Below are 70,938 nucleotides of genomic sequence, written 5' to 3'. Positions count from 1 at the left end.
TTTTGTGTTTGATTTCCACAATTTTAAGAGATCAAAGTCACCAACAACAATGCTAATATAAATAGGGTTTTATTTTCAAATTATTGGAATATTATAAATATGTGTTATATAATTATGTATTATATAAATTATAAATTATATTGTATTTTCGGTATGGTACGGTAATACCATGGTAATGGTATCCATTACCAATACCGTACCATGAAATTTTGGTACGGTACAATACCGTACCATTACCGATTGGTACAAAAAATTTGGCACAAAATCGGTATGGCACGGTTGGCAATTCGGTTGGCACGGCAATTTGGCAAAAAAAATCCACCCCTACTTATCCCTTTGGACCTGCAGGTGGCATGCTGTTGCTTCATGGACATGGGATGCACAAGACGAAACATGTGGGATTTGTAGGATGGCATTTGATGGTTGTTGTCCCGATTGTAAACTCCCTGGGGATGATTGCCCGCTAAGTAAGTCACTAACATTACTGTCACCAGATTCTAACGTTTCTTCTATTATTAAGACCCAATTCCACAAACTGAGTTTCATGTTGATCTATAAACATGTGCTGGTCGAAAAGTGAATCTCATGTTGCCTGTGTCCACATGGTTGTGCTTTTTTTTTTTCACACTTTCCTGTCATGATTTATGTGGGTAGTTCTATTCTTCCATATATAATGGCATCAACTCGTAGCAATGCTTTGATGCAAAATATTATGGAATATACAGTTCAGTGATAATTTACAGACATCGACATTGGATATTCTTTATTTTTCTCTTATGAAATTTCCCAAATAATACAGAACATCAGATCTGTGTCAACACCTTAGAACATCATTTACACATGGTTTCATGGACATCATGTTACACATGGTTTGCAATGCACACAGCTAGCATGATGTGCTCCTAAGCTAACAGTCAACCCCTGTATATTTGGTTATAGCATCTAGCTGCCCAACCAAATTGTTTATAGTACCGGCATTTCAGATACGAAACCCTTTATTATCTTTTGCGTTGGACCAACCAGATTGTGACATTTCACATTTTGCATTAGTAGTGTGATTTGCATTTCTTTTAGTCTTTGTTTTTTTTTTCTTATTTCCCGCTAAATTATATGGTTTGTATTGATATAATCCGACGATAAATGATTCTATTTGCAGTTTGGGGCGCATGCAACCATGCTTTCCATCTCCATTGTATCTTAAAATGGGTAAATTCACAGACGTCTCATGCGCATTGCCCCATGTGCCGCAGGGAGTGGCAATTCAAAGGATGAGAGATAAAAATTGAAATCACTTTTAGGGAATTCTTGCTGACTCGCTCCCTCATCAAGTGCAGGTTTGCAAATGTTTGATTGTATACTGGTTGATGTAAATTATGACCACCTTACATCTGTTGTGTATTGGATGATGTGTGCTGAAGTAACTCCGTCTTGAGGCGTAACTTCTCAATCATTCGTTGTATCCCTCCGTAAAAGTGAACTTGAATCAGTAGAGCTTTTTACTCACCTTTATTTGGTGTTTATGTTCTATAAATTTGTGCATCAATTGAGATTCAGGAAGCATAGACAGCGCAAAAATATTTACCTTTTTTGTCAGCGGTTTTCAGGATCGCCGCTAAAACATGCTCCAAGGAGTTTTACCGGTGTTGGCGGCGAATAGAACCGCTGACAAAGACGTTATCCCTTCAAATTGGTCATCCATTGTTTTTGCTGCTCATAATCTTCTTACCTTGATTTTAATACACCAGAAATATTTTTATTAATGTCAATATGGAATTGGATTATCACAATTCACAAAGGGTACTTGTCAATTGGGAAATATTTTCTAACTTATTTGGTGAGCAAACGCCTAGATTAGACACCACCTGTGTTACTTCCCTACCCTTTCTTTTCGTTTTGTTTTCTTTTCTTTTCACATCAGTGCAGGGAAACATAATATTTGACCAAGGATTAAAAAAACAACTAAGAAAGTGACCCTTAAACTAGTGTTTGTATTTCGTTACCTGATTTGATCATGTGACGAGAAAGATAGACAGAAAAAAAATATACAATTGGTTATAAATCCTAATCTCTCGGGTTTGTACAAATCTAATCAGGTACATGGAAGCGGTGATTAGAGTTAACTTGGAGTTGCACGGGACCTGTAGCTGAGTTAATAAAAAAAAGAAAGGACGTTTACTTCTTTAGCTTTAAGGTACCGTCGTCCTGATGAGTTTGATTCTCCCCTGCTTCTATCGCTTGTACCATAAGAAAGCACATGGGTTGGAGCCTCAACATTGTCGTGATGCAATTGATTGGATGGTAGGTAGCTTCCTTCATTGTTTTTATTACAAATTTGCAATGTACAGGCGATCATCACGTATCGCATTAAACAGAAAAAGTAGATGAACAACTTTTCTTTTTCGGGTAAAAAGTTAACATCCTCTCTGCTCCACTTGAACACAACCACTACAAAGCCCTACATGTTTTTGTGTATATACGAGGGAGTTTTAACGAAAAATTCGTAGTACTGTTCATTTTAACGAAAAATCATATTTTTACATTAAAAAGTCAAACCTGGTACTATTTACTTGAGCCTTTCTTTTGTTCTTATCGTTAAAACTCAAAGTTTTCAGACTCTTTTCATTAGTTTTCCTTATATATTATTTATAAATTATATTCCGCATGGATATGATGGGGAGCGGTTCTTTTCCTTTGCTTATTGATAACGCTACAAACAATAATATATGAAGCACTGAAGCGGTTGATACTGCATACGTGAATTATGTTAGTTAGGGAGAGCATTATGCACGTCCTTTAAAACTCAAGTTTGGATCTCGCTCTCGTAAATTAAAGAAGTTTAGTATATATTTTGTTCACAACACGAAGGATAACTTGTAACCCAATTGGAAGAAATGAGAACACAAATCACATTGAAAAATAAATGATTAATGTTTTAAGAGACATTAATCAGTAATCACAATACTACCATCCATATCCACCTTTACAACAGAGAGATTTGAAGGAAGGAGGACAAAAATTAAAACTGAGAAAAGAAAAACAAATAAATTGAACAATCACACCGAGACACACTACATGAAACTATCAACCATCCACTTGGCTACACCAGATAATCAGACGGCTGAAAACAATCCCATACTGCAGAAACAAAATGACATATGTGCCCTTCACATCTCTACTACCTGTCCAACAACGGAAACAAAGAAAACAGAAATCCGTGAGAAGCATGACTATTTGGGTAGAGTCATAGCATGACTTCAACAGAATCATTTCCGGATTTTTTTTTTTAGGATTCTGAAGATCTGTGAATTGTGTCCGCTTATCGTACATTGTACGATTAATTTTTTATCAAGAACTATTTATGTTTATTTCTAAATAAATATATTTAAAATAATTTTTGAACGCACAATGTACGTCGATAAACACGATTCACTGATTCTCAAAATCTTCATAAAGAGGATCCGAACTCAACATAATTTAGTAAGTGCATGCCACGTCATGATTCACGTGGACCCATACCTACCCCTGGTCCGTCAATGAAAGAAACGTTTGCTTAATCATGTAATTTAAACTTCAACCCTCATTTTTAATTTAACAAAAATAAAAGAAATTTTGTTTTATTGGAATTCAAACACTTGAATAAAATGTCAGGGATTATAACGCTCCTCCTCAAACATTTTTCATGTGAGTGTAGAAAAAAATAGTAAAATGTTTGTCTTAGTGCCGATGATTAATTGAAAGTATAAAAAAAATTCAATAGAATTTCTTCGTACCGTCAAACTTAAAAAAAAATAATAATGAAAATGATTTGAAAACTTTGAATTTTAACAATAAAGACAAAATAAAGAGTAAAATAAATAGTAACATGATTAACTTTTTAATATAAATATGTGATTTTTCGTTAAAATTCTCTAAAAAAATACGGGTGCTTACCGAAATTATTTGAGGTATTACTTGGTGATGGCATAGATGGCGTAGATAATCCCAGGGATGTAACCAAAAATGGTCAGCAACAAACAGATCCAGAATTCCACCTGAAAATACATCAAATCCACCATATATTATACCCATGAAAACACATACATCATAATTATATTATATTTACAGATTAATTAGAGAAAATACGCTATACGAACACTGTCTGGACCATCACATCCGTAAATTTCTACTGGTCTAACGATTCAAACAGTGGTACCATGTGCGTTCGTGTGACGTATAATCTCTATAAACTAAACGACTCGGAAGAAAGAGTACTAACATGGCAGCCAAACTTGAGGAAGACACCAAGAGGAGGCAAGAGGATGGCGATGAGGATGTCGACGAAGTTTAGGGTTCCTTCGCTCGGCATACTTGCTGAGAATTTTTTTGCCGGAAAGCTGAGAGAGTTTTAGAAGAAGAGGAAGTAGGGCAACTGGTGGATATGTGTGCGGTGGTGTCACAGAAACGGTGAGTGGTTTATATATACAGCTCCTCCGCGGGCTGATGGGACACGTGAAGTCTGTAGAGGATTTTTCAATGTGTTGGGAACATAGGATAGTACATTAAATATTATAATATACATGATTAAAATTTTTACAAGTATTTAATTACTTATATTATAATACTTGATTCATCGGATCGTGTTTCAGCTACTGAAAGTCTCTTTATGCGGAGGACGAGTAGATCTTACTTTTGGGTTGGGGCCCTTGGGTGTTCTATCGGAATCATACAGCGTGGTATATGGCATGCTGCAGAATCCATATCCGAATAAAGAAGCAAGAATCATACAGCTAAGTTTTGATGTAGAAATTCAGATTCATGAAAACGTGGCTCGTGCGGTTCTCACATCAGTCCCATGTATACAAAGTTTTATAACCCATATAGTGTGCTTTTTTTTTTTCGGTCGAACTTATTGTGTTTCAAGTTTCCATAGGCTTGGATTCGTCAAATTTTGTTCATTAAATGACGTATTTGTTCAACAAAAAAAAATTGATGTATTCGTTGACATGTTACAAGCAAATACACTTATAAGCATATGAACATTTATATATTTTTATTCATTGCACATGACCCACATGTTGCCGATGTTACTACCAGAAATTGTCGATGGCCAGAGTCATTGTGGCCGACATTTTTTTTCTGGTCGTAAAAAAATTCCAAGTCACTGTTCAACAATGACTTAAAAAAAACAATTTGTGCAACTTTTTCATCTTCAGTTATATTTTGTTGTGTGAGTTTATTATTTTTCTTCATATATACATAATATAATTAGAAAGTTTATGAGAAAATTCATTACTTAACATGTTTTTGTGAAGTTCACTGTTGGACAATGACATTGAGACTGAAATTTTTTATCGGCCAGACGCTGGAAAATTTGATCAACCGGTCGTACGAAAAAGTTGGCCGGTCGAAAAACGTGGTAAGATTGAGTGCCAATCATGTAATTGTTCTGATTTATAGTAGTATTTATATAATTATTTGGTTGATTTTTTCATTGGTACCTAAATTTAAACTATTCGGTAGGGGATGACTAATTAGGAATTGTTGCATAATTCTAATTTGTTTCTAGTCTAATTTAATCTGTTGCACGAGCATCCAATAACTTGAGTTTAATTTTTTACATGACACTAATTATTTTCTCATGCTTTTATAAGAGACGTTCTATAACAAAATAACGTGATCATGCATCTCTACTCCATTTTTTTCTTTTCCTTACTTAAAAGATCCTTTCTTTCGTTTCTTTTATCATTACAACACATTAAATGTTGCAATGTTTGCCACCCACGAGCATTGGGATGAACTCGAGTAACGACCAGCCTCCAGGCTGTCAGGAAAATCTAACGGCTCGTAGGTAGCCGCGGCACTCCGGAACTACGGCGGTGATGGAGGCTTCAAGTATGTAGCGACCAATGGGGTCTTATCTGAATCGCCTACACTATGCACGTGATGAAACCGTCATCTGCATTTTATAACCTAAAGTCCCATCTATAATCTTCGTGGAGAAGATTAGACCTTCTTCTTCTCACATGGGACACGTGGGAGCTTATTAATGGAGTAATGGGCTCGAAGTAGAAACCTGCCTCAGTTTGAAAACAAAAATGAAACTGACGTTGATTAGACTAGTTGATTAAGACGGTGTGATATCTTGTTTGCTTAAGTATGAAGTTAGAACATTATTGTTCTCTTTTCCCATAAAAAAAAAAAGAGAAAATACTATTGTCACATTCGATTAGTTATCCAATTGTTTTTTAATTAAAGGAAAGCATCACAAAGAAAAAGAGTAGGGTTGCCCTTTGGGACATTAAGAAGATCTTATTAGATTGTTTATTCCTTAATTGAATAATATTATTCTTCATTTTTTGTGATTAGTTGGACAATATTATTCTTCACTCTTTGTGACTAGCTAGTTGGACAATATTCTTATGAAATTTGGGAATTGACAATTTGATATTGTGTGTTTACAATAAGAATGAGGTATTAAGTACCAAAATCAAGATGCAAAATATCTCAATAAGATTTCGAAAATGGTGGTCGATTAAGGGTTGAGATGTTTACACTCTTCATCCCTCTTTCAAAGCTCTTCTCTTTGTTTTTATTATTTGATATTTCTTTGATTTATTCGATTCTGAAAAATCGAGAAAAGGGAAAAACAAAATAATTTTCCTTGATTAAAAGCTGAAGCCAAATTGTGGTGTTTCGTACTCGGTAGGAAGAATGTGATCAGTCCTATTGAAGGGAACCTTTTGATGTCTTAGTTTACAACAAGCATTGGCTTTGTAATGCTTATGATTTACAACAAATTTGATGATGCTGTTTGCCAAAAAAAATTGATGATGCTTGCAAAAAATTTCATGCTTAAGGAAAGGGACCAGTCAATGTCTTCGCACCCACAATCTACTATTTTGGAGGCCGAGAAGAATTACATATGTATTTCAGTTTCTTTCTTAACCATCATGTATAATTTACACGCGCCAAAACACTTATAACATGTCATGTAGAATACAGATCTAAAATTCGTCTTCAATCATTAACCCACCTCGAGGTGGTCGATGATGCTTGCAATTTACTTTGAACAAAAGCATTGAGTAAGTGCTGGGACAAATCTGAGTCATTTTATTCAAATCAAAATGAGAGTAAAAAACAAGGAACAATTGCACCAAATACACGCTACATGGATGAGATCAACCATCCATTTGGCTACACCAGATAAGACCAATCCATCAAACGGTTGAAAACAAACCCTTGATACATAAACAAAAAGACGAAGACGCCCTTCACACACATCCTTTACCTACCTGTCCAATAAAAAACATTAAAAGGATCAGAATGTAGTACGAGTGGCTAATCCTTCTTTGTTAAAGCATATACCACATAATTATTGATGGATGACAACATATAAATTAGTGCAGGTCATTTTCAAGTAGACCCAAATCATAGTAGGGTTGATAGGAGGATTGGGATCATCTCCGGATCCCAGCCTTCGGAGCAACATGAGCAAAACAAATCATCCTTCTATTTTCATCTTACCTTGTTTTGCGTGATAATTTTTCAATATTTAAATTTATTTCTGACCACAAGATCATAAATTGGAGGATGGGATGTTTTGCTCAATTTGCTCTGAAGGTTGGGATCCGGAGGTGATCCCTGTCCGGGTTGATAAACCAAAGAAAGGCATATTTGCTTAATGAGGAAGTTTTATTCCTTTATAAAAATATTAGAGATAATTATAGAGCAACAATCTTCTAATTTTATTCCTTCGATGACAATATTGATTTAGAGAAGTTGGTGCTTACACAAATTGAAAGGATCACTTGGTGATGGCATAGATGGCATATATAATACCAGGGAGGTAACCGAACAGAGTCAGCACCAAACAGATCCAAAATTCCGACTGCAAATCATCAAAACCACCACATATAAACATCAAAATTCCTCATAAAAATAACTGCATGAAAATTCTGTTTCAAGACACAAAAACACAGACCATACACAAATTAGGGAAACGATGAACTTTACATCTATGAATTCCACTGCTACGATTATTCAAGCAGTGTTAGTATGTGAGACAGTCAAGCAATTTTAGTATGTAATACGTGTTTGTATGACAGACAACATCTATAACATAACGAACGCGAAAGAGAAAAACTTACATGACAGCCAAACCTGAGGAAGACACCAAGAGGTGGCAAGAGGATGGCGATGATGATGTCGATGCAGGTTGCTGTACCCATACTTATCAAGTTTGATCAGAGAAAGAAAACAACAAAGGGTAGAGAGTGGTTAAACAACAAGAAGTATCGGACTGCTTTGACAGAAACTGCAAGGGGTAGAGGGTGGTTATATAGAGCTGCAACTTCTGCTGCTGATGGAGCCACGTGGAGGCTAACCACTGGGTACACGTATACAATTTTATTAGAAAAACGGATTATGCCTTTCCATAAATGGGCCACAGTTGTGCTGTCTCCATATTTATGTGTCTCATTTTTTAATTTTTGACATCTGTCATCAACTTAACCCTAAACTTAACAGTGTTAACCTTTTAAAAGAAGAATTAAAAATTAAAAATAAAAACTGATAATTAAAGAAAACCAGCCAACAGCAGCCAAACTTAGCCCGATGGTCACACACAGAACCACACCACCCCATCGTCGTCGGCGACGCTTCCCCTCACTGCCGGCGAAGACTCTTTTACTCTTTCTCTCTCCGGTGAACCCACTCCACTGATTATTATTTTTATTTTTGGGGTTTCCTTTCCCCACTCGGTGGGTTCACTTTCATATATGACCATCATAGCCTACCATCCCCAATTTCTTTAATTATTTTCAAGATTTGTTAAAATTTTCACAGAAGATATTCTATTGGGATTTTCAACAAAACCCAGATTCTTCCCCAATCTGAGATATTATTCTTATGACAAATTATCAATAGATTCGACCAAGAAAAATATGCTTACAGAAGTTTGATTTGGTTGTGGATATTGAATGGGGAAGATAGATATCTGAATCCTGGAGCAAGAGAGAGAGAGAGAGAGGGAGGATTCGAGGGGAGGCTTTGGCGGCAATGAGTAGGAGTGGCCCGAGTGGGGTTACCGCCGGTGACGGCTGCGCGGGAGTTATCTTGCGTGGACTTCGACATCTGCTAGGTCCTTTTTTTTTTTAACCAAAGAAAAAAAAAGGACATCTGCTAGGTCCTTTGTTATCTCTTTTTATTGTTTTTTTCTTTCAATTTGATAAAAGTTAACAATGTTAATTTTAAGTTAAGGAGTTGTACACATGTCAAAAAGATAGAGAGGAGACACAAATGAGACATACATTTGGAGACAGCTGACCCGTGGCCCCATAAATGGGTGATTGTGACCAGTGGCGAAGCTAGAAATTCTCGTGGGGAGGGACGAAATTTAAAAAGTTTAGAGTCCTGAAAAAATGTGAACATTCATTCGAGGTCTAAATCCAGGATTTCCAAGAAGATTATTTGAACTACCCGTAATATTCATAGGAGAATTTGTACTAACTGAAATATTCAAAAGAGGACTTGGACTACTCAAAATAGTCGAAGGAGGGTTTGAAAAACAATATTATTTGAAGGATGATTTAGCACTGCTTCTTGTTGTATCGTCCTATTACTTCTATATAATTAGCAAAGTTTTAAAAGATGCTCAGTTCTAGTCGGACGGTGGACATGACTTTACACTTAGGCAAAGACCTAGACAAATTTGAATAAACTTATTATATACAGTATAAATAATTGTCTATTTATTATATACCATATAATATTCGAAAAACATTGATTATAAAACATATAATATAAAAATCTTGACAAATTTTCTTTATTACTTTGTTGAATTTGATGGTAAGAGAAAAAAAAACCAAATAACTACGAGTTCGTAGTATTTTACAAATTATTTTTTGAAGCTTGTATAAATTTATAGTGAATTTTAAGATAAATAACAATGTCAAAGAAGTAATTTAAAAAATATTGGAAGAATGATAAAATTAATTGGATAATAATTAAAAAACAAAACAAATTTGGCCAATAGTTAAAAAAAAAAACAAATTGTTATTATGAAAGGGCACGTGGGGTGGGATGGGAGAGAGAAAGTCTCTCTTTTCTTCCTTTCTCTTCTTTTTCGTCCAGAATCTCTCTATTTCTAGAAGCTGCAAACTGCAGCTTTTCATTCCTCCTTTCTTTGGCCTAAATTTTTTTTTTTTTTTTGGAAAAAAAAAAGAGAGCTCACGATCAGTCTGTGCTGCTATAGAGTAGGGAAACCCAAAAGGCCTGAAAAACCACACGAAATTTCATCACTTTCAACAAGACCGGAGGGGCGAAACCACCGTTCCTAGGCTTAATTTCCAGCGAGGGAGGGGCGGCCGCCACTCCTCGCCCACGTAGCTTCGCCACTAATCGTGACACGTGTTAGTTTCCAATGTGCTTCTTGTGCCTTGCGTAATTTGAGCGTGCCGACATGTTTTTTAACTTTGTTCTTGATAAGGACCCTCCACGATGCATGGTAAAATATCTTTTTGAGAGGTTCCTTCAATCTAAAGATAGATAGTTCTGACTTTTAGAGAAATGCAATGGAAAACTATTGAAAGTGGGATTTTTTTTTTAATTTTATATCATCTCATAGTTTAATGTTAATTTTCATATTAACATTAAAAATATTGTATTAAAAAAACATGAGCTGTCACAAAGTCTATGAAAAGTTTCATCTTTAAGAGAGTCTCCTAAGCATTTCTATTCATAATTATGCAATTCTCTTCTCTTATTATCCAAGTTGTCAATCTCTACGTATTTATACCATTGAAAGAATTGAAATTTAGTTCTAAAATACCTTTGCAACAGCAAGATTGATCCGAATAATTATGTCATTGCAAAGTTTCTTAATTTTTTTAATTAAGGAATTCTTTGAATTTTCACATTCGAATTACGGATGCGTTTATAGTTTGGAAAAGTATAGTATTTTATAAAAGGATAAAATGAGAAACCCATGACAAGCTCTGCTATGGTATTGTAACTATTGTTTGATATTTTGCAACTCTCAAACTCATGTCATCGCCCGTTATGATCCAAACTAGAGACTCACACAAAAACGAGTTTATAGTTACCGATGCGTTTCAATACATTAATTTAGAGCATTAAAGTGCCGTTTGGTACGTGAGATGAAACGGAACGCAGTAGGATGAGATACACTCGTCCCACCGTGCACCAATTTGTCTGGGATGCACGGTCCCATGGAAAGGCTTTTAGTCAATTTTTTGTGCCACCCTCCCAATGACTTGTTCTAGCTCATGGAACACAAAATTATAACTTTTTGGACAACAATACCTCTTCTTTTTTTCATTAATTTCACTATCTACCCTTTCTCTCGCGTAGCCTTCCTCTCTTCAACCCTCCCTCTCTCTTGTAGCCTCCTCCTCCTCCTCCACCACAAACCCAACAACCCAGGCTAACCCAATCCCAGTAAACCCATCCGAACCCAACCCCACCTTCATCTCACCGCCTCTTTCCTCCCTGCTAGTCCCACGACGAGACTGTCGTCCTCCACCGAGAAAACCTCAAGACCACCCACTCGCAAAACGTAGTCGACACCGTCGTTCGAGGGATGGGATGGCAAGGATTAGGCGGAAGATGTGAGGGATGACGTTACTAGTACAAAAAACAGTTTGTGCGACACAGGTACCTTCGTCGCGCAAAGTCAAAAAACGTTGCTTAAAAATTAGTCTAACGACATCTTCATTACGCGCAAACTGTCACGCAAAGTCCGTGAAAACAAGGTTTGCGCGACGAAGGGATAACATACGTTGCACACAAGGCCTTTGCGCGATGATGACAACACCTGCGTCCTCAAAAGAACTTTGCGCGACAACAGAAACTGCGTCATGCAAAAAAAAAATTTATAATTTTTTTGGTAAAAATATTTTTATTTAATTTTTTATATAAATATTTAATTTTTTGACAAATATATATATTTTTTAATTTACTTAGAACAAATGCGTTAAGTAAGTGGTGGGAATAGTCAAATCTGAGTCTTTTATTCAAATCAAAATAAAAGGAAAAAACAATGAACGTTTGCACTAAATACACGCTACATGAATGAGATCAACCATCCATTTGGCTACACCAGATTAAGACCAATCCATCAAACGGTTGAAAACAAACCCTTGATACATAAACAGAAAGACATAGCTGCCCTTCACACACATCCTTTACCTACCTGTCCAATAAAAAACATTAAAAGGATCAGAATGCAATACGAGTCACTAATCCTTCTTTGTTAAAGCATAGATATACCACGTAAGTATTGGTGGATGGCGATGTATAAATTAGTGCAGGTCATTTTCAATTAGACCCAAATCATTTTCTCTGTCGAACTATATCATAGTAGGGTTGATAAACCAAGGAAAGGCATATTTGCTTAATGAGGAAGTTTTATTCCTTTAAAAATATTAGAGATAATTAGAGTAATAATCTCTTAATTTTAACTTAACTAGAACTTTGATTCATAAACTAAAAATTCGTTAGTGTTAAAATCTGAATTTGTAATAATGTGGAGCAACGGTCATATTGGCTAAATCCGTTAGAACCTCCACACATTTTTTGCGTCTTTAAACCCTTTATTTTGGATAAAAGTTCTAATAGAGTTAGAAAAAAAAATCATTACTCCATATTATAAGAAGTTCAGGAACCTAAACTTGCAGATTTTTACTTTAAAGACCAAAGCTCTAATTGAGCCAAAATCTGCTCTAATTTTCTCAAAAGATAGATATTCGGTTGAATGAAATATCCAAATCAAAACAAGCCCGATAAAAAAACAAAAATTTCAAGGCCCCATTTTAAAGCACTTTACCCTCTTTTTACGTATTCATTCGATCATCAATGAATATCACACCTTAACTATAATAATAATAATAATAAATAAATAAAATTAAAACAAGAAATATTGATTGATAGAGAAGTTGGTGCTTACATTACACAAATTGAAAGGATCACTTGGTGATGATATAGAGGGCATATAAAATACCAGGGATGTAACCAAGCACAGTCAGCAGCAAACAGATCCAAAACTCCGACTGCAAATCATCAAAACCACCACATGTAAACATCAAAATTCCTCAAAAAAATAACTGCATGAAAATTCTGTTTCAAGACACACATAAACACAGACCATACACATATTAGGGCATCGATGAACATTACATCTATGAATTCCACTACTATGATGATTCAAGCAGTGTTACTATGTGAGACGTGTTTGTATGATGGGCTATCCACAGTCAAACAATTTTAGTATGTAATATGTGTTTGTATGACGTACAACATCTATAAAATAACGGACGCGAAAGAGAAAAACTTACATGACAGCCAAACCTGAGGAAGACACCAAGAGGTGGTAAGAGTATGGCGAGGATGATGTCAATGCAGGTTGCTGCACCCATACCTATCAAGTTTGATCAGAGAAAGAAAACTACAAAGGGTCGAGAGTGGTTATACAAGAAGAAGTATCCGACTGCTTTGACAGAAACTGCAAAGGGTAGAAGGTGGTTATATAGAGGGAGGTAGATTGTCTGCCTTCTTGTTTGGATACCTTCTTATTTCCTCTTATTTGTACGGAACGTTAATATTTTATATTCTTATTATTTTTTATCTTATTATATCTATAAAAAAATAATATAAATTACTAATATAATTTAATTATGATCACATAAAATAAGAAGGGATGGAATGACATTCAAACAGGAGGGCACACAATCTGCCTTTTATATAGAGCTGCAACTGCTGCTACTGAAGGAGTCACGTGGAGGCTAACCATTGGGTAAACCTGACAGACAATTTTATTATTTTAGTTTCCAAATAAAGAAAAATGGATTATGCATTTCTATAAATGGGTGATCATGACACGTGTTAGTTTCCAATGTGCTTCTGGTGCATCGTGTAATTTGAGCGTGCCGACATGTTTTTTAACTTTGTTCTGGATAAGGACCCCCCACGATGCATGGTAAAATATCTAAGTTTTGACAGGTTCCTTCGATCTAAAGATATCAAAGATAATTTCCCAAAAAAAAAAAGAAAAAAAGAAAAAAAAGAAAAAGATATCAAAGCTAGGCCACACAAAAGAAGGAAAGGTCGGCAGCCTCAAGGATAAGTGGTTGAGCAATCGAGAAGTCGACTTCTTAAACCTCATATGTGCGAGCCTGCTTATGCTGATGTTGCATTTGATGGTGACCTGGCTCAGCCTCGTTACACATAAAGGTAAAGGGTTTAGATGAGAGTAACTGAGTGTATGCTGTCCCGGCTAGTGTCAGTCTAGCATAGGCAATCCTGTTCCTCGTAAGAAGACTTAGTCACGTAGCGTCCTTCACTGTCTAGTTAGTCTTAGATATTTCTTGCTTACAGAAATGCTAACGACAATTATTGAGAGGGTTGTCATCTCATAGTTTAACATTAATTTTCATATCAATACTATAAAACATCATGTAAAAAATATGAGGTGACACAAAGTGAAGAGTCCGACTTTAGAGAGAGTCTCCTAAGTATTTCTTTTCATAATTATGGAGCTCTTTTTTCCTCTTATTATCCAGGTTGTCAATCTCTACATATTAATACCTTGAAAAGATTTGAATTTTAGTTCTAAAATACATTTGCAAAGTTTCTTGAATTGTCACATTTGTATGGCAATTTTGTATTTGAATTCACATTCGAATTACGGATGCTTTTATAGTTTAAAAAAGTATAATATTTTATTTTTATACTCTAATCTCTAATCTCTTCTCTAATATTAGAAAGCCAGAAGTGTTTTGATGTCTCAAGACTTCACAAAAAATAATTGGACATAAAAGTCCCTAAACAAAAAAAATTCAAACCTTAACGAAAATAATAGAACAAAATTCGCAAGGATAATTTTATCATAAAAAAATAGATACAAAAAAAAAGTGGTATATTACACAAAACTACCTCAACTATAATTCGAATTACAATCTCATACCTCATGTTTTAAACATTGCAATGTCATGAATTCGTTGCAATGTCAGACATCAGTTAAATTTTCTATCAATTTAGTTGTTAAATGATGATGTGGCAGGCAGGGCCCACCCTTTTTGCCAACTGAAATAAAAAAAATTAATTAAGTATGAATAAATTAATTTTTTTACTTAAAATTAAAAATTAATTAGTTATTTTGAAAAAATATATATTTTATTAATTAAAAAGACTCGGTTTGCGAATTCTCTATTATTGCCGTTCAATTATTGCCCTCGTTATTTTTTAAAAACATATTTCCCTTAAATTATTGCCCTCATTTCCATTCTCGTCTTGCAGGCCGGCTTCTCTACCTTCGGTATTGCTTCGGCAACTGCAAGAACCCAGATCCACCACGCAGCGAGAGTTTCTTCTCCTTCTTCTTGATAAGAACCACCTACAGTTCCTGCTTCAACCTTGACAATTGCAGCAATGGAATAGTAGGGAGGGAGAGAGAATGAGCTCAGCTCCAGAGAATATAATTTTGTATTGATTAAGAGTTCATACACATTACATGAGAGAGAGCTATTGCTCCATTTAAAGGCCTGACCTCCCACTAAGGTGCCAGCTGAACATCATCCTAACAAACTTTCACCCTAGACAATTTAACATAACAGTAATAAAATGCTTATGAGTAAACAAGTAATTCACTGATCCTATCAACACTCCCTCCTTGAAGAACAACCTTGTCCTCAAGGTTATCAAAATTGAAAATCTGGAAATCTTGACTGGAAGTCTTCATAGTCTTCCCATGTGGCTTCAACCTCGTCTTGTCCCGCCCAATGAACTAGCAATTGCACTCCTGCAGCCGCCCCTTTCTTGTACATTCTCCTGGCAAGGATTGCCAAAAGAGAATCCTGCATTTTCCCATCATCAGTCACTTCTGGTAGTGCAGTGCTAGGCTGAATCAAGTTTCCCAAATGCTTTTTAAGGCAGTTAACATGGAACACAGGGTGTATTTTCGAGCCTACCAGTAGCTTTAACTTATATGCAACTGGGCCAATCTTCTCAATGACTTCATAGGGGCCATAGAACCTGGGATGCAACTTGTGATAAGCATGAGAAGCTAGGGACTGTAATTGATAGGGAATTAACCTGAGATACACATAGTCTTTAACCACAAATTCCCTTTCAGTCATGTAATATCCCTCGTTTAAATTAAGAGTGAAGTGTGATTATAATTGTTTTTATACAAAATTTTAGTCTACTTAGTGTTTATTTGTTTAATAGCTTTTAATAATATACTTTTTATTTATTAGATTTCCTATTATTGTTAAAAAAAATAAAAAAAATAAAAAAATATATATATAATAATAATAATAATAATAATAATAATAATAATAAAATAATATTCTACAAAAGAAAGGAAAAGACCATCCTTTCATACTCTTCCTTTGAGAGCGATGGAAACAAGGAAGCTGGGAGGAGGTGGCTTCCATATCTTTAGGAAAAAAAATCTTCTTTCTTCATACCAAAAATCGGATAGAGATTAGGACACTTTGTGATAGGTCGACCTTTGATTGATCAAAGGAGTGTGTCATAGAGAGTTGTTCATCTCCTATTGCACCAAGGAGTGTGTTCAGCAGAGGATGAACTGAGAAGAGACACAGAGGTCTATAAGCAGGAGGTGGATGACCTAGGAAGCTAGGTTTTTATCAGGACTCTGATAGGAGTGAGTAGGATTAGAGAAACTATAAAAGGGGTTGCAGAGAAGTAGGAAAGCATCAGAAATCGAAAAAAGGGTAGAGAAATTGAGAGTTAGAGAACGTGATTGTGAAGGAAGGATTCAGAGATTTGAAGGGTAAACTTCTTGTTCCTTGATTATTTAGATTTTTCGAATTTAATTTCCTTAGTTGAATTGAAACTGCCATGAGATATATTTGGAATTCTTAGTTTTAATTAGGGTTTTCTACTGTACAATGAACTAATCTGAACTTGAATTAGAGTTGGGTAATTCGGATTGGGTGTGTAGATCAAATTTCTTGATCAAGGGTTTGGTTCAAAAAGTCAATTTCTTGTTAATGTTGAGTCATGTTATATTTGGGTGTTGTATACATGATTTCTGGATTACTTGGAAATATTTTGGGTTTTATTATATGAATTGGAAGTGTACTGTTATGTAAGTTGCAGAAAATTTTAGAGAAAACTCAAGTTTCTAGTGGTCTTATTTTGCTCTGAATTCATAGGTCTTTATGTGCTCCTTTGGAGAAAACTTTTATTGTGTTGAAAATACATATGTCCATGATTGTAACTCAATTGTTTTCACTCAATTCCGTTGAGTTTTGGTTGATCAAAACCTTATTTAAACTTGGGTCGCGAGCTGCCAAACAGCAGCAGAAAACTGGGTTTCCAGTTTCAAGACTCCATTTTTCTTTTAGCATAACTTCCAATTTAGAGCTCCGTTTTTTGCAAACTTTATATGCTTTTAAAGTACATAACACGAACTTCAAAACCCATGTAATATTACACGATTTGGTTTATTTTTGAAGGTTCAAAAATGAGTCTAAACTTGGTTCAATAGTGCTGTTTTTCTGCAGATTTTGTGAAGATGCAAAGTTCTGTTTTTAGCACACCTAATTTCTTTCCCAGATTCCTTTCTAGTCCTCTTTACTTGATTTGAGTGACATTATTTGAGTTATAAGATTCCAGAATTTATGTACTTTCTTTAGATAATATCAATTTTGTGGTTGAACACTTAGTTTGGTTTCTAATATGTGTTACTTGTGTTTATATTTTTGGTTGTATTTTTGCGTTCCGATTAGGTTCTTCAGAGAAGCAAAATTAATCGAATTCAAGGTAGGGGGTTCTGGGAAACCTTATATATATATATATATATATGAATTTAAATATTTCTTACTTAAGTAATATATACAAGTTTGATATACATGTTTCTATTGGATATTTGAGTATAATGAATGTTCGAAATGAAATTTGGGTCCATGATGTGGGAGTAAAGTGGGATTGTTGGAAAGAACTTCGGGAATCTAAGGTGGTGACTATTAGTTTTGTGTAGTTGAGCCAAACTCTTAGTAGGTACCAGGTCTCAGGCGAGCCCACAGTGCACTGATTCTTTAAGGGTAATTCGGGACTGGAGATGAAGAGTTTAGGCAAGATGACTAACAAAAAGGGGAGTTCGGGGATGTTTAGGGATGGGGGTTAGTTCATATATTTAAACACTCGGGATCAAGTGGTATAAGTACGGAATGGGACGTACAAGGTCTGGGTGTTTAGTTATGTGGATTAACGGGTATAATTAAGGCATTTGCATTGCATACTTATGCACCATTCTGATTTTGGTTTTAATTCTGCTATCTTAATTATACCTTATTATTTTAGTAATGAAGGTATATGTCCCTACTCAGCGTTTTAAGCTCACCCTAACGAAATTTTGCAGGTACAGAACCAGAAACCTAAAAGTCTACTTGCTGTCTGTTGTGTAATTATGTAGAAGAAATAAAAAGATGAGCTTGTTGGTTTTTGCTCTCTTGTTTGAATAAAGAACTACTTTTGTGTGAACTTTCAGTAGTCCATAAGTTGTAATTTTGGCTGAAACTTTCAATAATGAATCTGTTATTCAGTTAATTTTATTCCAAGCGAGTTATACATGCTTTTATTTCATGTCACATTCTTAATTATATTAGTTAAACTTATAATTAAGGTGTGATTCACGTTCTGAACCAAGGTTTACGTTAATCCTTGGGTTGGGGCGTGACAAGTCATATGCTTGTTGGCTTGCACCTTCATCCTGTTCTGCGCAACTTCCAGGTTCGTTTTTAGCATTGTGAGCAATCTGTCCCTCTTAAGCAGCCCTTGTTCCACAGTCTCCAACTTAGATGTGCCTTTCTCATAGGATTCAACATAGGTGGTGGATACCCATACACTAACTCAAAGGGTGTAAACCTTGCAGAAGTGTGATATGAGGTATTGTAATTCCACTCAGCCCAGGCTAGAAACTGCACCCATTTTTTAGGCTGATTCCCCGCAAAACACCTCAGGTAAGTTTCAAGGCACCTGTTTACAACCTTCGATGAGCCATCACTTTGTGGGTGGTAGCCTGAGCTCATGCAAAGCTTGGACCCCTATAGCTTAAAGAACTCTTTCTAGAAAGCACTGAGGAATATTGGATATAGGTCACTAACTATAGTTGAGGGCATCCAATGTAACTTAAACACATTCTCCACAAACAACTGAGCTACTATGGTGGCCGTATAGGGATGTGCTAATGGCAGGAAGTGGGCATATTTAGTGAGTCTATCAACTACAACCATTATGATAGATTTGCCATGACATAAGGGTAGTCCTACTATGAAATCCATACTGATATCCGTCCAGATTTGTAGGGGAATGAGAAATGGTTGAATCAAACATGGAGGGGAAAGGGTCTCATATTTATTTCATTGGCAAGTATTGCACTCAGAAATGAAGTGCTTGATGTCATTCTTCAAACCAGGCTAATAGAATCCTCTTTTAATTCTGTGATAAGTCTTCAAAACACCTTGATGCCCTGCAGCCGGGGTAGAATGGTGCTCCTCTAAAATACCAACTTCCAATGAGAGTTAGGACTGATTACAATCCTGTTTTTGTACTTCAGGAAACCATTATCGAGTTTGTAAGGTGATAAACTAGGCTCCTCAGTAGTCCAAGAGTTAATGTCTTCCAATGCCTTGAGCTTGTGCTTGATCCACTCATCCTGCTCATTTTCCTTTTGCAATTCATCGAGCCATCCAAAGTAAGGGTAGGATATAGAGGAAAAACTAATACCATAATGGTCTAAGTCAGTCAAGGAACTAGAGCTGTGGACCCTTGAGAGAGCATCTACCACGACGTTGTCACAGCCTTTCTTATACTGGATTTCATAGTCAAAGCCTAGTAATTTGGTCACCCACTTTTGTTGGAAAAGAGTACTGGCCCTCTGATTGAGGAAATACTTTAAACTGCAATGGTCCGTTTTGATCACGAAGTGCCTCCCTTGCAGGTAATTCTGCCATTTTTTTACCGCATGCACTATAGCAATAAGTTTCCGCTCGTAAGCTGAAAGTGCTTGATTCTTGGGCCCCAAGGCTTAACTAGTGAAGGCTATGGGCTTCCTTGCTGTTAGAGGACTACCTCAATGCCATTACCTGAGGCGTCACACTCGAGTTCGAAAGGTAATGCAAAGTTAGGAAGAGCAAGGACATGTAGAGATGACATGGTGCTTTTGAGTGTCTGGAAAGCTTCTTCAGCTTTTGGAAACCATTGGAAACTGTCATTCTTGGTTAGGAGGTACAATGGTTGGCAAATTTTGCCATATCCAGGCACGAATTTTCTGTAGTACCCTGTGAGCCCCATAAAACCCCTTAATTCTTTCACAGTGGTAGGAATTGGCCAGTCTAATATGGCCTGAATCTTGGAAGGGTCGGCCTCCACTCCTTCTCGTGACATTATGTGGCCCAAATACTCAATCCGAGTCACCCCAAAAGAACACTTCTATTTTTTCACATATAATCGATGCTCAACTAACACCTGGAATGCAGTAGAAAGAAGAGCTAAGTGGTCCTCCCAACTATCACTATACACCAAGATGTCATCAAAGAAGACAAGAATGAATTTTCATAGATAGGGCTTAAAAATGTCATTCATGAGGTGTTGCAAGGTGGCAGGTGCATTGGTAAGATTGAAAGACATCACTAGAAATTCATAGTGGCCTTCATGGGTTCTAAAGGCTGTCTTCTCGATGTCCTCAAGATCCATGAGGATTTGGTGATAGCCGAATCTCAGGTCAAGTTTAGAAAAAAACATAGCACCATGCAGTTCATCTAGGAGATCATCAATAAGAGGAATGAGGTACTTGTCCTTAATGGTGATAGAGTTTAACTCTATGTAATCCATACAAAGTCTCCATGACCCCTCTTTCTTTTTCACCAAAAGCACAGGATAGGAAAATGGGTTGTGACTTGGTCGAATGAACCCTAAATCCAATAATTCCTGCACAGATTTTTCAATCTCAGTCTTTTGAAGGGGTCCATAATGGTAGGGCCTGATGTTTGTAGGCTTAGAACCAGGGAGAATGGGTATTTGATGGTTGTGAGACCTTGTAGGGGGTAGCTTGGTAGGTAAGGTAAAGATCTCCGTAAATTGCCCTAATAAATCATGTAACTCAACAAGCTGGTCAACGTTCAAATCATAAGCGTCCAGTTTGGAGTGCTCCATAGAATAGAGAAATAAACCCAAGTGTGAATTCAGAATATCTCTGTCAAGTTGTTGCAAAGAGGTTTCTTGGATTAGAGTTGCACTCCCTGCTTATGGAAAAATGTGTACTATGTGTTGCCTTTAAAGAATGCTAATGTCATGAACTAGAAATCCCAGAGGACGGGGCTTATGGAGGAAAGCCACTGAACCCCTAAAACCACATCACAACTTCCCAAAGGTAAGGACAAAAGATCAATCTGACAATCAAAACCTCCAATAGACAACTGAGCATCCTTAGTACAACCAGAGCTGCTGACTGTGCCCCCATCAGCAATCATCACTTCAAATTGCTTGGTGGGGTGTGACTGCCAACCAAACTTTTTAAACAATCGAGAATCCACGAAATTGTGTGTGCTCCCCGAATCAAGAAGAATAGTGACAGATTGACCATTAACCAGACTATTAACCTTCATGGTTTGCACATTGGTCTTAGAAAGGGTACCATAAAATGCACATTCACTAAGGGACATGTGTTGTAATTCGGGTGGGCAATCCGCAAAAGGGGCCAAGATAATTTTGTCTTCCGGGGAAACAAGATCAAGCATCAGCAGTTGTTTCTTAGTGCATTTATGTCCCAGGGTCCACTTGTCTTCACAGAACCAGCACTCTCCCCTATCACGTTTTTGTTGGATCTCATCGGGGCTTAGTCTTTTGACGGGTAAGGAATGGGATGGAGCAAGAGGCGGAGGAAGGGGTGTAAATGGTGGTTTTGGTGGGACGGAATGCTTACTGTATATCCTTTTCATATCACAGAATTTTGCATCTAATTGCAAAGCAATAGCCATAGATTCATGAACATTAGCAGGACGCAAAAGCTTAACATCATACTTAAGTTCTTTCTTCAAACCACCAATAAAGCAACTCTTAAGCAAGATAGAGCCTAGATCTAAAGTTCGATTAGCCAATCTACGAAATTCAGCAATATAGTCCCGTAATGTACCTGTTTGGTGCAATTTGAAGAGTGCCTTAGCACTATCTTCAAACTCAGAATGACCGAACTCATGACAAAAGGCAAGTATAAAATCCTTCCAACATGGAGTGGTCTGCAAGCAATTCATCCAGTGAAACCACTGGAAGCCTCACCATCCAAGTGGAAAGAAACAGTGGGAACTTGCTGGTGCGCCGGTGTAGAGTAATAAGCAAAGAATTGCTCCACCTTGTATACCCAGGTTGCTGGATCGTCGCCTGGTGTGAAATGGGGGAAGTCGATGTGATGTTGCCAGTGAAGCCGTGGGTTAGACCCTCCGCCATTAAAACTTTGTCGAAGAAGGTTGCTGTGGCGAGGACTGGTGGGTTCGGGAGCAAGTGGAGGGTTGGCATGATCAACCACGGAGGAAGAAGCTCCCCCGAGACCAGAGCAAGCGATCTCCTTGCGAAATTGCTCAAAGAAACCGTTCAGCTTCGATTCCATGGAATCGGAGAGAGCGGCAACGTTAGCTTCCAAAGCGGCAATACGGGCGTCCATAGTAGAATTGCTAGTGGCGGGTTTGTTACGGGGAATGCAAGAAAGGAAACCAGGATTGGATATGGGTGATACCAATGATAAGAACCACTTACAATTCCTGCTTCAACCTTGACAATTGCAGCAATGGAATAGTTGGGAGGGAAAGAGAAAGAGCTTAGCTCCAGAGAATATAATTTTGTATTGATTAAGAGTTCATACACATTACATGAGAGAGAGAGCTATTGCTCCGTTTAAAGGTCTGACCTCCCACTAAGATGCCAGCTTAACATCCTCCTAACAAACTTTCACCCTAGACAATTTAACATAACAATAATAAAATGTTTATGAGTAAACAAGTAATTCACCGAGGTAATTCACTGATCCTATCACTTCTTCCCTCTCTTTCATCTTCTTCTTTCTCCAACCTTCCAAAACTGTTTCTTCAGCGGCTCCTAGTCAAAGTCGGAAGTCCCTTTCTTCATCGTCTTTGTCGTCCTTCGCGGAATCTCCTGCTACCACGTGTTCCAAGCAGTCGCTCATGGAGACCGCGAAGACAATTTCTGTAGGGGAAATACGAGGCAGCGACGGAGTTTTCGCCCGAATAACGGTGACCCAACTTTAAAAACCCAATTTTTTCCCAAAAACTTATCAGTCATTTCTAATTTGAAATTTTTCGATTTCGATTGAGGAGAAATTCCACTTTACCTCTCTAAATCCCTCTGCATTTCTTAGGTTTTCTCGGGTTTTCCAATCTCGAAGTCCCGGTAGTTTTCTTGCTTTTTCTCGGGTTTCGATTTCACTTCCCTCTAATTTTTAATGAATGGATTTTCTGGAAATTGAAGCCACACATAGAGAGAATAGATTAGACGGCATGGGGTTAACACTTCCTTTTTCCATAAAGATTATGAGGAGAAGCCATAGAGATTATAGGGAGAAGCTGAGCGTGGTGCAAAGAGAGGCGAAGGGTAAGGGGGCGAAGTTTGTCGAAGCTTGGTGCGTTCAAGAACCCAACCACCAATTTGTTTTTGTTTCTGGAATGGAGGAACAAGAGATGGGTTGCCACAAAATCCATATTTGGGATAAAGATGGGTTGCCAAAAAATCCATATTTGAGATGGCCTGTAGGTGCTCTGGTGGGATGAACAACAATTTTTTCTTTTTTAATTAATTTTTTTTTTTTCAAAATAATTAATTAAAATACTTTTTAATTCATTTTAATTGTTGTAAATAAAACTTCTTAATTTATTATTAATTAATTAGTTTTTTTATTCTAGTTGGCAAAAGAGTGGGCCCTGATCCTACCATGTCATCATTTAACAGCTAAATTGATAGAAAATTTAACGAATGTATGATATTGTAACGAATTCATAAGTTGAGGTGTGATATTGCAATGTTTAAAACATGAGGTATAAGATTGTGGTTCGATCCAAAGTTGAGGTAGTTTTGTATAATTATCCCAAAAAAAAAATATTTGAAAAGAGATTGAATAATTTCAAAACAAATAGAGAAATAAATAATAGAGACATGCACATTCTCATCCCACATTCTGCCCACGTAGATTTTACAAAATTGATCAACATCAACTGCAAAAATGGTTTGCTGAATCAATGGCCATTTATAAGAACCAACCTTACGTCCATACACCCACCCCTCTCTTTGTGTGAATCGTGGTTATAATTTTTGTGGGTTAATTTTTGTGTTTGTTTTGTTTTGTTGCGAAGCTGGAGACTTTACCAGATGAAATGGTTAATTTTTATGTATTTTTTTATTTTATTATTTCTGGTAATATTTTCACTCAAAACTAAATTAAGGTTAAAGAACTATGATGACATCGAGGGGAACTATAAATTATAACCTGGTGTCTGTAGTTCCATTATCCATTGGAGCAAGCGATAATTGAAAAATGTCTCTGATAAGGTCCCGGCTACCGACTGCAGAACCTGAGACTTGGAGATTTTCGGTGAAATTAGGGTTGTCTGATCTGTAGAGATGAAGGTTTGGAGGGTAGATATTAGTGTCGATTTATGTTTTTATTCCCCTTTTTCTTCTAATTCATGTTTTTAACATCAAATTTTCATTCTTTTAGCATCTCCAAATTGGTGGTTAATATATGGATAAGTCGTTTTCTTGCCGTTTTGACTTCATATACTGTGAGGATGAAAACAATTTCGATGAAGAGGGCATTCGACATTTAATTTAAGAGCTTCCATCAACATAACATTATTCAGTGAATTCTAATATCTTATTAGAATTTAATATTGTTTTTTTTGTTTTTTTTTCTTTTTCACTTTCGTCTCAGCTTGCAAGGAGTAAGGGACATAGAAAAATAGCTACTCACCATGCAAGCACCACTACAAGTCTACAACTGCACGTTGTGGCTTGAAACAAACTCCACTCTTCCGTTTTAACCTCTGGCCAGCGTAAAACTCCTCCCTATATGACTTATTATGTAATGTTGCCATTAATGTATCCAATCATCATACAATAAGTTTGTTTAGTAAAGATTATGTGGAGTTATCCAAATGCACATACTAGGGCATGTTACATGTTAGGCAACCGTCCTTCCAATGGGTTTGGGTAAAAGCTAATCCCAAAACAATAAATTGGTATTAGATTTTTGGATTTGGACTTTTGGTTCACATTTTGCCCAATTGTGTTTATGATTTAAGGGGTGGACTTGAAAGAAGAACATTAAAAAAAGATTAAAAAAAGCCAAAGAGTTAACCTTTTTAAGACATCATATCGGAGAAGATAAGTTTTAATACTACTAGGGTAGATTTCAAATTAAGCGTGTTGTAGTATGGAGTCTCGAGTGAGACAAAAGTATAGAGAGTCACGTTGTTTTTATAAGAAGTGAGCTAAAGACAACATGATCGTGCCCCTTATTGAAGTTTGCCTTGAAGTTAGAGATTATGGCATAACGTTGATTGTTAGTGACCATATAGCCCCGCAATTATGTGCTACAAGCACAAGTTTTTATACAATCAGTGTCTTGTAAGTTTTACTTTATTAAAGGAAGTACATTGATAATTTATTTATAAACTAATAGTTAGAAAAATGTCACATTTTATTTATGCGTAGAAGTTAAACTGTAAAAGAACTCGAACTTGGAGAATGAAGGAATTGATTTGAAATATATATATATATATATATATATATATAAAAGTGGGAGTGGGACAAATTAGAAAGATAAATTTGATAGTGAGAGTTCTCCTAATAATAATAATTATTAGGAAAAAAAGTACCAAGTTACAATGAAATTGGGAAGGAAATGTTGAGGATGAATCGCATATTGATGGGAGAAGGAATCTTGTATGGTTCCAAGTATTCCACGTCACCCCATTTGTCCACGTTATAGGCTTGAAAATTCTCCATATATGAGGGGACATGTTGAGAATGAATTCTACATTGAAGGAAATAGGAAATTTGTATGAACCTATAAATAAGTTTGACTATTCACCATATTATTAAGGGATCTTTAACGAAAAGCACCTGGTACTGTTCACTTTAACGAAAAACCACATTTTTACACTAAAAAGTCAATCCTGGTACTATTCACTTTACCCTTTATTTTGTCCTTATCATTAAAACTCAAAGTTTTCAAACCCTTTTCATTAGTTTTCCTTATTATTAATTGATGTAATGGTGAAACGTCAACTTTCTGTATAAAAAAACTGGATGGATTGCAATTGTTCCAATTGGATTGGCCTCAATCCAGTGGTGCACTAAATATGGGCCCGTTGGTAAATGGGTTCTAAAAAAAACTATTCATTTATGAAACCCATGTTTTTGTGGGCCGTGTATTAGTTGATTTGGTGGAGAAGGTGTTTGATGAAACCCTGAGACAGAGAGATGGGTTGTTCCTTACAATTCTACAGCGGTGGGGTTTAGAAAAATAAATATTTACGATTAGGTCTTGGAAGATTGTGAAGAACCCATACTCCGGTGATTAAGGACATATTTGTGAAGGTAGAATACACCGGCGATTGCTTCGTAGTCTTCTGTACTTGATACATGCTTCTGCTAACCTTGCAGCGTCCCGTTCCAATTATTCCATCATCATGTAATTAGACATGGGAAGATATTTAGGTCGGGTTTGATAATCATTTTGTTTTTTTGTTTTCGGTTTTCAATTTTTATGCTTGAGATGAGAGGAACTATATGTGGGAAAGGAGGGGTGAAGAAGGTTGGTGGGAGAGATATAGAAGAAATAGGAAGAGCCAAAAATTTAAAAAAAAAAAAAGTTATCAAACGGACTCTTAAATGTGTTGTAGGTTCATCGAGTGACAAGTTCAATCGTGGAGCCTGATTGATATTAGCTACTGGTAATATAGGACTTTGACCAAGCCAAATGAGGTAGTTGGAGTTGGAAAGCTTGAGGAATTGAGCAACGTTAGGCTATCTCCAACTGAAAGAGGTCAAAGGGTCATGTTTAGCCTATAGCCCTGCAAGAAATTATTTTTTAATGAACAGTGTCATACCATATTTTATATCATCTCCAACCGAGGGGACGAAAGGGCCATAGGCCAAAACATAACCCGTTTGACAAAAAACCATCTCCAACCAATAGCCCCCTCAATAATTTATTATTTTAATTGAATTAAACTACCATATTAAAATAATGTTTTCAGACATATTTTGAGTGTCATTTGTTGCTAAATTAATAAGTCTCCAGATTTCCTATCTTTATATAATGAAAATGATGTGAAAAATTGGTGAAGAATTGAAATTAAATGAGGTAATATAGTATAGAATGATGAAAATGATGTGAGAAATGACTTAGGTATTTATAGGAAAAAAATAAAAATTTTGTCTTAAAAACAAAACAAAGTCAAATCCAATAGTAACCTGACGTCCTCTTGGCCAGCCCGCTGGCCGATTCTCCAATTTTTGGTTGGGTGGGGCCCACGAGCCCTTTGGTCTAGCTGTCGTTTTGGAGACGGTTTTCATGTCAAAATCGGCTAGTTTTTTTTGCTTATGACCCTTTGATCGCATCAGTTGAAGATTACCTTAGGACTAGGGAGAGATGAAGAAGACGTGGACATGGTGGGAAGTTTTCAAGATCTGAGAGGGGGACGAGGACTCTTGTTTAACAGGTAACAACATTATTTTGCAAACCAAATCAATTGATGGTGGAATGTATTCAGATATATTTCAGATCATAACTACTAAAGTGAGTGATGTTGAGCCAACTGTCAGAATATAGCTAGATGTATAGCATAGTACAATGCAGCATGGGTTTCATCATTATCAAATAAAGATTTCATTCGAATTTGATGATTTCTTGGTAAATGCATATCTTTATCGAATGTCAAGAACTACAGCTGAAAGTTTATCACCAGCATAATCTGGAATGAGAAAGAGTTCTTGCCGGATTCTTTTTATGAGAGTTTGAAGATCTTTCAATTATAGTTGTTTATTGTATTTTGTGCGATTGATTTTCATCAGATATTGTTTATATTTAATTTTAAATAAAAAAATTTACAATAGTTTCTAATTGTGCATGATGTACAATGAACGAATGTGATTTGAGGATCTGCGGATCCTCACAAATAGGATCTGACGAGGATCCTCACAAAGAGGATTGGCAAGGATCCTCAAGAATCTGCAATACCTTCTGAAGAGCATCTCCAATTGTAGAGGCAAATATAATAAGTAATATGTACTATAATGACTCTGGGATTTTCACAAAGAGAATCCGGTCAGAATCCTCACGAATCTGCAATACCTTTTGCAGAGCATCTCTAATTGTAGAGGCAAATATAATAAGTAATATGTACTATAATGATTGACGTGATAAGTTATATACTCAATTATCTCATACAAAAATATGTCATTCTAATGCAATAGGAAAATCAAGCAGGTAAAATTTTATTTTATTATTGTCTTTCACCTTTGATATTCACTATTATTTTTTATTTTATATTCCTCTCCATACTTTATTATAAATCGATCTGAGGGGTTCAATTTTGCCAACACAGAAGTAGGCAATTTTGCCTACTTCGATTCTTTGAAGGGTTGGGCCAAGTTTGCCTCCTCAATTAACTACTCGATTGGAATTTGATTTTTCCCATGTGGCTCATTAGAGAGAATTTTACTACTCATTTGCTTATGGAGATACTCTTATTAATATTAAAGTAATCAATTGTTTAGGAATTAGTGCATTCACATTTTCATAATGCCACTACTAGCAGATGAGCACATATTTTGGGTGTATGAACAATTGCATTTTATTTTTTGTTTTTGATTAAGGAGTGTGATTAGTTTTTAAAATAAAAAAATATATATATGGAATAATGATGATGAGACAGCTTTTGTTACATCTCACATCGTCCAGGGGAGTAGATCCTCTAAGCCTTATATGTATATTTTCATCTCTACCTAACACGAGACATTTTGGGAACTTACTGGCTTCGAGTTCCATCGGAACTCTGAAGTTAAGCGAGTTTGCGCGAGAGCAATCCCATAATGGGTGACTCACTGAGAAGTTCTAGTGTAAGTTCCTAGAAACAAAATTGTGATGGCGTGGTCGGAGCCTAAAGCGGACAATATTGTGCTACAGCAGAGTCGAGCCCGGGATGTGGTGGGGGTCCGGGCCGAGATGTGACAATTTGGTATCAAAGCCAATCTCTGGCCCAAAGTGTGCCGACGAGGACGTCAGGCCCCTAAGGGGAGGTGAATTGTTACATCCCACATCGTATAGGAGAGTGGATCTTCTAAGTTTTATATGTATATTCTCATCTCTACCTAGCACGAGCCTTTTTGGGAACTCATTGACTTTGAGTTCCATCGGAACTCCGAAGTTAAGCAAGTTCGCGCGAGAGCAATCCAATGATGGGTGACCTACTGGGAAGTTCTCGTGTGAGTTCCTAGAAACAAAACCGTGAGGGCGTGGTTGGGGGCTAAAAGCGAACAATATCGTGCTACGGCGGAGTCGAGCCCGAGATGTGGTGGAGGCCCTAGCTGGGATGTGACAATTTGGTATTAGAGTCAATCCTTGGCTGAAAGTGTGCCGACGAGGACGTCGGGCCACTAAGGGGGGTGGATTGTTACATCCCACAAGGGAGTAGATCCTCTAAGCCTTATATGTATATTCTCATCTCTACCTAGCACGAGGCTTTTTGGGAACTCACTAGCTTCGGGTTCCATTGAAACTCCGAAGTTAAGCGAGTTCGCGCGAGAGCAATCCCATGATGGGTGACCCATTGGGAAGTTCTTGTGTGGGTTCCCAGAAACAAAATTGTGAGGGCGTGGTTGGGGCCCAAAACGGACAATATCGTGCTACGGCGGAGTCGAGTCCGGGTCGGGATGTGACAATTTCTCTTAATAAGACTATATATTTTTCTTAATATAGGGTAAAATAGGAAAAATAGGGATATAATTGTCATTTTCTTAAAAGGTACAATGTGATTAGTTTTTAAAATTAAAAAGGAGTATGGGACAATAATGATGAGACAGTTTCTCTTAGTAAGTGCATTTTTTTTCTTAATATATAGGGATATGATTGTCATTTTTTCAAAAGGTACGTAATTACTATTTTGTCCTCCTTATATAAACATTGTGTATCAAAAGTGAGGGAAAAAATATGAAAAATAGGGATATGATTGTCATTTTATCCAAAGGTTGACAAAGAGAGTTTTCTTAATAATAGTAACTAGGACCATAAAACTCCCCTTATGCTTTTAACCGCAGGGTCACTATGAGTTATCTTAAACTAATTACGCACAAAAAAATTTCTCATGTAATATTGCACTATGTAATTGATATGGTATGTTATAACATGTACAATAATATTTGGTTACATGTAAGGCCATCTCCAACCGAATGGTCCAGAAGGCCGAAAATAACCCAAAAACCGTCTCCAACTGAGGGTCAGACCAAAGGGCTTGTGGGCCCCACTAAACAAAAAATGGCCAAAGGGCCAACTTGTTGGCCCAAATGAACCAGCCAGCCGGCCTCAGGCCGGGTCAAAATTCAAATTGCAACGGCTAGCTAGCTGACATCAGCTAGCCGTTATTTTTTATTTTTACAACATTTGTTTAAAAAATTGTAAAAATTCTTTTTTTTTTCTTTAACTTTCTAAACAATTAAACATTACATAACATTAAGCAACATGAAACAACATTAAACAATATTAAACAATTAAATAACATTAAACATCGTAAAAATTATACAACATAAAAATAAAACATTTAACAACATAAAACTTAAACATCTATTCCATGCTTCTTTAAGTTGTAGTTTTTAAATAATAAATTATGTTTGGCCCTATAACCCTTTGGCCCCCGATTGGAGATGAATTTTTGTGACAGGGCTAAAACGAGCCCTATGACCCTCGGTTGGAGATTGTAAGAAATATAGCCCTACACTATTCACTAAAATATTAATTTCTTAGAGGATCAGAGGGCTAAAACGAACCATCTGACCAACTTTCGGTTGGAGATGGCCTAAGTTATTGCGCAGCGATATCTCATAGGGTTTTTGTAAAGGCGGGACAAACCAGGACCTAGGTACATGTGGCTATACGAACAGATGAAATCTTCCATGCCTGTACCAAATTTGCAATGTCCCATATTGTTGTGGAATCTTCACAGAGCTGTTGTCTCACTGAATTCCATTTATTCCTTCCCACCATTTCCTCTTTGATATTCTGGGCCAATTGTGCCAGAATGCTAAACATGGAAACCATCTCTGCAGTCAAAGACAAGCGCACAGATAAGGAGGTAGATTTGTTGGCAGTCACCCATTATAATTTTTACTTTATTTTACAATCTTTTTAGAACTTAGTTTATTTTACTGTTAAGAGTACATTTATATGCATCTGCATGCCCTATGCTCAATTAATTTATTCAATCATAAAAGAAATATTGGTAACACAGCAAGTTGCATATATGTTGGCAAATGTGGATAGTTTGAGAGATTTGATGCTCTAATTTTTATCTGTATAGGATCTGCCATATTACATCATTTGATCAAGTTGCATTTGCAAGACTACTATTCTAGTATATCTCTAAAGATTGAAACCCTATCTCATCTACCCTATCATATAAAAGCAACAAACGGCCTACCACAGCCAAATGTCAACAGTTATAGTGATCACACTGGACTGTTACATTTCTATCACCTATTAAAGTGTTCTCGTTCGTTTTTGAATGAGAATCGTTTGTATATCACCTTTTGTAGGTACTCAGGCAAACTATTTCTCTCATCACGTGTAGTTACACCGATATACACACATGAATAGTGAAGAAAAATAATATCTTGTGTATTCGCCAACTGTACGGTACTAAGCATTTTCTACCCAAATTAATTATCTTTTTCTAAAGTCATGCTTGTATTGGTCCTCCCACACGCTCATGTTATTTAACAGTTGTCCCCTCCCCTCCCCCTCACATAAACATGGAGAGCAGCATGGGCTAAGCTATATATTATAATAGAAAGAGGTAGCTAGGCCCTAGGCAAACCTGAAAAATGATTGCTCTCATCGCACTATTAAAAAGGAAAGAAAAAGAAAGGCTGCCCTCCTCTACTCCTATTTATGCTTGTTTCCCACTTAAAGTGTAATGAACATATGCCATGTGTAGTTTTGTGTGTGCAAACTAAAAAGTTAAATAAGAGGACATATATAATTAGATATGGTTTTATCCCACATTTGCTAAACCTTATTGATTAATTTGATTCAACTATAGGACTAAGTTACTAACAATAATCTTATCCACTTGAATAGAATGCTATCTTAATACTTCTTTGTTGTAAACATTGTTAATTATGTGGTTGTTCACTTGAGGCCAATAGGTAATATCTTAATAGATGAACACATTTCTCTATAAACCTTAAGCCTATAAATAAGCAGTCCAATAAGAATAAAAAAGATACTCTTATTTCTCTTCTCAATCTCTCTCTAGTTTCTCTCTATTTCGTCTATTTTATTTCCAACATTCTTTGGTTGTGCACAAACTATGAAGGCTTATTTAAGAAGAAATAGTTACCTAAACCATTCTTCATTACATGATTATCTAGTGAGTGAGAAGGAGAGAGCCAATATATTCCCATCATATGAGTGTTTCTCTTATTTCCTAGGCACAAATGAAAGCAATTTGCATAAATCCTATGGCCTGTTTGATAACCATTTTGCTATTTTTTTACTTTTCACTTTTTGTGTTCAATGTAAAGAGGAAGTCATATAGACGAAATGTTAGATATGAAAATGACTGGATGAAGTTTGGTGGGAGAGAGGTAAACTAAAGTCCTATCAGCACCAAGGAGAGATGTAAACTAAAAGTCTAAGCAAAAACGCACAAAAATTGATAATACAAGACCAAAAACTACATATTATAAGCTGTTTTCACTTTTAAGATTTTTTTTTCTTCGTTCTTCTTTATTTCTTCCACATCTCTCCCCAAGCTTTCTTAGTCCTTCATTTTTGTATTCATTTCCTCTCATCTCAATTATAAAAAAGCGAAGAAAAAAAAAGAAATTACGGATCCTTACATAAAACTAAAATCCTAAAAAACAAGAGAAAAAAGATAAAAGCATGAAGGCGGTGGTGGTTGTTTACAACGTTATACCCTGCATAAGCACAGTGCCTCTGTATTTCTTTCAGTCATAAATATCTACTGCAATAAAAAAAATTTGAGTCATATAATATACAGTAAAAGCATAAATGATATATCTGCAGAAATGGTTGTTGGATGGGTCTAGTGGTCATGTGCATATTGCAGAGGGAAGGCAGACAGACAATGGCCAGCAGAAACTGCTAGTGTTGATAAACCACGATCCATGTTTTGGGTCCATTTTAATTATTTTTTTTAAATGGCTCCACAGCCAAGAACGCATGCCTTAAATTATTACAAGGTCAGCGACTCAGTACACCAACCTCTTCCTCTATCATCCCAGTCCCATGAAGGGTCATATTTTCAATTATTTATATTATCCTTCTGTTCTTCCCACATCTTTACATTCCTGTATGGCTGTCCTGTATCCCGCTGTATTTTCTTCACAAATCTTTGAATCAGTCTTTTTTTGCTTAAATTTACTTGGGATCTTCATGCCATTTCCAACATGTTTAGCCTACAGAAATTTGTTATTTTCTCTCCCATGAATCATTGTCTACATGTCTAACTCTAAGTACGGTTTTCATTTGTTTAATCCCTGCTTTAAATAAATAGTAATAGCTCCATTCAGTCCTGCTTTACAAATACGTTTATTTGACTATTTTTGTCTCCGGTTTTGTAATTTTCTAAATGTTATAGTTCTTAGGCTTCAGACGTGTAAGGTTTAAAGATTCATAGAGGATCTTAGCTTAACTACTCTGATTAAAAACAAAAAAAGCTCTCTAATTCATAAAATAAAAAACCAAGCTGCCATAATATGGTAGTAAACTTGAACATTAGTTTGTTATGTCTCATAAAATAGATCATTACTCGTAAATGAACTCAAATCCATGCTCACAAAAATGTGTATGCAGCTTTCATAGCTGCAGGACGTTACATAGTTGCCAGCTAGCTCCAAAGAAATAGAACTTTTTTTTAACAAACGATATTATCTATATTAAGGGAGAGGGAAGTGAGCTTAGCCTCATAATGGACTAACAATAATTTGCATGGTTAAAATTTATTTTTGGCAATAATCGAACTTAAAATCTCATTTATAAGTGAAGAGGAATAACACTTGACAGTAATACTAAGTGGCACAAAGAAACCAAACTTTGGTTCCACATTTTAGACCAGTGGAAGTGATACATTATGCACATCAATTCATGACATAACTAAAATCACTGCGATGCAAATTAATTTCTGGATTTGTCACTTTGCTGGGGCACTTGAATAATACATCCTCAAATATGGGACACGTGCAGGAAAATAGAGAGCAAGACATGCATGCCATGGAAACCAGAGGACAATAATTTGTATGGCACGGCTCACCTTCATAATTGCTTTCTGTGCAAATAACACAAGAACATGTGTAAAAAACTAACACGTATTCTATAATATTGACATGAAACGTTATATAATGGTAAACTTTTGCCATGCAATCCTTCTCAAATCAGTCCTCGTGGGCTCAAGCAATGAAAACGCACACACTGGACACACTAGATGTTGGATGCCAAATTCCATGGACATGGAAACAGTAGTCACGTGAACTTCATACGTGCACGTGAATTCCCACACCGTCCGTATCTTTTTCTGGTTAAATATCCCGCACCCTCCAAATATCTTTGCTGATTAGTCAATTTGGAGGGCCTCAAATCCTTCATCTCTGAAAAAGCAGAAACCCTAGCTTGCTATCACAGGACTCTTTTCTGTCTGTTAATAACGGTTCATGCATCAACCAGAGGATGAGAAAAAGATGCTCCGTCATATTCGGGTCCACCCATGGATGGCGTCAAATCCAATTGTTGGGTCAAGAAGGGTCCACGTGGACATAACCCATTACGTACCCATGCTTAAGACAACTGTGATTAAGAGATTTTTCAATGTATCAAAAATATTGTTCGGTACAATAAATTCTCAGCTAAAAAAATTTCAGTGTAGTGGTCCACATGCAGTACCAAATCCTTATCTTTTGAATTTTGGTTTGGCATTTGGCTTCGCACATTTCCATTCATGTACAGTTTGATGAACATTTTCATGTCATCTACAATAAGAAAAAAGCATAAATTAAAGGACATCGTCCTCTTCATTGAAGACATATAAAAACATCCAATCAATTGGCCCTTCTGATTATCTCACCGACATGAGCTCGCCATGTTATCCATATTTCTTTATCTTGCATGTTACATCATATCTTATCACTATTAAATTACTCCTTTTTTTTTAAATTTAATTTCTCATTGGACAATAAAATACTAGCTACTTTCTTATTCAACAATCTTTTATACCGGATACAGTTTCATTTCAAAATGTGAAATTTTGATGTGGAAGCGGATTGATTATGACTGTCATGCTGCTTGTGAAATTCACAAAATATGAATGATATGAGTGATTAATTAAATAGGCTTTAGTAACTTCTAGATTGTCCATCACTTTGTTGAACTTCTTTTATATGTTTTTAACATTACAATTTGGCCGGGGTCCTACAAATAACCAAGAGTATAAAATTTGTGATTTGGATGTCCCCTAATTATTGTTGGCTTTTATAATACACCATGCATGAAAACTAAAAAGGCTATCATGTCGTTGGTATAAACCCTTATTCTTCAATAAATTACAGGGCAGCTTCGCCATTTTGTTTGCCTTAATCAAGGGAAGCACTATATAACTCCATTATTCAACTGTGATATAGATTCTACTCGATCGATGAGACTGCAAGGTGATTTTTTTTTTTCAAAAGCAATTCGATTCGTTGTTTTGGATAAAGATGATGCGCTCTAAAGCTTTAGATCAACCCTGTTTGTTTTTTCTTTTTTTTTCCGAGTAACTTTTTTATATCATAGATTGGTGATTTGGCTTGTTTTTTTAACCTAAATAGTGATTCAGTCGATGATGAATGTAAACTGTAACTTAATTTTTGCGTGCTACGCTGTGGTTGGTTTACACGTTGCATTCATCTAGTTCATAACAGCAATGCTAGGTATATCAAATTTTTAGACCATATTTGCAAACTATATATGATATGTCACCAATATGAAATAATCACTTTAATCAAAATAATATAACCATCAACAACCATGTCGTATGATTTATAAAATCTAGTCTAACTAGTTAGTATTCCTAGCTTTATCTGGTTTTATAAAATCATCACTCTTACACAATAAGAGGATTGAAACAAACTAAAAGTCTATAATATTTGATTCAAGTAAACTTTCGTTAATCTTCTAATTAAAAGGCTGCTTAATTATTTATGTAGTTAAAGTTGAAAATTAAAGGAAAACATCGCAACCAAAACAATAAAGGGGAACTTTAACGAAAAGTCCCGGTACTGTTCACTTTAATGAAAAATTATATTTTTACACCAAAAAATCAATCATAGTACTATTCATTTTACCCTTTATTTTATCATTATCGTTAAAACTCAAAGTTTTCATTCATTAGTTTTCCTAATAAAAAAAGACTAAACCTTTACGTCATTGCTGTGCCACGGGGAAGAAGATTTTTTAAAAATCGTTAATTATATACAAGTCAATAGATTATTTATGCATTATGCCTTAATCCCTAACTTTCAAATCTAATGTTATTATTTAGGTTCAAATTTGAAAAAGGGACACCAGCCAACAAAATATGACGATCGATGTATATTTAGTGTATATATAGGAAATCGTGACACTATTTTTTTACACAATTTGTGACATAAGTACTTGTGGAGTCCACTCCGTAATGTATTTTAACGGTCCGAATTATTTATCATTTAGAACATCATTCATAGAAAAAAATTATACAAATACAAAATCGTTTTTTTATATATTCAGAATCAAATCTAAAACCATTAAAACATTCATTTGTAATGAACAAAATGATCCATACAGTTCTACAATGTAACCATAAATCCTTAACCCAATGGTGATATGGTTTCAGATACGAATTGTTGAGATACATTATAGAGAGGGCTCACAAAAATGTGTGTAAAAAATGATGTAAAAAAATGGTGTCACACATCCGCCTCTTAAATATATATATATATATATAGACACACACACACACAAACACACTCAATAATGATGTTGTTGTTTGCATTATAAATCCTAACATAAAGTCCACAACAAAACCCAAATTCACATCCAAATTTATAAGATAAGATTAACAAATACAATTGGATAATATGCTCTGTTTGAGTAGAGTGTATAAGGATATCAAATGCACCTATCTTCTTCTTCTTTTTTTTTTTTTTTTTTTTTTTTAAAGAAAAAAATCTACCAGCTGTGGCCCTACTTTTATGATCAAAGCACATCAACGTATGGATTGAAAGCACCGGGAAAGGGATTACCAAATCATACACTAAGAATTATAATTCAAATGATAGAAAACTAAAAAGTGAATCGAAGAGCTTAATTTGACTAAAGTAGGCGCATATCGTTTGATGTTAGAGGACTCTATAATTTACCTCTTTGTCCTTCCATCTCTTAAACCCTCATGTTTCCTCAAAACGAAAACTAAATAAACAGATAAACAAATGCGTACAAAGTACACACAACACTTTAGGTCTTTAACCATGGAGTTATAATGATGTTTCATGTTTTTATTACCTTGTTTTGCCTCATCTAGTCGAGACAACATTTTCTTTTAGGTTTATTTTTAGATATGGTTTTTGGAACTCGATTTTAATTTCACTTTGCTCTATGTAACTCAAAGGTTGTCACATTACTCTATATACTCGAAAATCGCTTCACTTGTGCTCCCTGGAACTCAATTTTGATCTCAGTTTACCTCTTGAAACTTGAAAAGTCATCTCTATAAAAGTCAAAAATTTTGCTCCATATTGCCTTAGATCTGTTAGTTTCTTATGTAGGTTTGATTTGGGTGAGCCAGGTTAATCAATTTTTGTTTTGTTTATTTTTATCTCTTTAATTTCTTTTAAATTTAATATTATCTGATTGTTGAATGTTGACTCATAATGGAGACTTATAATGAAATTTATTGCACATGTGGCATAGTCTTATTGGATGTTGGGTCCCATATATGTTTTAGGAGGCGACTTATAAGTTTCAAGGAGAAGAAAGTCCACAAGTCGAAGTGAGATTAAAATGAGATTAAAATGAAGTTTTAGAGGGTGTAATTAAAAATAAACTTTTCTTTTATTTGTTGCATGAAACGAATGTCGCGCATTTATAACCTTGTATTGCTCACCTGATTTTACAAATGTAAGAACATGTGTATGAAAGTTTTTCTCTGCCTAGTAACCCACACCTTCGAAAACTCGATTGGTAAATTTATAATGACAAGTTTTAATCATCTCCTCTAATTACATTGTGTCATGGACCATAACAATAAAAACATATGTTCATGCTTTTTAATAGTAAATGTGTCTGTCTTTATGCTAACAAGATATTATAAAAATTAATGCTTGGTTATGATCATCCAAGTCAAAGCACTACCATGTTTTAGGTAGCAACTAGTGAGATCATGATCAGATTTGATAAGCACAAGTTGACAACAAGAGTATGGCTTAGTGGTGGCAGCTATCATCACCAGTTCAAATTATTCGCACCCATTTTGTATGTGGTCTCTTTGTAACTTTAATAATTTATTAATACGTGTTAATCAATTTTAACTCTTCTTAATTTTGTTGTCATAAACTTAGCACACGTCAATTAATGTTAGAAACCATAAAAAGACCACATACAAAATAGATACAGAATATTTGATCTAATCAACTTTGACTGAAAAAAGAAAGATATTTAAGTTAAGATTAGAGTTTGGTGTAGTGACAAGGAAAATATTGACACTTTTCATGTACAAGTCTCTTCTGTTAAACATTACATTATTTTGTTGTCTGTGCCTAATTTTTCTCTTGCGTGTTCATAAGTCACTTCAGTATATACATAAATTTGCAATTTCCAAGTAAATATGAACAACTCTCGATTGAATGGAGCTAAAGAATGTTCATTAGGTGGTATAATTATGGTACATAAAAAATAAAGACATGCGAGGAAACGAATCGAGGAACAAAAATAAGACGCCAAAGAAAATGGGTGTGCGGTAATCATTTTTTAATCAAAATTCAGAGGTGAAATGGCTGAAGCTTTCAATGCATGATAAGATGTTTGACCATGGTTAAATCCACATATGGCTTCAAGCTGCACTGGTAGTTGAAAGTTGAAGCTTTTACCAAACCCCGTCCCCCCCGCAACTCTGCTAGCCTTTCGCCGGCTTCTACGTCCTCTTGGATTCTCTATCTCTCACTCTGTGAAATCATGGGTTCTCTTTGTTCGAGCTCAGTTGTTAATTCTTAAGAGCTTTATATGATTTAAAAATCTGGATTAGTGTAATTTGGCTAATCCAAGAAACTCTGATTTCCCCAAAATCAAGTGTCCTGCTTTCCTTCTAGCTTTCTAGCTGGGTTTTGGGCAGTGAAGATTTTGCTTAAAGATTGCTGATTAGTTTAAGTAAATTTAATCTGTTTTCTGGGCTCTTCGTCCAATGATTAAAAGAAGTGAAAAGAATCAATTTTTAAACGCAAAGTAGCTTAATTTAGAGGGTTTTCAGGGATCTTTGGAACCCATTAAAGAATTACTTTGACTGCGTACTTTTTATGTTTTAATTTAAAATCTGCATATTTTATTTTCTTGTTGATAGAGACTTTAGTATTTAAAGTAAGATTTTATTCTGTAAAATTATATAACTGTGAGGAATATATATTTCTTTTCTTTTTCCCACTATAGGTTGAACTGGGATTGTCTTATACTGGGGGTTTTTGGTTGGGAGTTCACGTCTTCGTCTTCAGTCACTCTTGTTTCTTGGCATTCTATATATACACATATATGTATTAATTTCTGGTGCTTTGATCTCAGCACAAATGGCTCGTTTACTAATCCGTAATCGGACTTTGTAAGATCAATGATTTCTGTGTTCTTGAAGCTGTGTGCCATTTCAGAATAACAGTGATTTTCCAGCTCCTCGCAATGCCTTTTTCCGAGCTTTATCGGATGGCCGGAAGGGTTGATTCAAGTCAAGATTTTGAGTACGTTTTCTGTTCCAAATTTTACAGTCTTTGCAGTTTTGCCCCTTTTGATTCATGCCATTGAATTGTATTGTGTTTTGGGTGCTATCTCATTTAACATTTGAAAATTTGTGGATTTGTTGTGGGATTTTAATGCAGAAATGATTTTCTTGAGTTGGTATGGGAAAATGGTCAGGTTGTGATGCAGGGTCAGTCCAGTAGAACTAGGAAGAATCCATCTTGTAATACCTTACCGTCTTATAACACCCCGAAAAATCGAGATAGAGATGTAGGAAATAGCAACATTGGGAAGACAGGGAAATTTGGGTTTGTGGTGGATTCTGAATTGGATGAAATTCCGTTGTCGGTGCCATCTTCTGAGATGGGTTTGAGTGAGGATGATGACATGTTGCCTTGGTTGAATTATTCCATTGATGAGCCTTTACATCATGAGTACTGTCATGATTTTTTGCCTGAATTTTCTAGTGCAACTGCAAATGAGGCTTCCTCCAATCATAATCTTGCCTCGATCGATAAGAGGAGTAGTTCTAGTCAGGTGCTTAGGGATTCCAATCCCAATTCTGCACATGAAGATGCTTGTTTGCAACAAAGGAATGTGGGAAAGGTTGCTTTAATCGGCCGTGCTGATGTTAGCAGACCTAGAACTGGTACTAGTCAGTTGTACTCGTTATCATCGCAGCAATCTCAAGCATCGTATCCATCTTTCAGATCAAGGGTTTCGGATACTGCTGGTGATAATACTAGTGCCACCCATCGTGATGTTGGCAAGAATTCAAATCAGATTTCATCTACGGCCGGTTTTCCTGGAATGAAAATGCAGAGGCAAGATCCAGTAATGCCTAGAAACACTAATCCATCCATAATGAACTTTACCCATTTTTCACGGCCAGCTGCTCTTGCAAAAGCTAATGTTCAGAACAACGGTGCGATGGCTGGCTCAGGTTCATCAAGCATGGAAAGGATTGAAAACAAGGACAAGTTTTCAGCTGCAACCAGGAACAATCTGCCCGAGTCAACGCTAATTGATTCAAGCAGTGGTGCACCGAAGGAGTCAAATTCACAATGCCAGCCAATTCTAGTGAGATCCAGTGATGAATTGAAAGCAACAAAAGCTAAGCCTCTCGAGGAACCATGTACTGCTAAGCGGTCTGAGGGGGCATGCCAAGAAGAAACCTCTAAGAATGACATAAACGCCAATGATAAACCTTGTGAAAGTGCTAGTAGGGTATCTCCAGGTCGTGAAAAAACTCTGGAACCTGTTGTTGCTTCTTCTGTTTGCTCAGGCAATAGTGTGGAGAGAGGTTCAGATGACCCAACACATGCTTTGAAGAGAAAATGTCGTGAGACTGACGAGTCTGAATGCCATAGTGATGTAAGTTGAAAACTTGGTATTGAATATTCCTTGTAGTTTTCTTAATTTTTCCCTTTCCTCAAATTAAGAAACTTCCTCCTGTGCAGGACGTAGAGGATGAATCTGTGGGTGTCAAGAAAGGAGCTCATGCTCGGGGCAAGGGTTCCAAGAGAAGCAGAGCAGCAGAAGTGCATAATTTATCGGAAAGGGTGAGCAAGACCATTCATTGATGGTATTCATAACAGGGAATATGTTAGTTCCTTAGCAATATGCTATTTGCAAACTCTAAGATCATTAAGTTGTACTCATTCTGGATTTCTCTGAACAGAGGCGAAGGGACAGAATCAATGAGAAGATGCGTGCGCTACAGGAACTCATACCGAATTCCAATAAGGTTGGTTTTTTTTCTTCTAAGTGTTATATTTTATCGTCTTTCCGAAAATTTGCTTGTGATGTTTGATGGATTTCGGAAGTTTTACAATTTTAGTGTTAAATCAAAGATCTAATTAAAAACTCCTGGAGTGAAAGCAATTGCATAAAATAGTATTCATGTCTACGAAAGTCTATTGATTAAATCTGAAATGTATCTCTACAATCTTTCGAACTTCAACTTTTGTTTGAACTTGGTTGCTTAATATAATAGATATTACTGATAATCATGAAAGTTTTAACATAACCTACTATTGGTTGATATCTTATGTAATTTGGTTAGACTGAAATTTTCATTATGACATATAAGGTGGACAAAGCTTCAATGCTCGATGAGGCTATTGAGTATTTAAAGACGCTTCAACTCCAAGTACAGGTAAACATAATCTTTATCACTCCTTAACTTAGTCATCTCTCGATGTTAATGTCCAATCAACTGAATGTTCGAGTATAACACGGTTATTATTTCAATATCTATGCAGATTATGTCAATGGGAGCTGGTATGTATATGCCACCAATGATGTTATCACCAGGAATGCAACACATGCATGGACCCCGTATGGCTCATTTCTCACCCATGGGTGTTGGAATGGGAATGGGATTAGGCATGGGTTTTGGGATGGGTATGCCCGACATGAATGGTGCATCTTCTAGTTACCCTATTCTTCAGGTGCCCCCCATGCAAGGAGCACATTTCCCTGGTTCACATATGGCAGGGCACAACGCCTTCAATGGGATGATGGGATCTAACCTTCAGATGTTTGGGCTTCCTAGTCAAGGAGTTCCTATGCAGATGCAACGTGCGCCCTTAGCTCCCTCATCAGGAGGTCCCCTTGTGAAGTCATCTGCAGGACCAAATGCAGGCAGTTCAGGAGGACCTGTGGAAAATGTGGAATCAGCTCCAGTTTCTGGTTCAAAGGATTGGGTTCAGAACATGAACTCTCAAGTGATGCAAAACAACAATGCCAATAGCTCTATCAATCCAACATCTAGTCAGGTTTGTGCATTTACTATGAAGTCGATTTTGTTTATAATTTATGAATATTAGTTTTGGAGTTTTGTTTAATTGATGCTGCATATCCGTTGGGCTTCTTTGTTAGTGTTTATGTTAGATCATCAAACCTGAATCAATTAACGATATGTGAAAAGATCCCAGGATTTTGTGTGTGTGAGATAACGTTATGATAATTGTCAAGAACCTTGGATTGTTGCGTTATTTTTGTCCTAAATCAAGTTTTTGTTGTTCTTTGGTGTTTCCAGGGCCAAGCAACAAATGAGGGATTTGGACAGACTGCATTGGTGCGAAATAATGTTCAAGCAGCTGATGCTAACAACAACAGAGCTAACAGATAACGGAATGATCTTGCGCTTAGTTGAGCAGCTAGTGAGTGTATAAAGGTATTCTCCACAAATTTTAATGTTCACATACACACCACAGTAATAATTCATTTTTGGAAGAAATATGAACTTATCTCCGCTTGTATATTCAGGTTTCGGTTAACAAGTAGTTCTATCTGTCATTGGAGAAGAGAAATCCATGTTGCAGCATCCTGAGATTGGACCTTTTTGCCTTGCTTCTGATCTGGGTAGATACATTTTACAAGTACACAAAAAACTGAAAAAGTACGAGTCGATGAGGTTGTTTGAACCTTGGCAATAACCATCTGAATTCTAATTTCAGGAGAGAGTACAATTACATATTGCACAGATTTTGGTCCTTGAGAAGACTCTGCAGTACCTTTTAGCATTTGTACATTCACTTTGTAGCCGGTGAGGTAATGCGATGTCTACAAGTTGAGAATATACCGGACGTATGTGTTGATTAATGAAATGATAGTAATGTCTTTTAAGTATATCTGTCGTACTTTCTATCTTTCTCTGAAGCCATTTTGATGAAATATGTTACGATCGGTTTCTTTTTTATGTCCCGAAATTCCTTATTAATGAGAAATGCTAGTGCTTTGAAAGATAACATGACGATTTTTTGTCGAAAAATCTTGGTTTTCAAGGTTCCACGTTCGGTTTTCCTGCTCCCAGCGGGTATTCGCAAACCTTCTGTTCTGCTGTTTTCAGTTTTCTAGATGTCTTGGTATGTAATCTACTTTCGCTTCAACCGAACTACACAATGATCAGAAAATTTGTGATCAGATGATGATACTGATATTTGCAACTTTTAACATAAATCTGCACTCCATTTTCACACTCATAAATTTCCTTCCCGATGAAACTGACAAGAATCAAACGCCAAAAACTCAAACAGTACAACAACAACAACAAAGCCTTTTCCCACTAAGTGGGGTCGGCTATATGAAACCTAGAACGCCATTGCGCTCGGTTTTGTGTCATGTCCTCCGTTAGATCCAAGTACTCTAAGTCTTTTCTTAGAGTCTCTTCCAAAGTTTTCCTAGGTCTTCCTCTACCCCTTCGGCCCTGAACCTCTGTCCCGTAGTCACATTTTCGAACCGGAGCGTCAGTCGGCATTCTTTGCACATGTCCAAATCACCGGAGCCGATTTTCTCTCATCTTTCCTACAATTTCGGCTACTCCTACTTTACCTCGGATATCCTCATTCCCAATCTTATCCTTTCTCGTGTGCCCACACATCCCACGAAGCATCCTCATCTCCGCTACACCCATTTTGTGTACGTGTTGATGCTTCACCGCCCAACATTCTGTGCCATACAACATCGCTGGCCTTATTGCCGTCCTATAAAATTTTCCCTTGAGCTTCAGTGGCCTACGACGGTCACACAACACGCCGGATGCATTCTTACACTTCATCCATCCAGCTCGTATTCTATGGTTGAGATCTCCATCTAATTCTCCGTTCTCTTGCAAGATAGATCCTGGGTAGCGAAAACGGTCGCTTTTTGTGATCTTCGCTAGATTGCTCCGGTCATTAGTGTGGATAAGTATATAAATGGATAGAGATAGGAAAGCAAACACAAGATGTACGTGGTTCACCCAGATTGGCTACGTCCACGGAATAGAAGAGTTCTCATTAATTGTGAAGGGTTTACACAAGTACATAGGTTCAAGCTCTCCTTTAGTGAGTACAAGTGAATGATTTAGTACAAATGACATTAGGAAATATTGTGGGAGAATGATCTCGTAATCACGAAACTTCTAAGTATCGGAGTGTGGTGTCGTCTTGACTTGCCTTATCTGTCTCATAGGTAGATGTGGCATCTTCTCTGGAAGTACTCTTCCTCCATCCAGGGGTGGTATCTTTAACTGGTGGAGATGCACAAGGTAATGTATCAATTTCACTTGAAGTTTACTTGTAGTTTCAGGCTTGGTCAAGCGCGATACAAACCATGTAGTAGGAGTCCCCCAAGTCGCCGAGCTAGGGGGTCTGCTGAAAGAGGTGACAGACAAGGTAAGCAATCAGAGCTCCGACTGATTGTTCACCTTCTCCCCATCTTGCAGCAGCATGAAGGATAAAGAGAAGAAAAATGAGAAGAGATGATATGAGATACTTTTGCTTTTGAAGAAGTAACTTTCCACAGGCTTATTCTTGAACTGAGCTGGAGGGTTTTCTGGTTTCCTCCAGAGTATAAGGCCGACTGAAGAATTTGAGGGTCAAAACAAGTCCATCAAATCTAGAGTACGTTCCACCCTGCTGATATGGGATACTTTTGCTTTTGACAGAGTAATGGATGTATCGGCACGTGTGCTGTTACGCTTGTCTCCACATGCTTCCTTGTATCCTTCGCACTTGCCCTATCTGTTCCTCAAGCAGATGCGGAATCTTCCCTGGAAACATAAGATGTTGAAGATGAGTACTCGAGAGCAATGCCAGGTAATTAATCAGGTAAGGGGTTCCAGGCAGTCAGTTCCTGGCTGGAAGCTTGATTCCAACTGCTGACTGATTGCTCTCTTTCTCCTTGTCTTGCAGGTAAAAACAAGGCCAAAGGAAAAGACAGGGAAAAAGCATGATATGGGATACTCTTGCTTTTAACCCTGATGATATGAGATATTCTTGCTCTAGTATAGCTTGTTTGCAGAGGTATTATCGGGGGGAAAGAAAGCTGAATATTTCGAAAGGCTTCGTTGGGAGTGCCCTCTCAGATATGATGAAGGGTTGAGCATTTTTGCAGGTCTGCCTGTCCGTTGGGGATGGAGGTCGACATATATAGGAGTCTCCCTAACAACAAGTAGTAATGCTATTCCTTTACCCTGCTTGGTCATAGCACGGTAGTGGGAGCTGCCAGTTTCACATGTTTTAACTCTGTCAGAGCACTTTGAAAAAGTGGTCTGTGGTATCTGGCTCTCGAGATTCGGAAAACGATGCCTCTTCGATTTTTGAGAAAGCAATCATGTTGGGGGTCTGACTCTCGAGATTCGGAGAGCAGTGTCTCTTCGATTTTTGAGGAAGTAATCATGTTGGGAGTCTGGCTCTCGAGATTCGAAGGGCGGTGCCTCTTCGATTTTGGAGCAAGCAATCTTGTTGGGAGTGTTGTCTCGAATGTGAGTAAAGGTTGGGCATGTTTGCTAGTCTACCTTGCCACGAAGCACAAAGGTTGACACACAGGGACTTTCCAATTATCCAGCAATGGTACTGTTCCTTTACCCTCTCTTCAATTTTGAGAAAGTAGTCATGTTGGGAGTCTGGCTCTCGAGATTCGGAGGACGGTGCCTCTTCGATTTTGGAGCAAGCAATCTTGTTGGGAGTGTTTTCTCGAATGTGAGTAAAGGTTGGGCATGTTTGCTAGTCTACCTTGCCACGAAGCACAGAGGTTGACACACAGGGACTTTCCAATTATCCAGCAGTGGTACTGTTCCTTTACCCTTGTGGGTAATAATATGGTAGCTAGACCTTCAAAATTTATGTGTCTAAACTTTGTTAGTGCTGTTTCTTTGCTATTCTTTTACCTTTCTTGGTCAGAGCGATGTAGTGGGAGCTGCAAGCTTCACGTGCTCAACTTTGGCAAAGTTATATGTGGTACCCATGAGCTATTGTTGCGTGTGGGAAGTGGGTGATTGAACAGTAAGATTCATGTGCTTTCTACTTCACCAGAAGTCTTCGACAGAATGCCCATAATTTCTGCAAAGCTGAGTGTGCGTGTGACAGGTGCTGACAAGGCTAGAAAAGTAGGTGCCTCTTCGATTTCTGAGATTGGCCCTCGTGGTCTCTGAGCAGCCCAGCTTTTGAGAAAGCGAGCGCCTCTTCGATTGATTCGGAGAACGATGCCTCATCGATTTTTGAGAAAGCAATCATGCTGGGGGTCTGGCTCTCGAAGATTCGGGGAGCAGCATCTCTTCGATTTTTGAGAAAGTAATCATGTTGGGAGTCTGGCTCTCGAGATTCGGAGGGCGGTGCCTCTTCGATTTTGGAGCAAGCAATCTTGTTGGGAGTGTTTTCTCGAATGTGAGTAAAGGTTGGGCATGTTTGCTAGTCTACCTTGCCACGAAGCTTTTCTTCGATTTTTAAGAAAGTAGTCATGTTGGGAGTCTGGCTCTCGAGATTCGGAGGACGGTGCCTCTTCGATTTTGGAGCAAGCAATCTTATTGGGAGTGTTTTCTCGAATGTGAGTAAAGGTTGGGCATGTTTGCTAGTCTACCTTGCCACGAAGCACAGAGGTTGACACACAGGGACTTTCCAATTATCCAGCAGTGGTACTGTTCCTTTACCCTTGTGGGTAATAATATGGTAGCTAGACCTTCAAAATTTATGGGTTTAAACTTTGTTAGTGCTGTTTATTTGCTATTCTTTTACCCTTCTTGGTCAGAGTGATGAAGTGGGAGCTGCAAGCTTCACGTGCTCAACTTTGGCAGAGAACTTTGGCAAAGTTTTCTGTGGTACCCATGAGCTATTGTTGCGTGTGGCAAGTGGGTGATTGAACAGTAAGATTCATGTGTTTTCTACTTCCCCAGAAGTCTTCGATAGAATGCCCATAATTTCCGCAAAGCTGAGTGTGCCGAAAACTCAAACAGTAATTACAATTAAATCAACAGCATCAAAAGGGGAAGAAAACTAACAAATATACACACGACATTACACTACTGATTATGGCAGAGCCTTTATATCTTCTATACGCACACATCCTTTTACCATCAAAACACAAGCCAAGATGCAAATTAATATTCCATCTCGTTATTTAACTTTGATAGCCTCCTTAGTTCCGGTAGCAGGAGTTTGCGAGCTTGGAGATTTCCCCCCGATGATAGCCTTCTTTGCCTTCACCAGTGACTGTTTTACCTTTGACAGAAGGTTATTCGACTGTTTCTGAGAGGACTTAGCTGGAACTTCCTTTGGCTGGTCCTTGGGGGGTTTTGCCTGATCGCTATCCTTGGTGGGAGGAGGCTCTACATTCGGATCAGGTTTCGCAACTTTGTCTGTAATTTTCTCCAATTGATCAGCATCCGTTTTAACAGTTTCCTTTCCTTTAACTTCTAATTCATATTGCTCAGAATCGTTAAGTGGTTCATCAACTTCAACAGCTCTAGTGACTTCGTCCGGCTTCTCCTCCTTGGTTTCAACTTCAGCTGGAGTCCCATTTTCTATCTTTTCTGCTGCTTCGCTTTCCACCACAGGTTCAGCATCTTTCGCTGCTCCCTCAAATGATTTTTCTATAAATTCAGTGGGAGAAATAATAGAGTTCTTGACATCCTCTTCAAGTACAGTTTTGTTTTTGTCGTCTTCAAATTTCACATTCTTTGTTTCATTCTCTTCTGCAGGGTTTTCTGTTTCCACCACTACCTCTTCTGCTACCTTCTCAACCACATCAATTGGTTGAGTTGAATCCTCAGTTACCACATTTATCTTTTTGTTCTCTTCAATTCCGCCATTCTTTGCCACCACCTCTTCTCCTACACTTGCCACCTTCACTGCCGCCTCTTCTGCTAGCTTCCCAACTACATCAGACCTGCCTAATTCTTTCCTTTCACCCTCTTCAATTAGCGGAGCCGGATCCTCAGCTATTGCATTCCTGTCTTCATTATCTTCAGTTTCGACATCCTTTGCCACATTATCTTCTCCAACCTTTTCCAACTTCACCTCAGCCTGCTCCGCTAGCTTCTCGATCACATCACCTCCATTTGATTCTTTCCTTTGTTCCTCTATGATTGGTTGATTTGAATCCTCAGTTACCAAATCTCTCTTTCCATCCTCTACAATCTCCACCTCGTTTTCTTCAACCTTTTCCAGTTCCACATCTGCCTCGTTCACTAGCTTCTCAACCACATCACCACCGCTTGATTCCTTATTCTCATCTTCTTTAATTATTTGAGTTGAACCCTCAGGAATCACATTCCTCTTCTCGTTTTCTTCGATTTCCACATTCTCTTCCTCGACCTTTTCAGTCTCCACAGCTGGCTCTTCTGCTAGCTTCTCAACCACATTGACAGCACTTAATTCTTTCTTTTCGTCTTCAGTTGCGAACTTTTCTGCGATGTCAGGTAGAGAAGCATCCCCTTCATCTTGTACTTCAATTTGAGCTTCCCGACTAAGTGAAGCCGCTCCAAGATTTTCAGTTAGTCTAGGCTTGTTATCTTCATCATTTTTCGCTTCTTCCAAGACTGTTGAATCTTCAACCTTATCAACTGAAAATCCGTCATCTTTCACTTTTTCAACCTCAACACTTTCCTCAGGCCCAACTTCATCCTGTTTCTTTTCTTGTTCCACAAGTTTGGGCTTTTCTGGTTCTTCCTCCACAGCTAGACTAGGTGCGTCCATTGTTTCAGTTTTCCCTTCCTCCAAGACTCTGGTAGGCTCAGTCTTTTCAGCTATAGAGCCTTCATCATTTTCCATCTCATCCTGCACTCTCTCTTCAGGCTCTACGTGCTCAGATTCTTCTAGTTTGTCCTTCACATCTAAGTCTTTGACTGTTGCTATGGATCCTTCGTCCGAAGTGACTTCCAAAGGCTTCTCTTGATTCTCAATGGTTACAATTGATGATAGAGGAGCATCAACTATCTTCGGTTCCTCCACTTGCCCTACTTCAAAGCTATCTATGGATGGTTCTTTCGGTGCTTCTCTCACTACAGACGCAACCACACTTTGAATATCTAATGTTTGTGAATCAGGAATGGATTCATTTTCTATCTTTTTTTCTTCTGCGAGTGGAACATCTGGCACAGGAGCATCAACTATTTCAATGCTATCTATCGCCACTTCTTTGGGTACTTCTCTTCCTACAGACTTATTTGCGCTCTTAGTCTCTGCCAGGCTCTCAACAGCATCAACCACTTGCTTTGGGATATCGAGTGTTTGTGAAGCAGGAATGGCTTCATTTTCCACTTTTATTTCTTCCACAAGCGGAAAATCTTGCGCAGGAGCAGCAGCAGCCTTCTCAGCCTCAACTGCTGCAGCTGGAGGCTCAGATGATGTTGCAACCGTTAAGGAAACACCATCTTGTTCAGAAGCCTTTTCGCCTTCTATTTTCTTCTCAACTTGATGCAATGGTTAAGAATGATCGGAAGGAAAATAAATGAATCCATTCAGAAAGAGAACTTCACATAGAAATAAACTTTGCTTCCAATCTCTTTTAGAATCTGTAATTTTACATAGATCTCTTGATATCCAATTCAAATCATAAAATCCCAGATATGTATACAAATTCAAACCAACTAATACACACACACACACACACACACACACACATATGTATGTATATCACTTGTTGAACATCTTAAACATACACCACCCATCAGTTTATTCATTGTGGGGATAAATTTTCAAAACCCTAAATATGAAAGTTACATAGAGTACATCCGATACCCCACATATTCTTAATATCTTATCTGATCAGTTTCCATTAATTAAACAGAAAAAAAAAGAAGGTAATGATATGATGGACACAAGTAAAAAACAGATTCCTCCAAATTTACAAAACCCTAAGAACAAGGTTTACTCCTATGAATTAACCAGAAAAACAAGGTATACTTCTATGTTGCTCCAAGTTGGTACTGATGATAAAAAAAATACATATGATAAAAAAATACAATCATGAACGAAATCATTCATATATACCCAGTTTAAATTCCCAAAAAAGTTCATATACTTAATCAATAAAACACTTAATTATCACAGTAAAAACTGAAGAAACAAACCTCATCAGTGGTAGGAATTTGAAGTGATGCAACAGTTTCAGCAGCCATGAGAGTGATCAACAGAAAAGGTTAACGCTTCTGCTTGGTAGTAAGTGAAGATCAAGTGATTAAAGCAGAAGCAAAAGAAAAAGGAGAAGAAGGCAATGCATGAATCCCAAAAGCAAAGCAAAGGGAAAAAAAATAAAAATCCTTTTGGGAAAGCCACATCACATGGTTTGCCATAGCAGCAATGATTACATTAGAAAACTTATTTTTGTTTATCCACTTAAATATGTAGATGCTAATTATTAGATTATTACTTAACTATTGATTAATATACTTACTTATTTTTTATTGGTGTGTCACCAATAAGAAATGAGCATGTTTATCAATGCTTAAATAATAATTTAATCATCAACTTCTATGTCGTTTAGTTTACAAAATTTTATTTAAAAATTTAATCTCCCAGCTTTACTCATATATAAATGAAGTGACAACTACAATTATTTTTTTCTTTTTTGATACAATTGAAGAAGGGGAATCGAATTTGAAACTTCAAAATGCAAGATAAATACATTTAACTTACATACAAATTCCTTGCGTGTGATAACTGAAGTTGGGGTCATTGGGTGTGAAAAAGCACCAAAAGCTTCTGACATTTAACGAAATGAAAATTATTGAGTCAATGTCGTTGGGGTCATGGCGGCCATGCACAGCACCAATTAATAAATCCCAAGAAGCTGGAATCCACGGGTGTACTTGTTTATAGATATGGAGAACCAGTTGATGATATTTATATTTTCTGTGATTTTATTTTTTATTTTATGTTCAAACGTTTTCTTAACCTTGGGAAAAGGACTTAGACGGGGATTCGGTTACGTACAAGCTTCATACGAAATATAACCGTTGCAAAAATCATTAGATTCTTATATGATGATAAACTTTTTAGGTACAAATCGTTCCATCACCAACATTGTTAATGTCGTCTCTAACTTAACTACTTATTATTAAATTTGGGGTTTTATCATAAAACCCTAGGTGAGATTAGGGGTGAAAACTCATTTATATTAAAGATATATTTTTTTTATCATATGCCTGCTTTGGGATCATATTCTCTAACATGTTCTCTCACGAGTGGCTCCACACGGGGTCACTAAGGAAACCACCTCACATCTAGAATTGGTCAAGTCACTATACTAGAGCTAAAGCCAATATGGTCAGTAATTTTCAATCACTGGAGAAAACACCAATCTTTTCAAAGGCCCAGTCATCTCGGTCGGTCTTTGGCCACTGGAGTCAACGCCAATCTTTTCGAAGACCCAGTTCAGTTAATACCCTTAAGATGGAGCTACGCAACTTTTCAAAAGCTTTCCTTACAAATAGTAGTACTCCCTGCCTCCAGGTAAGTAATCCCACGGCCGAGGTTTTCAGGTTAAGCTCTAGCTGGATGATCACTGGTCCCAACTTAAGGAAGCAAATTCGAGCCTAGTAACTTGGGCCCATAAAGTGTCGAGAGAATAGCTTGCTCTGTTACCAAGATAAACTTTTCAGGCCCAACATAGGTTACCACCAACATCACCGATATTATTCCAACTTAACCACCAATCGCTACGTGCAAAGTTTTATTAGAAAAAGCCTCAATGATACTAGGAGTAAAATATCTCATATACTAATTATATATTATTTTGTCATATGACTGATGTGGGATCATATTCTCTAATATATGCAGGATCTAATCGTTGCTTTTTTGAACCGCTCAATAGTACACGGTAAAAGGAAAAAATGTAAAAGAGAGGGATTAAAAAATCATAGGATTTTGAATGGAAATGATTGCAAAGTCGTGAAATTTGTAATCCTTGGTCACATATGAATGGTCCGAAGATTAGGCTGTCTTGGTTGAGAATCGAAGTGTCAGGTTTCCGGGTTTAAACACCAGGTCAGGGTCTAGAGTTGCGAAAATCGAATTGCTAAATAAGGTACTTTAATTCTATGATGCAAGCTAAGTCCCATGTAACCCCAAATGACACCTCAGAATACCTCATCTCGAACACAACTTTTTTTTTTTTTTTTTTTTAACAAACAATAGCATTAGTGGATTAAATTGTTAAATATTAGGAAGAGAAGGATCGGTGAAAATCAGACCTGCAACAAATTGAATAAACATTGTTACTTTTCACCTATGTGGTAAAACACATATGCCCGAACACTGTTTAAAAAGGTAGGAAAACTTGATATAAGTCCAATTTTTTTAGCCAATAGTATGAATAGTCCAATTTATTAAAATAAGTCCAATTCCTTAAATTTAATTATTTAATTATCAATAATTATCTATTCAATGATAAGATTTATTATAAAAATCAAATTTCTTCCTAATTATCTCTTTGATTATTTCTTTTTATTTTTATTTTTTGTTATTTCTTGTTCTTCCTCGTGCTTTAAACGCCATTTATAGATTTTATTTTTATTTTTTATAATCAACCTATATGACAGGTTAATTATTTTTATGTATCTATATGACAGATTCTTTTTATAATCAACGTGTCACAAATTAATGTGTCTTACTTGTATGTATATTATGTTTTTTCCTACCTTTTAGTTAGGTTTCATATCTCGCTTACATGTATAACATATATTCATATATTTGTTACTTGAGTTAAGGTAGAATGTTTTGTAGATAATTTATGTTAGTATATTAGTTTTTTTTTTTTTTGTAAGATATTAATTAGATTTTCTTGGAGTTGAAAAATGCATAATATTAGAAGATTTTAATTGATTTTTAATATTTAAAAAATATATAAAATGAGTATAAAAGAAATAAAAACATATAATTAGATAACTGGACTCACTCCTAAAAACCATCTATGTTTTTGGACCTAGATCTAAAAGCCCCAAAAATGTATTATTACTATGTGGATGAATGTGATGGAAATTAAAAGAACATGTTACCTTACTTGTTGGTAAAGTTTTATTAACCCTAAAGAAAAGGAAAAGTGAAGATGTGATGTGACTGACATTTTCAGCCCACCAATTGACCAAAAGCAAAAAGAAAAAGCCCAAAAGCTACTTGTGGGCGTCGTGTCATGTGGCAGAGCTTCAGTTCATATAGATGTCTCTTCTTCCTATTTTCAAAGAACTTTGTGCCTCGTTGAATAAAAGCCCATGGTCTTCAGAGTTGAGTTTGAGCCTTCTTGTTTTCATCTTGGCTTTTAGGTTTGAGAGGCTCTGTATCCAGTATTACCAAGTACCCACAAAGCCTAACCAGCCCAGAAACCAAAAATGCAGAGAGGTTTTGTTTGTTACGTCGGATTGTCTTGGAGAGGATTGGCTTCGGAGATTAAGTTAGATTGACCTGGCTTAAACTAAATTGGATAAGAATAGTGAAACTTTTAGTGCATTGATAAACTCAAATGGGCACAACATCAACATGGAGAAAAGAGGACAACCAGATGACTCTTCTTCAATTCAAGAGAAATAACTATCAATTTTTATGGCAAATTGACCAAGTTCATGAGCAACTCTATTGGCCTCACGGCCTTGCGAGCTGCACGAAAACTTGCTAAAGTATTCCCCAAGAAAAGAACCCTAAACAAAGTAAAAAAGAAAAGAAAAGAAAAGAAAACTCCCACAATTCCATATCGATCTAGTAGAGAGAGAGAGAGAGGAGACTTGTTCTGGATGAAGCTCACTCGATGATAGATAGCTTTGATGAAGAACAGTAGCTCGCTCTCACCAGTTCACTTCACTCAAGGGGTGTGGTGATAGTGTAGTAAGGTTTCTTAGCAATCCCTTGCTTTCACGTGGGACTAATTTTTCACGACTTAACGAGGTCCAGAGTCCACACGAGTCCGAGCTACTCTCATTTAACTTAGTCCAGAGTCATACGGCCCATACCAAACGTGTGATATTAGTACTGGCTAGTCTAATCTTAGCTAATTAAAACAAACGAGGCCTAAGAGCATATATACCCAATTTATATTACCATTAGCTGAGATCTTGTCTATAATGCACCTGTTAAAAAATTGTTGTGAGTTACTGAAATACTGTCACATGATAATGTTGCAAAGTCCAAACAGTCAGTTATTTATAGTATCACCAATTAGTATTCTCAATATCTCTAAACTTAATTAGAATACATTTGAAATTGTCATCTTGCAGCCTATTTGACGGAATGTGTATGTTGGATAACTAGATTCACTCTTTAGGCTGTGAAACTTGGAAGATTTGGGTGTAACGATCACATTATCATATGATGTTTGTAATCTACGTGCGATGATTTGAGTAAACCATAATTGATATTTTACGGACTACGCATAATATAATATGAGTAAATTAGTAACACTACGTGACAGTGTGATTGTATTAAAAAGTTTTTCATTAATCTACATAGCAATGGGTGTCTACCTAAACGAAGCTTCCAGCAAAATTGAATTTACAAAAATGCTGGTGCTCTTCAAGAATCTCGAGTTTAAACCACCCAGAAAAGTATGATGTGATGTACAAACCCTAATCAAGTGTCAAGTTCTAAGTAATCTCTGCTAATGAAAACGCCATGGGTAAATCGTACGTGTAAAGAGTGGTTAAAGGGGGAAAAAAATATTATCGAGCACAAAAAGAAGGAAAAAAATATTCAAGTGAATGTCAATCGCAATCACTCACGCGTATGTCAATTGCAATCACTCATGCGTATGTTAATAATTATCAACTATTGATATTAATATATGTATATGCCATTTCATTGTAAAATTCACATACAATAAGGGATAGAAGTTCAAATAACTGTTTGCAATTGAGATTATAGGAAGGGATGGATTTAAAATTAGGCCCTAATTATACTGTGATGGATTAGAGATTGAAGTGTCTGCCATGGTCCTCCTTGTTCTTTTTTTCTTTTTTGTTATGAATTTGATTCGACACCTCTAATCAAAATCTGTTAAGGAAAGCCCCAATGGGAGTCTGACATCAGTTCTTTGAAGCACACTGATTGAGAAGACAATTTCTGATATCATTCCCATTAGAATCTCAAACAGTTCAATTAGGGGCAGAGGCTTTCCCCCAAAATTAAAAGTAATCAAGTAAATGAGGCAAGAAAGTTGACTATCATTTCATTTCCCACTATAAAGCAAAAGCAAGTATGTAATTATTCAAAGATGGGGTACAAGGGGAGCATTTCAACCAGACAAAGCTTTTGATAATTGATGGGATTAATAACTTAATTGGCTACCTTCAGACCCTTCTTATAATTAGTGTTTATCTTCTTATTAAAGTCAATTCACATAGTAATTTTCAACTGATAGTTGGTTTAGCAGTACGCAGTCTCTACTTGACTACAGAAGGTCTCAGGTTTAACATATATAAATGCAAAAACGATGTATTTGAAGTGAATTTGATACTAAGTTGTGACACATTATTAATTATTACGGACAAGTTAATTGTAAATTGTAGAAGTATCCTTTGTACAAAAAAAAAAAAAAAAAGGTTGCCACTGTAATTTGCACCTTCCCTTCTCTTTCAAGGTGGTTTTATGTCGCTGAAGATGCTAAAACCCTATTAAAATAACTATCATATATATGGGGATCACTGTGGAATTAATAGTGGCATTTTTACATAATAATGATTGTTAATAACATCTTAAGCTTCCATATATGGTAATTAAGCGAACGTCACGATTCATGATGCTGATGCTCTCGTGCTTTTCCTATCATCATCACTCTCCCTCGGACAAGATAATTAAGTTTTAGTTGTGATTTAACTTAATTCTTATGAGAAGCCATGTGCTTATGTTTCCAATTGGCGCTAATGGGCCAATTGAGTTGATCACATTAAGGTCATCTCAAATGTAACCTTTTCTAGGCTCCATTAGATCCATCTCCCCAGCAACACAATGTGGTGTGTTTCCCACAAATTTTTTTTTTCCCCTTACATTTCATACCAGTATTTTGCTCAATGTTCTAAAAGATGCTAGGTGCTAGTAAGATGGGTAAGGGTCTAGTGCCAGGCGTCTAGGCAGGGGCCTAGCACTTGGGCATCTAGGCAAGGGCCTAGGCGGTTTTTTTTTTAATTTTTTAATTTTAATTAAGTTTATTGTACAACATATAAATAAATGTCTACTTATACTTAAAAAAATACATAATTGTATTGGGATACATAAATTGCAAAACAAAATGACATATATAGATTATAAAGTATTAGGACATATTGAAAATATGGGAAACAAACATATATTGAGTGTTCATCCAAATATTAAACAAGTCTCTTACAATTTATTGAAAAAATATGTAAAATGAAAGTTTAATCTATTTTCTATCTAAGTAAGAATCACAACCTAGGCCTGTACTTAGGTGGGCTAGACGGACCCCTAGGCTGGTCTAGGCACCCTTAATATTCAAATAGGTAGAGATTAATCGGGGCAGTAGCCAGTCGCTTAGCGCCTAGGCAAGGATCTAAGCGAGAATTTGTAAAACAATGATTTTGCTGCAGCACTTTCTAGCCATAACATTTGGGTAGTTTGTGGAAAGGGTATCTATCTTATTCATAATCTTAGTGCACAAACATGCATAATCACATAAAACCCAACCAAAATCCAAAAAATCCGGAATATTATTGTTTGGCTGCTATGATAGTTTGCAAACTTTAATTTTAATTAGATTATGGGCAACTTAAGAGCAGCTCTACTCTTGGAAAGATAATGCAGGCAGAAGATTGAGTGAGGTAGAGCTAACTATGTGAAGGGGAAATGATATATAAGATGACTGCAAAGCAAGTCTGCATGCCTGCACGCTCACATTGTGAAAGACTTGGCTAGCTGTCACAATGTTCATGTAGTGCTCACCTGATGAGTGATATACATAATGTGTTGAGAGTATCAATCCTACATCGGTGAAAGAAGGAACTTTGTATGTGTTTAAAAGTAATTTGAACTATTTCCTATATTGGCAATTGATTTTATGGTGGAACCCAAACGTTCTTCATGGTATCAGAGTAGTTTGCCCCTTGTGTGAAGCCTAACGACCAAATGTACTCTACATCACCAGATTTGTGTTCTATGTGTAGGCTTGAAAATTTGCCACACTGATGGGGGGGGGGGTGTGCCGAGATTATCAATCCTACATTGGAGAAATGATGGCGTGTTCAGAGTATCAATGCCACATCGGAGAAATGAGGGACCTTACATATGCTTATAAGTAATTGGACTACTTCTCATATTGCCAATTGATTTTATGGTGGAAACCCAACTTTTTTCAGTGTGGTGCATGCTATCATGAGGGCATACCTCAGTTGTTTGTAAATCTTTCCCTCATTGAAAATATTCTAATGTATATATAACACGCGATATTTTTTTCATATTAATCTCTTTCTCATCACGTGACATATGCTAATAATAAGGGATGTACTTCAGTTACACCCCAAATTAAGTTTTCCCATGTTGACTTAATTTGAGTGGGTTGGAATTATTTTCTGCAATTTAGTTAGCAAAAAAAGTGTTATTTCTTTGATTTTGCTGTCAATTAGTTGTCTGTTTTTTGAATTAGCTTATGAAAAGATGGCTTTAAGGATAATGCAAAAGAGGCATCTTTCAAGGGGCATATGAATTGTGCCTCCCTCCATTTCAATGATTTATTTATTTATTATTTATTAGGGTTTTTATCACAAATGGTCTATGAAATTGACTCTCACCATCAAGATGGTCACTGAAATTAAAAATCAATCAATGTAATCCCTGAAAATAGGTGTCCCAAATCAATATGGTTCCTCCATCATAATTCTGTTAAAAATTTCGTTAAGTGCTAATGTGACAAATAAATGGGTCCCACAAGATTTACGGGTTTTTATCATAAATGGTCCCTGGAATTGACCCACACCATCAAGATGGTCTCTAAAATTGACCCACACCATCAATGGTCTTTGAAAATGACCCACACCATCAATATAGTTCTTGAAAATAGGTGTCGCAAATCAATATGATCATTCCACCACTATTCTGTAAAAAAAATTTGTTATGTGCTAATGTGGGTTTAATAATTAATAAAAAAAATTGTCTAAATACCTTTTTCACAATGAAATTATTTTTTCTTATAGTAGGGCCTACTTCGAAGAGAGATCCCTTCCATAAATTCTCGAAGGCACAAGGCTTAACCAAGGCCTAAGAAGGGGTGTGGAAATATTTTTCAACCAACAATAGATGCACCTTGGCTATAACCTCATTATCTCAAGGGAGACCTCGCCTTTCTTTGCATCACCTGACCACCAAAATTGTAACAGGATGACCACATTGATTTGTGGCACCTATTTTCAGGGACTACATTAATTGATTTTCAATTTCAGGGATCATCTTGATGGTGATGGTCAATTTTAGGGACGATTTGTGATAAAAACTCTAATTATTATGATCTTCTAATTATCTTCCCTCCTCTCCCTTCATGAATTTCATTTACATTGTGCCCTTTCTAGTACTTAGAAGTTATAATTTTACACTTACCTAAATGATGAGTTTTATTAAAGTAGTATTACTAGTTATCAAAACCCTCCACTTGATGCATCACACTTTGCCTAAGATACAGAAAACTAAAATCTGATAAGACTGCCATGTTTCCACAGAATATATGTAAACCTGAGTGGAAGATTTCTGTAAAGGGAACTCACATATTTATCTTTTGTACATGAAGGAATGAATGGAAGAAGATAACCAAGTTCTGCAGTACATGTATGATTTGTCATGTGATTGATCATGAGTAGTTTAGCTAGATTACAAGACTTGATCCAGCGGAGTGAAACCGCCTCCTCTTACACCGTCTGTCACAAGTCGGACTCTTGCGCTTGCCCATGCTTATCTCCGACGTGGTTGTAACCCTAAGATTAAACCCATTAATTCTTATCTGATGCAAGACATACTGTGTGACACTATGCTGATGTATAATAAACTGTTAATTGATCTTTTTACTTGGTCGACATTTTTGACTGGAATGCTAATGACTTCAAATCAACGTAGAAACCATGACACAGTTAAAGAGGTAGTTTAATTATATAGAAGTAGAAACATTCAAAAAGAAGAAAAAGGAAAAAGAAAAATGCACGGCCTCGATTTTAAGGGAAAGCCCCCAGCACAATGATGGTGTTGTGATGACTGTTTGAATAAAAAAATTCACTGTCTCCCTTATAAATAAATATTTACGCAATTTTATATAACTAAGACTATACTACAAAAGACACAAGTCATTCAAATGAGTAGAAAAAGACTTATCTGATACGGGGTTCATATCATCGTGATATTTTATACTACTAATATAAGGTTATTTATAAGACTCTTTTCATGACCTTGTATAAGTGATCGAGGACACTATGATCACAGTAAATTCTTCCAATACAAGTTTCTCTCCCATATTAGGTCTTTGAGAGAGAGATTTCGGATGTTACCAATTAGATACATTTATATATATGTCGATATTTTTCATTCCAAAATTAATTATATGAACATAGATATGATTGTATACAACTGACACTGGAGCAAATGTTTATTTATTTATTTTTTTTGGAAACTGACACTGGAGCAAATGTTATCCTCCTCCCCTTCAAACGGTTATAATCTCTCCATTATGGCAACGTGCATCGTGGACCATTAAGTTAATAATAAAGGCAATATATGGGCCTAAATATTTTGCTAATTGGTGATTAACAAAGCCCCACAAACCTTTTTTTATGCAATTTCAGTTCGATGTGTTCTTCCTTGAAGCTGATAAACTTGGGGGACCAATATTTCTCCCTTCATATTGTAAGTTCTCGAGTATATATTCATTCACTCAATTCAACCTTTTTCCGTGGCCAAAGTCCAGCTCAGCAATTCGTAATATACAAATACACATTAATTTCAAGAAGTGATTTTGGATTAGATCTGTCCCAAGCTTTGTCTGGCCATGATTACTTAAGTGTTTAAGAGCCACAACCTTATGTTCCTCTTGTCCTTGTGACGATTGTACAGTAATGTAAACATTATCTTCACTGATATCAACATTAATAAGATTAGCCTGTTTTTCTTGAGGCTTTAGACTAAATGCATGCACCAAGAAACTGCAGGTAATATTGCAGTTACCAATTTACCATGCCTAAGGCTTCTCATTTGGCAAAATGATTTTATGATCAAAACTATCTACCTTCGAGGTCATCCTTCAAAGATATTTCATGCAAAAATCCAACCACCACGTAAAACGTTTAATCATCTAACTGTTGTGAAATACAGAGAATAACTCTTTGACCGATTATCACACTAGTATTAATTCAACTTGATTAATTAAGGATTGAATATAATCGAATAAACTAATAAATTTTCATTTAATTAATTTAGTTGATTTTTTTTCAGAATTATTATATAAAAAAAAACAATTTTGATGTTCATGAAACATTAGACAATAATATAAGAGAGAAGATAAAAGAGAGGATAATTAGTATTCCCCCAAAAAAAACTGAAGTTACATGTGTTGGACTGTGAAATTTTTTAAACCTTCCAATCATTTGATGGCAGAAGACAGAGATTCATTCCCTAGAATGGAGGGTCAAAAAGATAAAAAAACGACCAAAAATATTATATTATATAAGCAAAGAAGTAAACCTAGTTAAAAAACCAGTTTCAATATGCAGAAACATAGATTAAACAAAAGCGAAAATATAAAAATGACAGCAAAGCCGACAGATTATCATTAAACATATATGATTTTATCAACCTAAAAAGAACAAGAGAGAATAAACATGCAACAATAGTTGACTTCATAAAAACAGCTCATATGGTTCATATGATGAGGCATCGAGATTACGAGCATCTTCTCGTAGGGTGTTAATATCCAATTTCCCAGCAGGATGTTCTGAATTCAGACATTGCTAAAGTCAAGGAAAGCTTCATAATACAAGAACAAGTTGACAGGCTATCACAGACAAAACAATTATTATTAATAATAAAATGTGATTAAGGAGATTTATTTATTTGGGAAACTATAAACATTTACCAGTTTTGGATGTTTGTTGCATATACTCTGCAATACAGAATAATAGAATATTGTAATTTATATTCATTCTTATATTCATTAATTTCGCTTTTTCTTTTCTTTTCTGATTTTTACATTATTTAGCTTATCAAATTACTATTGTAATTTATAAGTAAGAACATTAAGTTATTCATACCATATTAAGGTCTTTGCTCATAACATTTGCCACGGTATATTTTGAGAAGTTTGGGTAAGTGGCCTCGGTAAAACCTTGCTCGGAAAAAATCTAGTAGGAAAAAAATTGAAAAAAGAAGAAAAAGTACCACCCGAATATTACATATAACAACAAGAATATCAAAAATTAAATCCGATCATTCCTCAAGCAAGTAATCCACTACACCAATATCCAATAAAAATTGAGCAAAGCGATGATCAACAAAGTTAGCTTGACAACAAATATATGTGTATCACAACCACCAGTGACCTCTTTCAACAATTCTTTTGCGTCCTCAATCACTAATTACCCTATTGGAGTGGTGTGTCAAGACTTGGACGAAGAATAACTGAAACGATCCGGAGGGAATTGCTCTCAAAAACAATTTTCGAAAACCCCTGTTCTCACCACAACAATACCTTCTCTAACCTCCAAAGCCTTTAATTATAGAGCTGATGTAACCCCTTCAAAACCCTTAGCCATGGCAGCCATAGTGCCTCAACTGTATAAATTTTGCTTCAATATTCAATAATGTAACTTTATCATGATATCGATATTGTCCAATTAGTAGACGCTTCTGCCAACACAAGTTTATGGCCTTTTTCTTAATTATGTTGTTTTTTTCCATATAGATAAACAAATACAGAAAGGTGAAAACACATCGTCTTAATTGAACTCAGCTTGCAATTAATTTTAATAATTCATTCCATTTGTCCTCATTAAGCTTTCAAAATACATAATCAACTAAAAAAAGGACAGCTATGCTAATTGTCATTATTGTCAAATTTATATTAAAGAAATTTTCCTTTAATTAGTGATTACTTCTTTCATTTGTCATACCTTTAATTAGCATTTCACACAGTAATACAACTTGCTGCTTACAGCAAGAAGATAAAATGAAATGGGAACAAAATTAAGGCAGCCCTTAGCCATGAAAAGTGTGCTCTACCATCTGCATTTGAGTTCGAATCTCCCTTCACGTAATTTAGATAAATTTAATGTAGTATATCGTTTATATTGGAAACAAGGAGGCAAGACAGAGGAGTTGGCAGAATTTGGGTTATTTTTCTTTGAAATTTCTCTGCTATCTTGGGAATATTTCATTCTTTTACATCAATTATGAAACTTTTCAAAGTAATCATGATTTGGGCAAAATTACCCAAAACGCAAATAGAAAAGAAAGCAGGTCAACATAATACCAGAAGTATCTGACAGAAAAGTTGGTCAACAAAGGAGTGTATCAATGGAGTATTCAGTATTTAATCATCTATATAATTAGAAAACATTTAATCGACATAATTTTTTGATAAATAACGATTAAGAAGTTCGCTCTCCTAACGTTTTTTTCTTCTTTTCAAATTGTCAATTTAAGTCATACATTTTTTTTTTTTTAGAATTTACTTCATTAACAATTCAAATACGTAATATGTCTAACAATAAACACGAGAATAATTCTAAATAATGAGTGCGCAAAGATTCATTTATCAACATTTTTTTTTTGGTAACAAAAAGCTTAGGGGGAGATTGACTACTCTTATCACCAGCGCCAAGACATACCCACAACCTCAAGAATGAAGGACTTACATGTGACACCTAATTACTAACTGTCACTGATATAGATTTACGTAGAAATTTTATAAATTGTGCATCCTACTGGCAAAAGAGATCAAACTTGGATTAAAAGTTAACTATAAGCACGTTCTTACTAACTGAACCAACCTTCGTTCGCATTTATCAACAATTTATTACAGAAACCTATATGAGCAAACATTACTAGTCCTAGAGATTTCTTTTGATCAGAAAATTTCCCTTTTCCAATACACGTGGCTGCTTTAGTGTTGAGAATCTTAGGATAAGAGTTTGATAAGATAGGGTATTACTTAAAACTCAAAGCAAACAACGGAGTTGTCATTTTCAATTTTTACAAATGTGTTTATGGATTGATATTCATCTACATCAGTACATCAGTACATCACCTTAATCCTTAACTAGCATGCGCTTCTCTTTTAATTGAAAACGATATTATATCTAAGTGGGTAACTCAAATTTGAATGCGAAATAGAATATGCTTCTTTAATCAACTTATTTACGCTCAAATTTACAAGTAACATGCGCTTCTGAAATTGAATTTTCAAGAACTGGTTATATGTCTCATAAGAAATGCCCAACAAGTAGTGCTGCCAAAGACTTATAAACTCTCAACATTGATGAGACATATCAAAGTCAAATAATTGGAGCTCCATCTCCCTGAGCTAGTAGTACTCCTCCTATGATCTTATCCGTCTACTAGGGTTCATCCAAATGCAAATGGACCGTCGGATAGCGTCGGACCCCCCCGTATAAAGGGTCAAGAGGATGACTTCGACCCCGCAGTGGAATGTAGAGGAACCTGCCTCAGGAAAATGAAATTTAATTCAAAACTATAATCTCCAATCGCCCTCAAGAATGTGACTTTAATTTCTATTTGAGCCTTCTCCTATTAATTTGATTCCCTACCGGGCTGCCATTTCATTTTCTTAACCCCCTTATCTCTCTCTCTCTCTCTCTCTCTCTCTCTCTCTCTCTCTCTCTCTCTCCCCTCAAAATTCACCACTTTCTCACTTCCTAGAAAGAATACATATCAGAGGCTTCCTCTCTTGCTGTTGTTGACAATTCACATCAAAACTCAGCCACTTTTTTGTAAAGTTTTGTGCCAGCATTGCAGGTGTAGTGTTGGACTCCACATGGGGAGGCACTCTTGTTGCTACAAGCAGAAGCTAAGGAAAGGCCTCTGGTCTCCTGAAGAGGATGAGAAGCTTCTCAATTACATCACCAAGCATGGCCATGGCTGCTGGAGCTCAGTCCCTAAACTAGCAGGTACACTCTAATTCTCCATTCAATTTGTTCATCACTTTCCAAAGGGGGGAAAAACCACAGGACTAAAGTTGTGTCGGTTGTGATGGCCCGTCCCAGAGAGTAATTTAGAATATCGTCCCGTTCAGAAAGAGTTGTCTTTGTTCAGGTGATATATAGTGTGATGTATTGGCAGGTCTGCAGAGGTGTGGGAAGAGCTGCAGGTTAAGGTGGATAAATTACCTGAGGCCCGATTTGAAGAGAGGGCCATTCTCACAGCAAGAAGAGAATTTGATAATAGAACTCCATGCAGTTCTTGGCAACAGGTAATATATATATTTTATAGTTTTAATAACTTGGGTTTTCTTTTTTCTTTTTCTTAAAATTTAAGATTTTTGTTCTTATTTATCTTCTGGGCAATTATAAAAATCAAATCTTTTTGCTGCTGCAATCTCAGATGGTCTCAGATTGCAGCCCAGTTACCAGGAAGAACAGACAATGAGATTAAAAATCTATGGAATTCCTGCATTAAGAAGAAGCTGAGGCTAAGAGGCATTGACCCCAACACTCACAAACCACTCTCAGAAGTGCTTGATCAAAATATTGGCAAAGAAATTAACAACAACAATAATATTAAGCTCTCCCCAACTTACAAAAGCAATGAGAAGGCCTCTGTGGGATCCAATGAGCTGAGCCTGGTTGAGGCAGTGAGTTCAAGGCACCCTACTTCAGCGTCCAAAAACCGGTTCAACCCGGTCGAAGTTTCTTCCACCTCCAAACTCATAAGCAGCAATGGCGGCAGCAGCAAAAGTTTGACACATGAAGGCTCCCCCAGTAGTTGCAGGCCTTGTGATTTTGTGGGATACTTTTCTTTTCCTCATCACAATAACCAAAGCAATTATGGTTCGTCGTCGGATATGGGGCTCCAGGCAGTAAATCAAAACAGCACTTTCAGCTTCCTCAATCAAAATCCAGAGTTCCTGCAGCCGTCCATGTCATCAAGCTCCGCCATATTCACCGCCCCTCCTCCTCCTCCCACACGTGTGAAGCCTTCCATCAGCCTCCCATCCGATAACTCCTCCACCTGGGACTCCAATGCCAACAACAGCAACAGCAGCGGCGGCGGCTACTTCGACAGCTCTGCAGCCTTTTCTTGGTGGCCGCCGGAGGCGGTAAAATCGGACGACCCAGAAGAGATCAAATGGTCTGAATATCTCCACAATACCTCATTTCTGATGGGAACCCACCAAGCCTCTCAGCCTGCTACTTACTCAGAAATCAAACCAGAATCTCAGTCACACATTTTATCAAACAGCTTGAGTGCAACATCTTGGCACCACCAGAACCACCACCAGCAGCAGCAGCAAGCTTTACAAGCTTCAGAGATGTACACAAAGGATCTTCAGAGACTTGCTGTATCTTTTGGTCAAACCCTTTAGAACCAAAAAACCAAAAAACAAAACAAATCAAACCAGGTGCAGGACAACCCACTCTAAGCTAACTTTTAGTTTGTGAGAGAGAAGGGTTTGGAAATTGGAAGAGTTCCTCTGGGTTTTGCAATTTACAGGTGTGTGCTATAGAATTTTCTTTTGATTTTTTATTTTGATTTTGATTTTTTGTAAAGTGTCCAATACCAAATTTATTTTTTCAGCCTTTTTAAAATTTATTATTGTTACTAATATATTTGTGATCTCTCCAATATCTGAGCTTTATGTTCATCAAAAACTCCTACCTTTGTCCATGAAATTAATAGGGTTAAGAGTTACAGAAATAAGTGCTTTTGTTACATATTTCTCCTCCATCTTATGTATCTTATTGTTGTTCTTGATTCAATTATTGTAGATTTAATTGCAAAAAATTAAAATACATTATTGATTCGCCCGTGTGCACGAATTTTGTAGCCGCTTCGTGCGGCCGAGTTTGCCTTCTTCCCTCTCTAGTGTATACTATTCTTAAAATTTCTCGAGTGTGCAGAATGAGAGGGGATAAATAATTCTCAATATTAAAAATAACATAAAAGTAAAGCGTTTCTATAAATTTTCAGAAAAATGTTCTAGTGACGAGGAATCTCATGTGTTCTTGTCACACCAGGATGTCAAATAGTCAAGAACTATACACACACGTACACACACACACATATATATATATATATATATATATATATATATATATATATATATATCTGTGGGTATCCATAGAATTAAGTTTCCATAAATACAAGTGTGAAGCTGGATGATTACTTTCTTTCGCCTTCACCTCTTTAATCTGCAAGACATCCAAAAATATATCTGGTTTCCCGGGATTCATTTTTATTTTTTTCAAATGACATACATCACTTTCTGTCTTGATCCTTTTCAGATTTGAAAAAATACAGAACATTATATTTTCTAAAGTTCAAAAATTCAAGAGGCCATTTTTTCTCAAATGAGTGTTTGTCACTGTCTCCTAGAGATGGAGATGTTTTCACCTTTAAGTTTTTAACAGTGTCTATGCCGCTTCCTCTCCTTTCCAAACTCGCTTTAACAAAACTTAGATAAGAATGTCTGACAATTCATCTGTTAACACTTCTCACAAAGGTTTATAATTTTTGTATTTGGTTCAGTGCGTTTTTATGTGGGTCATATCCAACGTGAACGCTAACCTAATCAAACATCCTTTTAAAATAAAAAATAAAAAAATAAATCGAAAGACTCAATGGTTAAAGGCATGAACTGAAATTACGGTTTTCCTTTTACGTTGATCCTACTCGTTGTGAAAGCTGCTCTAATCAAAAGCTTTAACAAAGTTTCTCTCCTCTTCTAAGACTCGATGGCTGAAAACATGAATTTACGGCCTTTCTTTTACTACGTCAATCTCATATACAAAAACAACAAAAGAGTCGAAATAATTAGACAAATTAAAATGGAAAATAGATGAGGGAGGCAGGATTCCAACACTATATTGATGAGAATCCAGCTGCTAGCTAGAATTGGTCAGAAAACATATGAAAAATGACTTGTAAGACAATAAAAGCCATAAATATTGTCTGATTGTTTTCTTGGTGGCAAATAGGCAAAAGACTACGTAGTCTCTGTGGCTATAACGTTATCCTAAGAAGCATAGACTTCCAATTCAGTACACAGAAATATCGATACACAAGAGCTAGCACACCGTGTGCTGTGTCCCTAGAGTGGGCCTGAACCTTTTACTACTTTGATATGTGAGGAACAGAGAATTGGGTCCCTGCAAGATGCTGAAACATCAAAGAAAAAAAGGAAGTGGGAGAGAAAGATTTTATATGGCACTTGTATACTGATACGTGTCTTTTTTTTCGTTAATGAAACAATGATTTATGAACAAAAAAATTTGTACATGTGTGTATTTTATTTCATTGACATAAGACATCACTGTAACGATGAACTCGTGTGGTGTAAGTCATTGTCGAGATTGAGAGAGAGAGAGAGTTTAGCAGTGGAACGTGTAGAAGAAGGTAGGATTGACTTTGCAGAATTATCAAGGGGGAAATTTATAGTAGTGGTACTGTGGGGGAGGGTTTTCAACTTTTCATGAATCATTACCAAGCATCTTTACCTTATGTAGCAAGACAAAGGGTAAATATTGCTATAGGGAATGAAAAGCACATAGAGTAACATTATATATGCATTAATATAGCCTATTTACATGGCTAAAACTAACATGAAATCGGGTATATTTAATCTATGATATGTCTTTCTCCTCCTGTGATTTATTTGGTAAAGAGAAAGACACATACATAAGGGCATACACACAAAAATGTCGCACGCTAAAAGAAAAAATATCAATCATCAATGATATATTGTTATGATTCTTTATCTCACATCACGTAACATTTAATTGTATACAATCGATGACATAAAAAAATCTCTCATTTAGAAAACAAAATAATTGATTCTGCCAGTCTGCCCTATGCAAACTCATAAAACGAAAAATCATAATAGCAGTACTGAGGAGGAGAAGAGTTGAGTGGGATCTGTATATACATAATGAGAAAAAAAATGTTGGATCATCAACCATATACCACATGTACGCGGTTATACTTCTCGTCGCATAACACATATTAGCGACTCAAAAATCTCTTGTATAGAAGGTAAAATAATTGACTTTGCACTATAAAGACTCGACTCATAAAAAGAAAATTCATAACAGTACCACTGTGGAGGATGGTCCTCATGACTCATGAGGTGAATTGCTCATCAACAAGCATCTTTCCCTTATTTAGCAAGACAAAGGGTAATATATCATATATGTACATCCATTCATATCACACACACACTATCATTGGTGCATTGGCTAATGACTATTCTACCATTTCTGTTGTTACAATTTACAGTGCCTGTCTGCCTAATAATCTGATAAATAAAAAGAAAATTTTAGTTTCGAAAATTTCCATATACTATTTCATACCATTTGAGGAAAAAGAAACGATGAAAATAATAGAGGCATCGGTAAAATCAAGGAAAAGCTATTCAAGTGCAAAAAGCCACGTCTTTCCTCCTCTGAAATACACGACAGACTCCATTTTGTTTGTCCATGCATTCTCACAGACATCGTTGTATGGTTTCCCTCGTAGAATATGCCCAAGTTTTCTTTTTATCTTTTGCAGATTGATATATAAATAGAGCGATCACAAGCTAACAAGTTTCTTTACTTTGCGAGGGTGGGGGGAGCATTTATCATACATATGCAAAGATGTTGTTTTCACACTTCGAACTTGTGACCTTTTAATTACAGAGAAACAACTTTTTCATTGCGCCAAGATTTGCCCTCTTGCAGATTAATATATAAATATCAATTTATATTTACATAAATATATATAAACATATGTGTTTATATTATATATGGAGATGCATGTGAACCAAATTATTGGTCTACTGTTGGGGACCTACGATTTAAAGGCTGTTGGTAAAGAACAAAAAGCATTGCAATATTAGCCAGGCTGAGAGAGGAGAAGATGGAATTACAGTAATGCAGTTGCCAATTTTGATTTCTTTGGTATTTTATAATGTTATGCTTAGAGAAACTCAAATGTTTTAATTTAATAAATTGGAATCTTTACTTCTTTTTGTTGTTCTAATATATTATATTAGTACTTCTTTTGGTCGAATATGCTAATACTTCTATAAACAACTGAGATGAACGGAATGTGATTAAAATGATTAACCTAATGATGATCGTATAAGTAAAATATTATTGTCAGAAGATTTTGTTCTTGTGCAAATGTACAGGATATATCAAGATGATCAAGAACTTAGACACAAGGCAGGAATTAAAAAGTGATAATGTTTCTTGTATTAGAATCGATGTTCATAGAATGTTCTTTTTCACCTAAACACTTTGAGGTTCGGAAGGAGATTTAAAAAGTGATACGAGTATTAATTAGTTGTTCTTTGTTGGCAGAGATTCCATCGACGAATCTGCTGCACAGAAAAACCAGCATAGTCTCTCATGTGTGACAATATATAAGTGCATGGCCGTCATGCACAATTAAGATTACCGACCACGTCATTTATAGAGCATTACTTATAAAAATATTTAGGCTTCTTTTAATTTGTTCATACCAACCTCATACAGTACCATCAAAATGTGAGAAACTATCCTAATTAGGTAGCACTACCTAATATCTTTTCATAGTTGTTTCTCAATATCTCTCTCGTTAAAAGACTTATCAAGTGAGGAGAAAGAGAAAAAGATATAAACTGTGACATGTATGTTTCTCTCACAAATATGGTACCTGAAATCTCCATAGCAAGTGCAACATATATTACCTCACATGATTGCTATAGACATCCCCCGCGCGCACACACACACACTA

The 70,938-nt window shown here is 36.3% G+C and overlaps 7 protein-coding genes and 1 long non-coding RNA gene across 15 annotated transcripts in view; 4 read left to right on the top strand and 4 right to left on the bottom strand.

Moving 5' to 3' along the window:
• LOC126617632 (anaphase-promoting complex subunit 11) overlaps window positions 1-1,509 on the top strand; it is a 5,157-nt gene extending 3,648 nt beyond the window's left edge. For 2 of the 4 annotated variants that reach the window (XM_050285655.1, XM_050285654.1), the window contains exons 3-4: window positions 343-467; window positions 1,157-1,509. In XM_050285655.1, coding sequence (XP_050141612.1) covers window positions 343-467; window positions 1,157-1,272 — 241 coding nt within the window. In that variant the 3' untranslated portion in view covers window positions 1,273-1,509. The remainder of the gene's footprint in view (window positions 1-342; window positions 468-1,156) is intronic. The other 2 variants (XM_050285657.1, XM_050285656.1) reach the window with 1 other exon arrangement.
• A 1,373-nt stretch (window positions 1,510-2,882) lies between these two features.
• Window positions 2,883-4,473, bottom strand: LOC126618826 (hydrophobic protein RCI2A-like). Its single transcript, XM_050287008.1, has 3 exons — window positions 4,256-4,473; window positions 3,931-4,031; window positions 2,883-3,179 (listed from the first exon to the last, which is right to left on the bottom strand). Exons 1-2 carry the CDS (start codon window positions 4,343-4,345, stop codon window positions 3,948-3,950), a joined length of 174 nt encoding a protein of 57 aa, XP_050142965.1. The 5' UTR covers window positions 4,346-4,473; the 3' UTR covers window positions 2,883-3,179; window positions 3,931-3,947.
• Window positions 4,474-7,066: 2,593 nt separating this feature from the next.
• Window positions 7,067-8,306, bottom strand: LOC126618827 (hydrophobic protein RCI2A). The gene is made up of 3 exons (XM_050287010.1): window positions 8,127-8,306; window positions 7,770-7,867; window positions 7,067-7,271 (listed from the first exon to the last, which is right to left on the bottom strand). The coding sequence occupies exons 1-2, from the start codon at window positions 8,205-8,207 to the stop codon at window positions 7,784-7,786; spliced, it is 165 nt and encodes a 54-aa protein (XP_050142967.1). The 5' UTR covers window positions 8,208-8,306; the 3' UTR covers window positions 7,067-7,271; window positions 7,770-7,783.
• On the bottom strand, window positions 7,067-13,692 carry LOC126618828 (hydrophobic protein RCI2A-like). Of its 3 annotated transcripts, none has more exons than XM_050287013.1 (3): window positions 13,332-13,692; window positions 12,944-13,046; window positions 7,067-7,271 (listed from the first exon to the last, which is right to left on the bottom strand). In XM_050287013.1, the coding sequence occupies exons 1-2, from the start codon at window positions 13,410-13,412 to the stop codon at window positions 12,963-12,965; spliced, it is 165 nt and encodes a 54-aa protein (XP_050142970.1). In that variant the 5' UTR covers window positions 13,413-13,692; the 3' UTR covers window positions 7,067-7,271; window positions 12,944-12,962. The 3 variants fall into 3 exon arrangements, with proteins under 3 accessions (XP_050142970.1, XP_050142969.1, XP_050142968.1); XM_050287012.1 differs by having other exon boundaries at window positions 12,949-13,046; window positions 13,332-13,686; XM_050287011.1 differs by lacking the exon at window positions 7,067-7,271 and adding an exon at window positions 11,990-12,190 and having other exon boundaries at window positions 13,332-13,680.
• Window positions 13,693-16,395: 2,703 nt separating this feature from the next.
• On the top strand, window positions 16,396-18,578 carry LOC126617988 (uncharacterized). Its single transcript, XR_007621615.1, has 3 exons — window positions 16,396-16,792; window positions 17,754-17,787; window positions 18,386-18,578. It is a non-coding gene; the product is annotated as an uncharacterized LOC126617988 (long non-coding RNA).
• Window positions 18,579-39,177: 20,599 nt separating this feature from the next.
• LOC126619539 (transcription factor PIF3-like) lies at window positions 39,178-43,912 on the top strand. Of its 3 annotated transcripts, XR_007622098.1 has the most exons (9): window positions 39,178-40,278; window positions 40,417-41,650; window positions 41,737-41,838; window positions 41,958-42,023; window positions 42,369-42,434; window positions 42,541-43,056; window positions 43,320-43,457; window positions 43,550-43,645; window positions 43,741-43,912. XR_007622098.1 is itself a non-coding variant. In XM_050287934.1 (8 exons), exons 1-7 carry the CDS (start codon window positions 40,220-40,222, stop codon window positions 43,410-43,412), a joined length of 2,136 nt encoding a protein of 711 aa, XP_050143891.1. In that variant the 5' UTR covers window positions 39,178-40,219; the 3' UTR covers window positions 43,413-43,457; window positions 43,550-43,912. The 3 variants fall into 3 exon arrangements, 2 of the variants coding, with proteins under 2 accessions (XP_050143891.1, XP_050143892.1); XM_050287934.1 differs by having other exon boundaries at window positions 43,550-43,912; XM_050287935.1 differs by having other exon boundaries at window positions 39,179-40,278; window positions 40,744-41,650; window positions 43,550-43,912.
• A 4,073-nt stretch (window positions 43,913-47,985) lies between these two features.
• On the bottom strand, window positions 47,986-51,242 carry LOC126619538 (chromatin-remodeling ATPase INO80-like). Its single transcript, XM_050287933.1, has 2 exons — window positions 51,110-51,242; window positions 47,986-50,453 (listed from the first exon to the last, which is right to left on the bottom strand). The coding sequence occupies exons 1-2, from the start codon at window positions 51,159-51,161 to the stop codon at window positions 48,157-48,159; spliced, it is 2,349 nt and encodes a 782-aa protein (XP_050143890.1). The 5' UTR covers window positions 51,162-51,242; the 3' UTR covers window positions 47,986-48,156.
• A 13,405-nt stretch (window positions 51,243-64,647) lies between these two features.
• Window positions 64,648-66,882, top strand: LOC126619542 (transcription factor MYB61-like). The gene is made up of 3 exons (XM_050287947.1): window positions 64,648-65,132; window positions 65,305-65,434; window positions 65,566-66,882. The coding sequence occupies exons 1-3, from the start codon at window positions 65,000-65,002 to the stop codon at window positions 66,545-66,547; spliced, it is 1,245 nt and encodes a 414-aa protein (XP_050143904.1). The 5' UTR covers window positions 64,648-64,999; the 3' UTR covers window positions 66,548-66,882.
• Window positions 66,883-70,938: the final 4,056 nt, after the last annotated feature.

Source organism: Malus sylvestris, chromosome 4, assembly GCF_916048215.2.
Source record: "Malus sylvestris chromosome 4, drMalSylv7.2, whole genome shotgun sequence".
Taxonomy (NCBI): domain Eukaryota; kingdom Viridiplantae; phylum Streptophyta; class Magnoliopsida; order Rosales; family Rosaceae; genus Malus; species Malus sylvestris.
The sequence above is the reverse complement of the archived record's forward strand: the minus strand, read 5'-3'. Positions and strand labels throughout refer to the sequence as shown.

Bases quoted from the DNA above. Each gene is read 5' to 3' on its own strand.
- LOC126618826 (XM_050287008.1), bottom strand. From the start codon at position 4,345: ATGCCGAGCGAAGGAACCCTAAACTTCGTCGACATCCTCATCGCCATC. The intron at 4,032-4,255 runs GTTAGTACTCTT...ATGTATTTTCAG, and splicing joins TCCTCAAGTTTGGCTGCCAT to GTGGAATTCTGGATCTGTTT.
- LOC126618827 (XM_050287010.1), bottom strand. From the start codon at position 8,207: ATGGGTACAGCAACCTGCATCGACATCATCATCGCCATCCTCTTGCCA. The intron at 7,868-8,126 runs GTAAGTTTTTCT...GATGATTTGCAG, and splicing joins TCCTCAGGTTTGGCTGTCAT to TCGGAATTTTGGATCTGTTT.
- LOC126618828 (XM_050287013.1), bottom strand. From the start codon at position 13,412: ATGGGTGCAGCAACCTGCATTGACATCATCCTCGCCATACTCTTACCA. The intron at 13,047-13,331 runs GTAAGTTTTTCT...GATGATTTGCAG, and splicing joins TCCTCAGGTTTGGCTGTCAT to TCGGAGTTTTGGATCTGTTT.
- LOC126619539 (XM_050287934.1), top strand. From the start codon at position 40,220: ATGCCTTTTTCCGAGCTTTATCGGATGGCCGGAAGGGTTGATTCAAGT. The intron at 40,279-40,416 runs GTACGTTTTCTG...ATTTTAATGCAG, and splicing joins GATTCAAGTCAAGATTTTGA to AAATGATTTTCTTGAGTTGG. The intron at 41,839-41,957 runs GTGAGCAAGACC...TTCTCTGAACAG, and splicing joins TGCATAATTTATCGGAAAGG to AGGCGAAGGGACAGAATCAA.
- LOC126619538 (XM_050287933.1), bottom strand. From the start codon at position 51,161: ATGGCTGCTGAAACTGTTGCATCACTTCAAATTCCTACCACTGATGAG. The intron at 50,454-51,109 runs GTTTCTTCAGTT...CATTGCATCAAG, and splicing joins TCCTACCACTGATGAGGTTT to TTGAGAAGAAAATAGAAGGC.
- LOC126619542 (XM_050287947.1), top strand. From the start codon at position 65,000: ATGGGGAGGCACTCTTGTTGCTACAAGCAGAAGCTAAGGAAAGGCCTC. The intron at 65,133-65,304 runs GTACACTCTAAT...ATGTATTGGCAG, and splicing joins CTCAGTCCCTAAACTAGCAG to GTCTGCAGAGGTGTGGGAAG. The intron at 65,435-65,565 runs GTAATATATATA...CTGCAATCTCAG, and splicing joins CATGCAGTTCTTGGCAACAG to ATGGTCTCAGATTGCAGCCC.